At 41.0% G+C, this 57,752-nt stretch overlaps 8 protein-coding genes across 9 annotated transcripts in view; 6 read left to right on the top strand and 2 right to left on the bottom strand.

Annotated features, from left to right (window-relative positions):
• The first annotated feature begins 9,981 nt into the window (after positions 1-9,981).
• bdnf (brain-derived neurotrophic factor) lies at positions 9,982-10,904 on the top strand. The gene has a single exon (XM_083665435.1). The coding sequence runs from the start codon at positions 9,997-9,999 to the stop codon at positions 10,804-10,806; it is 810 nt and encodes a 269-aa protein (XP_083521561.1). The 5' UTR covers positions 9,982-9,996; the 3' UTR covers positions 10,807-10,904.
• Positions 10,905-14,526: 3,622 nt separating this feature from the next.
• On the bottom strand, positions 14,527-20,893 carry lin7c (lin-7 homolog C (C. elegans)). Of its 2 annotated transcripts, XR_014554844.1 has the most exons (6): positions 20,757-20,893; positions 19,839-19,957; positions 18,310-18,381; positions 17,856-18,065; positions 15,260-17,199; positions 14,527-15,181 (listed from the first exon to the last, which is right to left on the bottom strand). XR_014554844.1 is itself a non-coding variant. In XM_083692726.1 (5 exons), exons 1-5 carry the CDS (start codon positions 20,791-20,793, stop codon positions 17,032-17,034), a joined length of 606 nt encoding a protein of 201 aa, XP_083548852.1. In that variant the 5' UTR covers positions 20,794-20,893; the 3' UTR covers positions 14,527-17,031. The 2 variants fall into 2 exon arrangements, 1 of the variants encoding a protein (XP_083548852.1); XM_083692726.1 differs by having other exon boundaries at positions 14,527-17,199.
• Positions 20,894-21,020: 127 nt separating this feature from the next.
• On the top strand, positions 21,021-23,309 carry rplp2b (ribosomal protein, large P2 b). Its single transcript, XM_083692775.1, has 5 exons — positions 21,021-21,085; positions 21,977-22,100; positions 22,365-22,413; positions 22,647-22,736; positions 23,178-23,309. Exons 2-5 carry the CDS (start codon positions 21,978-21,980, stop codon positions 23,264-23,266), a joined length of 351 nt encoding a protein of 116 aa, XP_083548901.1. The 5' UTR covers positions 21,021-21,085; position 21,977; the 3' UTR covers positions 23,267-23,309.
• Positions 23,310-31,921: 8,612 nt separating this feature from the next.
• Positions 31,922-33,161, bottom strand: LOC310820923 (serum amyloid A-5 protein-like). The gene is made up of 4 exons (XM_083692764.1): positions 33,077-33,161; positions 32,869-32,968; positions 32,546-32,684; positions 31,922-32,275 (listed from the first exon to the last, which is right to left on the bottom strand). The coding sequence occupies exons 2-4, from the start codon at positions 32,954-32,956 to the stop codon at positions 32,137-32,139; spliced, it is 366 nt and encodes a 121-aa protein (XP_083548890.1). The 5' UTR covers positions 32,957-32,968; positions 33,077-33,161; the 3' UTR covers positions 31,922-32,136.
• Positions 33,162-37,026: 3,865 nt separating this feature from the next.
• fth1a (ferritin, heavy polypeptide 1a) lies at positions 37,027-40,109 on the top strand. Its single transcript, XM_083692742.1, has 5 exons — positions 37,027-37,327; positions 38,207-38,312; positions 38,752-38,898; positions 39,344-39,469; positions 39,698-40,109. The coding sequence occupies exons 2-5, from the start codon at positions 38,211-38,213 to the stop codon at positions 39,854-39,856; spliced, it is 534 nt and encodes a 177-aa protein (XP_083548868.1). The 5' UTR covers positions 37,027-37,327; positions 38,207-38,210; the 3' UTR covers positions 39,857-40,109.
• Positions 40,110-42,222: 2,113 nt separating this feature from the next.
• Positions 42,223-43,462, top strand: saa (serum amyloid A). The gene is made up of 4 exons (XM_083692754.1): positions 42,223-42,307; positions 42,416-42,515; positions 42,700-42,838; positions 43,109-43,462. Exons 2-4 carry the CDS (start codon positions 42,428-42,430, stop codon positions 43,245-43,247), a joined length of 366 nt encoding a protein of 121 aa, XP_083548880.1. The 5' UTR covers positions 42,223-42,307; positions 42,416-42,427; the 3' UTR covers positions 43,248-43,462.
• Positions 43,463-46,786: 3,324 nt separating this feature from the next.
• slc25a22b (solute carrier family 25 member 22b) lies at positions 46,787-50,500 on the top strand (the record flags this gene model as incomplete). The annotated part of the gene is made up of 10 exons (XM_083692713.1): positions 46,787-46,883; positions 47,020-47,145; positions 47,357-47,412; positions 47,586-47,676; positions 48,499-48,556; positions 49,023-49,083; positions 49,381-49,528; positions 49,692-49,846; positions 50,048-50,123; positions 50,347-50,500. The coding sequence occupies exons 1-10, from the start codon at positions 46,864-46,866 to the stop codon at positions 50,498-50,500; spliced, it is 945 nt and encodes a 314-aa protein (XP_083548839.1). The 5' UTR covers positions 46,787-46,863.
• Positions 50,501-55,076: 4,576 nt separating this feature from the next.
• Positions 55,077-57,752, top strand: part of syt7b (synaptotagmin VIIb) — a gene marked incomplete at both ends in the record, with an annotated part of 55,297 nt that continues 52,621 nt past the window's right edge. Inside the window, one exon of the mRNA XM_083692702.1 lies at positions 55,077-55,110. Coding sequence (XP_083548828.1) covers positions 55,077-55,110 — 34 coding nt within the window. The remainder of the gene's footprint in view (positions 55,111-57,752) is intronic.

Genomic DNA, 57,752 nt, shown 5'->3' with positions numbered 1-57,752 from the left:
CTACGTTGTTGAAGTAAAGTTTATTTTACAATCTGCAAATATCCATGAGGTATCTGAAGGGAACATAATAAAATGTTCCTTGCACAGTGAGGGTCTTGTCATTGCTGATTTATTAGCACTATGCTGCAGTTGGCAAGAGAGGGTATGAAAAGATATGCAAGTTTGTAGTGTCATCAGTTCATTTGGGCATTTGCAGTTGTTCAGTAGAGAGCAGGCAGCCTGTCAGGATAGAAGCATACCTGCTGTGTGTTTCCTGTCATAGCTTTAGCTAGTTGATATCTGTATGTTGTGTGAAAAGAGTTTCTCTAAGGTAGAATACATTGTTAAAGTGCATTTTAAAAAGTCTTATTGTCTGAAAGGTTTTTCTGCCTAAGAGACTGTTAGAACCACATTTTCACTCGCTGACATTGCTAATGGTCCTAGGTCTTTAGAGGAATATCTTTATCTATCTCATATAAACTTACATGGTAACTTACATGTACAACTTACATAATAATTGCATCATTCACCCACTTGGTAGAATGGTGAAAATCATGAATAAGTTGCGTCGGTCCAAGACATGCAATGTTACAAAATGACTGGACAGAAGATAGCATTGGATAACTCCCTTCTAACTTCAACCATGAATTCAAGATTGATGCTCACTCTATGTTGTGTATTGTGTAGAATGCTGATTGTTTGAAAATGTATTATTATTCTAAAATCCTATGCTGAAAGTAAGTGTGGTTTGTCACTCTTAATACAGCATAAGGATCTTCTTTTAGCTGAATTACTGCAGTGTGTCAGTTGGTTGTGTCAAGGTGAGTTCCACTGTAGGTTAAGGGCTGTAGGTTATTGATGCATACTGAATGTGGCCCTTGTCAGCCACACACTCTACTGTAGGTGTAAGTGCTTTTCATGAGTATTGACATTTGTAGGATGTAAAGTGTTACATGCGTCCCTGCAAAAAAAGTGGTTCATACCCGTTTAAATTATCTATCATATATTTCTAATTTACAGCATGGGTAGGTTTTGTGCCCATCAGTGTGAAGTAAATCCATACAAAATATAGGGCACTTCAAGGGCTGGTGAAAAGTGCATATGAATAAAATTAATTGTCACTAGCAACCCAACCTAAAGAGACATGAACATGATTGGCAGGTTAAGGTTTCAACTTTTTTCCCTTCTTTGTGTGTAAGGTGTGTGTATGCATCAAATTTGTTATGAGGTTGGATGAGTGTGTGTGTGTGTGTGTGTGTGTGTGTGTGTGTGTGTGTGTGTGTGTGTGTGTGTGTGTGTGTGTGTGTGTGTGTGCCTGAGTGCATGTGCGTTTATGGGTCTTCATCAAATACTGTATACAGTATGTTTATGCATGCACAAAGAGATTGACAGTGACTGCATTTACTAATTCTTTAGTGCGTGGAATTTACTAACACTGTGTGACTCATGGGCCTCATTTAAAAATGTATAGATGGTTCTATACATCTATACATTCCTGTTGCAAATCAGACACCTTTCTAAACTAAACTAAAAGTTCAACATGAACTGCTAATTAAACTCCTCAAACAAATGTCTGTTATGTAAACGCTAAGTCTCCTTAGTTTCCCACTTGAAATGCCACCTTGCTTTGTGCTGTATTTGCAGAAATGAGAGACCATGTTGTTGTTTTTGTACTTCTAATGAGATGCCAAGTGATTTATTTATGAATTACCTGGTTGGAACAGCCCCCGTGCGCAGTGTGCAAGGTTTTTTTTAATTTTTGGAGTCATGTCGCTCAGCGATTGCTGATGCAACTGTTTGTCATCCAGAGTTTGCCCTCGCCTCCTGTGATCCTTCGGGGAGGGCTATATTCATCTTGGCATGTCCCCGGGTGTGTTGGAGGTGGAGTGCATCACAGAGCAGGTGTGAGCATCCACTCCCATACTGCTAGATGCCAACTAAGAGCCCTCCACCTCATTAACTTGTACAGAGAAGAATCATGATGGCCATATAGCAAACACATCAGAATAAATCTTTCATTGGAGGAGGTCCAAAGCACAAGGATAATGAGCCTTTTCCTTCATTTTTAAGTCTTGTGTGCAACTGGGGGACTGAGACGGAGTTCACAGCCTTATCTCGTCATCCCTTAACTTCTCCAAAGAACATCCCCTGTATCTCAAACAATGTACTGTATGCTTATCCCAAAAGCTAGTATCAATTGCCTATTTCTTGCAGGATCAAATGGGTGTACAAGATGAGATATTCAGGGAAATAAATCAGTAAATTCAACAAAGAAAGTGTGCTTTTACCCAGATGTACATGCCTATGGCGTTATCTATCTTTTGTTGTGCAATTGTTTTTTGTTTCATGATTTATCATTCTGTAGCCTAGGTTCTTAAAGTTAGAGAGAACAAGTTAATTTAATCTACCATTATCTGGCAAATTGCTGGCAGTTTGAAGTTGATTATAAGGGCAAGGGATATGATTCATACTATATTTGAAGTTTGGCTTTATTTAAGTTATTTTGCTTGCTTTTTCTATGTCTACAGGCAGGCTTTATGTATGTGTAACCTAAGTGTAGTCCAAGGCAAGCTGCTGAATTCTATTGGCTCAAAGGTCCTGTCATAAGTGTGTTAGGACATTGTTTTTTTAAACGTTTAAACGTTTTTTTTTTTTTTTAAACAATTCATACGAACTGGAAACTCAATATTGCAACTAATTGCAATATATGTACCAAGCGTGGCATGTCTGACTTTAAAGATAACGGAGATGTAATGAACAATGTAATTTAAACATTTCTACACATCTTATACCACATTGTGAGACTATGTGCGCATTAGACTATATTGGACAACTGCAAAGTAACTGCAAGTTCAAGAAATGTAGCTGTGTAGTCTATTCTGTTTTGGTGCCGACTATGCGCTCATTTTTGTGTAACCTATATTTATCGCAAGAAATATCAACTCTGGTTTCAGTTAAACATTGAGGAGACGTCAATGCGTTCCTTATCCCGCAGCTTTGTTCACAGTATTTGTAGACCAAGGCAGAAAGAAACGCACAGTGGACGACTCTTAGTGGTTCCACTATAGGGCTCTAGAAACCGAGTTTGGTGGCAACCAGTCAGCCAGCGGCGAGTCACATGTTGCAACGTCATTGTGTAGTAAGTTACTGTAGTTGCAAGGGATACAGTCGTCATTTCAGGCTCAAGAGGTCTCTCATCGCGTTGTGCCGTTGCGGCGCAGGGTATAGCATGCAACCCCTTCTGTTTCCAGCGATCTCCATAGGAGCCGCGCAGCCATGGGAGTCCATTACCTCAACCATGCAATTTCCACCATCAATAATTTAATCTATTTGCTCGAAAGCTGAAAAGATATCCTGAAGCTGTCGCAGAGTACAGGGAAAATATCGCTTAAGTAATTACACAGGGGTTGGTCCAAAACATCCCAGATGACACTGTCCTGTTGAATGGTCTCCTTTACGACTGGGCAGTAAAAGGTATGTTTTTGCTAGACTTGTTTGATCACTTTGTTCTGCTGTGGCGATATGCTCGTTTTGGAGTGGGGATCTCTTTTAAAAGTAGGCTAGTCAAGTTGGGGATCCTTAAAACGCAGACTCCGCCGCAGCTTGAGCTGTAACTCTATCCTCTTGTTCATGAATAAAAAAACGGTGTTATTATGTTAATTGAATTTCTAATAGGGACCAAGAACGGGGTCAGTGGAGGTAATTATAGAAAAAAACGTCTAATGTATACTAATGAGAAATGCGAAGGGTTGTACATTTTGTCATGACACCTATATCCCCCCTGTATAGCATTGCTAACTCACATAGGCTAGAGTAAATGTTATTCGTATGGTCATATGGAATGTAGCCTACATACACTTTATAACTTCAGCTGTTGCATCATTTGTACTGAAGCAATAGAACTAGTCAATATCTAGAGACCAGATTCCTTAAAATTCAGCACTAACCTTTGATATCCCATAAACATGAATGTTCTTCTTATCTAATTGGCACAACACATGTTCAGTAATCTACATGTGATTGGAATGTATCCTTCTCACAATTCAATTTTCAAAAACCAGACAGGGTTATAAGCGAATGAAAAAAAAGTTTGATGTAGCCTACTCATTAAGACTTTATAGGAAACTTGAGACCTTACGCTCAGCTATACCCTGCAGCGTTGGTCTAGCTCTCTCCTAGACCGGATAACCTCACAAGGCGAGGATGAATATACGGATTAAAAACGAATCCCTAGATGGAGCGGTGGCGCAATTATCAAGGAGCGCGGAAAATACCTCAATTATGAAATATTTTGCGCTCTAGCTGAAGAACCACTCAACGGCGCCCTAATAGCTGTTCGCCAAGTAAACATAGTTAAGGTTTGATGACCAAATGTTTATTTCATATTACATGAAATGATTGCTATTTTAACATGTTTATGAATGGAGTGTGGTTGTTGTCGCAGACATTGCGTCAAATGATAGTTGGAAACAGTGCCAAAAGTAGGTTACAATACGCCAGTTTTGGCGCACAACGGCAACCTTATGGTAATCAATGCGTTATGGTTTCGAATTGATTCTGGATTATTGGGCTATTATCATTTTGCAGACGTAAAGTGCTCTCTATCGATCTATCTATCTATCTATCTATCTATCTATCTATCTATCTATCTATCTATCTGTCCGTCCGTCCGTCCGTCCGTCTGTCTGTCTGTCTGTCTCTGTCTGACAGTCTCTCTCTCTCTCTCGATCGACCTATCTATCTATCTATCTATCTATCTATCTATCTATCTATCTATCTATCTATCTATCTATCTATCTATCTATCTATCTATCTATCTATCTATCAAATTTGCCTTGTTGTCTGCAATCTAATCTACTAGGCTACTTGGTTGAGTTTTCTTACATGCCCTTATCCTCTCTTTGGTTTTACTGTGTGTGTGTGTGTGTGTGTGTGTGTGTGTGTGTGTGTGTGTGTGTGTGTGTGTGTGTGTGTGCGTGCGTGCGTGCGTGCGTGCGTGTGTGTGTTTGTGTCGTATCGAGCGTGTGTGTACGCGTTTAAGAGAGCGAAAGAGGGAGACAGAAAATATTTTGCAGCGTTCAATGTCTTTAAAAATTTCCGTGGTCTCATGCGCCATCTAGCGCAAATATTTGGAAACTGCTTGACGCCGTTACTCTGAAAGTAGGTCTAATGCGCTTAGATTTTCGAAAGCTTTTTTTAAACTACACTCAATTGGCAAACAACAGGTCAATTGATAGACTATGTAAAGAAGATAGCAAACATCTGTGACAAAAGCAACGTTACTTTGAGGGCATGTTGCTCCCTCCCATGGCTAAAATTGTTTACATTCCCAAGGGTTGTAAATATATTTTTAAAAAAACATAGAGAGACTATAGGTCTTATCTTGGACATGAATTCACTGGAATGCTCACTGTTTGACAGATTGATTCTTGTAGGCCTTATTGTTTATGATACATGTTTATAGCACTTCCTAGGAACACTCTATGCTTATAATTACATGGAATACTGTTTAGCTGTGGGTTATAAGTAATTTCCCTTGTTGTCTTGATAGCATTGGCGCCAACAGAATAACAAATTCAAAGTTATATTGCCTCAGTGAAAGTAGAGAGGAAGAGGCACACAGTACATGCTTGTCTGTGGATGAAAAGCGAGACCCAATTGGTCTATATCCTCCACATGTTGTTGTATGTGGTCATGACATTTTTGTCATGCCAGAGTTTGCCTGGAGGAGATCTTGGTGATGGTAATACTCATCCATTACACTGTCCGCAACAATGTCAGACGGGGAACAGATCTCTCCAAAATTTGACTACACATGTGTGAGCTATTACTGATACAGAATAATGGCTTTTTACATACTTTATTTTGGTTGTTGAGATGTAGTGAAAGTTCAGTCATTTCCTTTTTAAATAGGTGTATTGAGAGAAAATGTAAGGTCTTATTTGAAGTGTCTTTGGTATGCAGACTGCTACACATTAGATGGATTGAACAGGAAAATACTTGTTGGTGTAGTCATGTAACAAAACTGGTAGGGGTCTTGGATGATCCGAAGACAGTGTGTCCTCAAAGTGAAACATGTATAAACATTTACTGGAAATGGAAATAGATGTGGTTAGTGATACATGAAGAAAACTAGACTTCAGACAAAATCTGTATTCTTTGTTGAAATTTGGTGTGCACATTCAAAGACGTTTTGTGGTACACAATAGATATGTTTATTTTACTTGTATATGGTTCTTCAGCCACAATATATAACTGTACAAATGAAAACATAAAATGGCATGTGTTGAGTTTTGCGCATTGGTCTGGAGCAGGAGAGTGTTTACAGTAACACTCACTATGCTAGTCCTTTAATGTTTTAAGAGACACTTTTCAGCATTCTGTCAAAGGAGGGTTTTTCTCTAATCCCCACCTGGCATGAAGAGCAAATACTGCCAGGTAACCAGCCATTTCTGAACCCAGTCATCCAGCCTTACCAGCTCTGAAAACAATTCAACAGCTGCTTATCCAAATGTGTCATAGCCAATTCCTGCCACTCAACGATCGTAATGTTGAAATCCATCAACTCTCATGAAAGTTCACTGCAGAATGCTTAGAGGAGTGTTTTGAACACACCCAATACCACTGGAAAGAAAATATCATTTTATTGGTCATCCATTACTTTTCTAAGCATGTTCTCTCTCCCACATGTTCTCTCTCCCACATGTTCTCTCTCCCACATGTTCTCTCTCCCACTCATGTACTATACATACAATTTGTAAATGTAAATGTAAATTTAATTCAAAAGTGTGGAAGAGTAGAATCTGATGAGGAAAATAGAATTGAACACAACCCAAGATTATATTGATCTGGATTAAATCAAAAAAAAAAAATGGCCTCTGGAGATGGAAAATATGACAGCAAAATCAAATGCAGAGTTTAAGATGTTCTCACATCAGATAAATTAAATCAGAAATAACCAGTCATCAGTTTTACTTTGGTTTGAATTAGATATAGGTCTTGGTTATTCCCAGACAGTCCCACAGCAATAAAGTGATTCATCGGCTAGATTGCATTTTAACAGGATGTTGATTGAGAGCATAAGCCATATTGATTCTCCTGATGGAAACAGGAAATAGGCAAGTTAGAAATAAAATCGTTTGTTGTTCCCGGTGTGAGGAGGCCCAAAGGACTGGCAAGCAATTGCGCACTGATGAGTGGCACTGCCCCCAACACCCCTCCCCTCCATCCTCTCCCCTATGGAGACCTGGGAGAGACGTCATCCGCGGTTGTTATGCTGCGAAATGACGCTTGCACTCCCCACCCCCTGCTACTGCAATCGTACCCCTGTGATCTATTAGGGAATAAGTAGGGCTACATCTGCAGCATCTTCTACATGAAGTTTGACCCCCCCCTCCCAACACCACACCACCCCTTCCCAGGATTTCTTAATCTCTTGAGTAACCTTTTGTAACAGGAGATCTGATGAGAACATACTTGATTATTGAACAGGACTGACAGGTGTACAAATGCTGTCAAATCAGAATGATAGCAGCTGTCACATCTAAACCCAATGAAACTCGGGTAGCCAATGGGCTGGTCAGAATTGATTTATTATCATATTAGAGAATATGTAGATGATTTTAGAATTATTTGCTCCTCATATTTAGCTTGGCTGTGTTTTGTCTCCAAGGTTGTTATTGTCGATGAGAGGAAAGATGCCCCCATCCCCCTGCAAACACATCCAAACCAACCCCTCCCATCCCCCCAACACACACTCACACTCTGGAGAAGCGCGTCACTGAGCTCAGGGACTCAGCGGCTCATTAAGGAGAAGGATGTGATATTCTGAATCGAGACTGTGAGACTCCCAGCACGCCTATTTATAGACCCAATATCTCTATGGCAGTCACTGTGGCGTTGGCTAATCGCAGCCACGGCCCCAGACACCAATTAAGAATGAAACAAATGCTTTTTAGGTGGGGTGCACCCCTCCCTTTTGCTAAGGTCCTTCCGCCCGCGCTGCCTGGTAGGAGAGCGGATCTGCTCGAAGCATATTCCTACATTGGGTCGGGACACAAGAAGGACGGCATGCAGAGTGCAGTCAAAGCCTTGCCGTGGCTATTTTTAAATGCCCCCCTCTGGAAGGCGAGAGCTAGATTTTTCATTGTGGTTGCGTTCATATGTGTGACTGTGTGTCCACGGATGTGTTGATTTGCTGTGAATCATAGGGGCGACTCAAAGGTAAGGGATGCTTCTGTGAGCTGGGGATAAACTGGATGAAGAGGATGTGTGTATTTTGGCTCGGCTGGGCCCTTGTGGTATTCTCTCTCTTCCTCTTGCAATGTCTGTTTACTGTGTATGTGATCAGCCGTGCAAAGCCTTAAACCAAAAGTGTGCGCATCTGATAGCGTGGGCACTGGCATAGGATGCACAAGTATTTCCTCTCTTCACTTTACCTCCCAGCATCTTCCTGGCTCCCTGTCAGTTCCCCCTGCTGCCCTGTCAGTTTCCCTCTCTTCCTGTACCATCCATCTCTCCAGACATCTCTCTTTCTCTCTGTCCCTCAATAAACCTTGCTCCTTCATTCTCCCCTATCAAGTTTAGCTTTGTGTTTGTTTTACAACAAAGATTGGTTGCCTATCACAGAATCACTCAGAAAACATTGATTTGCCAGAAACAGAATCAATCAATCAATAAGTCTTTACTATCCCTGTGGGAAATCTGGTGTGAAGGCAGGGTAACATATGAAAATACAATTGTTTGGCTACATGAAGTGAAATTGAAAACATGGTATAATTTGATGCAATTGTTATTCAAGCATACAGACCACCTAACATTTATGATAGTTTGTTAACCCAAATCATTAACACAAACAATAATGTGAATAATCTTCCAATGAAAACATGAGAGAGAGATAATTGCTATATAAGTAGCCTGACCCTGGGTGCAGTTTCAAGAATGTTATGGTTATTACTTAATAGTTCTTGCATAACACATAAGATACTCATCACATCTTAATGGAATATGGTGGGATTCTACTAATGTATAATTAGTTCTACCATTACAGTATATGTACTAATGGTTCTTAGTAATTTCCTTCATTCTGTAAAAGGAGGAAGTGCACAGTTGATATTCAAAGTGGTGCATATCAGGCAAAGTGGGCATGCAATAGTCAATGTAGGATCATGAACCGTGTGAGAGCCCCTCTTACTTTCATACAGTACTATGCTATTTGGCCTGTACCGTTGTCAGTGCATACCTACTTTCATTAACTACCATATCAAATTGACATAATCATTTTTTAACAAATTAGGTTGTTGTTATTTTTTTAAAAGGACCATTTTAAAACCTCTTAGGAGATCATTGACAATCTAAATGCTTTGGCATTAAAAGTGTGATGCTTAGCTACCCCCACCCCCTAGTAAAAAAAGAAAAACTTGGCCTCAGTTTGAAAACGCTGTTGTCAGCATCCCTTGATGGTGCTTCTGGGGCCTTTGTGTCAGGCTGGCAACAGAGAAAAGTGAGGGGAAGCTTTGTATATGAACAGATGGAGAACAGACATGAAGCAACCCAGTTGTTCACAAGCACAACTGATGAAACTTGGTTGTACATGTAGGTGGTTCGGGTTGAAGACGTCCAATCCTGTTTGTTTGTGTGTTGTGGTCACTTAAACTGTGGTTTGCAAGATGGCCAAATAAAAGTGGGCAATCAATGGACAGGCTGTTGCTCTTGTAATAATGGTGGAGTTGATGAACATGCATCATCTAATGAGGCCATAAGAGCAGTCACAAATGAGTGAGTTAATGGAAGGAATACCATTGGGTTGTTTACCAACTTCAAGATTTTATGTAAGCACACTGTGGAAAGCTGTGTGGGAGACTTTACATATAACTGAAAAAATAAGAAACTTTATGTGTAGTGTCCTGTATACCTGTATATGCTCAAGAGTTGCACTAATATTTCCCCCTCTTCCCCCTCTCATCCCCCTCCCTCTCTCTGTCTTTTTCTATCCAGTTCCACCAGGTTAGAAGAGTGATGACCATCCTGTTCCTTACTATGGTTATTTCATACTTCAGTTGCATGAGAGCTGCACCCATGAGAGACGCTCCGGGCATGCGGGGCCACCGGACGGAAGGCTACTTGGGTGCCGCAGTGACGGCTGGACGGGGCCACGGGACTCCACAGAGCGGGGGTGGGCCGGGCCAGCGTGGGGGACTGCCCTCACTCACAGACACGTTTGAGCAAGTGATTGAGGAGCTGTTGGAGGTGGAGGGAGAAGCGGCACAGCTGGGGCCAGGGGCTGACAAGGGCCAGGAAGGAGGGGGTCCATCCTCTGTGGTCACCACGGAGACCAAGGATGTCGACCTGTACGCGTCGCGGGTGATGATCAGCAACCAAGTGCCTTTGGAGCCGCCGTTGCTCTTTCTCCTGGAGGAATACAAAAACTACCTGGACGCCGCGAACATGTCCATGAGAGTGCGGCGTCACTCTGACCCCTCGCGGCGTGGAGAGCTCAGTGTGTGTGACAGTATTAGCCAGTGGGTGACAGCTGTGGACAAAAAGACGGCAATAGACATGTCTGGGCAGACCGTTACCGTCCTAGAAAAGGTCCCTGTCCCCAATGGCCAACTGAAGCAATACTTTTATGAGACCAAATGCAACCCTATGGGGTACACAAAGGAGGGCTGCCGTGGAATAGACAAGCGGCATTATAACTCCCAATGCAGGACAACCCAGTCCTACGTGCGAGCGCTCACCATGGATAGCAAAAAGAAGATTGGCTGGCGGTTTATAAGGATAGACACTTCGTGTGTATGCACATTGACCATTAAAAGAGGAAGATAGTGTATATAATGTATAGATTTTATTGAGAGTTTAAAAAAGAGAGTAAAGAGAAAATATCTATTTGTATATATACATAACAGGGTAAATTATTCCGTCAAATGAAAATTTTATGGACTGCATGTAAAAAAAGATGAAGTTTATACAGTAAAAGTGATACTACAGTCTATTTATTGAACATATTCATGACCTTGTAAACAATTAAAAAAAAGATCTGATCAGTCATTTGCGCCCAGTTTAAATTACTATATCACATTCCTCAAGACATTGTGATTTGTTTACGTTGCCAAGAACTTGAGAATGAAGAAAAAGAAAGGTGAGGATGAGGACGAGTTCCATATGAAAAAACTTGCATGCTGCTTCAATTGTGAATTGAGATATTGTCCACTTACGAAAAAAAAGGATATTATACCGACCAAAACATTCCGTTTACATACTCAACAGTAAAAGGGTTTTCCTCCTAAGTACTTTATCTGTTTACTGTTCTAAACTTCTCAAGGTAATGTTGGAATTACATACTATGTCAAGGTGCTGTTGTCAAAGCTTTGCTGTTTATTTTTTTATCCCCACCAGAGGACAAAATATAAGAATATATATAGATATATATATATATATATATATAAAAATATATATATATACAATTTATTCATTGACATATGTTTCTGGATTAACATAATTCATTTTGTATGTTGTGAAGTTGTTTGCAATATTAAATTGAAATATTTGAAGAAATAAAAATGACTATAGGCAACTGAAAAGCAAAACAATGTCAATAAAGTTTGAACCCTGCATTTCTAGGTAACGTAAACACACAGAAAGACAAGCATACTGCACATACATGCATACTGCACATACATACATACATACATACATACATACATACAGTGCCAATTCAAAGTCTAGACCTCCTTTCAAAATGTTCACCTTTTCTTGGCCCAGGGTTAGAGTTAGATTTAAATTAAAAATTAGGAAATAAATAATTTCAGAAATGTATTGAAAATAAGCCCTTGTTTGCTTAATGTAAATCTACCTAGACTACCCTTTGCTCTCCTAGAATTTTCTCAAATATAAAAATGTCTTCAACAAGTTACTCATTAAGTTGAATTGAGTTGAACTGAGTGCAATAATGATAGATAGAAAATATTGTCTTTGAAGGGTCCCTTAATTTAATGAGAATCAATGACACACTGCATTGATCAGGCTGTAACTACAAACTGAGCTTATGGGCAGGAACAAAACTGCTCAGGAATGTTACCCTGAGGGCTGGAGAGACTTAAAAACAATCAAATAAATTGAATGGCCGAGAGGGAAAAGCCCAGTGGATGGGACAACACCATCCCAGTCACTCTTTAATACAGGTTTATAACAGAGTGGGCAGAAGGAGTCCCTTCATTAAATAAAATCCATTTCAAATCCTTAATTGTGTTTGCAACAATTAATTCAAATGATACAGCAAAAATACATGGCTGGAAATGTGGGTTTTACAACAAAGCATTACATATGGTGTAAATCCAGCACACGCATTGCTGTTTCCGCACCACCCCTCGTGAAGAATAGTGGTAGCTGCATCATGTAATGGGTATGCTTGTCATCAGCAGTGACTGGGGAGTTTGTCAGGATCAAGAGAAAATGAAGAAATTTGCTGAGTTGGTAGTGTCAGCCTATTCAAATTAGGGACCATCCGAAGACAAACAAAGTTCCATCAACTATTATCATTATCATGAGCACTCAGATATACTCAATTCAACTTATTCAGTAACTTCTTGAAAATGTCCATTTGAGCTAATTTTAGGAGAGCCGCAGCAAGGGATGTGTAGACGTCTGCAAACAGCTCTTCTGTTTTTTTTTTTTTTTTTTTTTTTTCAATATGTTTTTAGGGCATTTCTGCTTTATTGGGACAGAGACAGTAGAGATTGACAGGAAGGATGGGAGAGAGAGGAGGGATGACATGCAAGATAGGTCGAGGGTCGGAATCGAACCAGGAACCTTGCGATTACGTGGTAAGCGCATTAGTGTGCTACGCCACTAAGCGCCCCCCTGTTTTTCATTTTTAATAAATTATTGAAATGTCTTTCAAGTTGACAGTGTCCAGTAGGCTGTGCAGATCAGTGAGAATAAATCCTCATTTAATGTATTTAGATTCCAGACTCCGGGGCAGCAAAAGGTGAACATTTTGAAAGGGTGTATAGACGTTCTATACTGTAGGCACTTTACAAACATACAGTACCTATATACATGTATACATTGTATACATACAGTACATACATACACACATAGATACAGAGACACATACATACATTACATGGGCCTATAATATACACACACAAAAAAAAACTGATGCTTGACGGCTTTAAGAGGCATAACATGCAACTCGATGCCCACAGACATGAATGATTTGCTACTAAATTGGGTCCTGATCAGATCAAATGGAATTCAGGATCCTTGATTGGAGGACTGCCTTGTGGATGGACCAGCACCGATGTCCCATCATCACAGGTATGTGTTCAAATGTCTGGAGATGGGAGTTTTGAGTTCAGGTATTTGAAACAACCCTTTCCCTTCAGGGTTATTAGAAGTTGTCAAACCATGACATTAATTTCAAAATATTTTAAAATTCATGGAATTACATCATATTTTGTCAAATAGCCAATTGCAATACAATAACCAAAGTGTTGCAACTGATGCCTAGCTTTCCCAATCACATGGTTTAAATGAGTGGGATTTGTCAGAGGTCTCAACACGTCAGGAATCTATTCGCATTTCAAAGTGGAGCCCCAGTGAAAAATTAACAATTTTGGTCCTAATATGAAGTGTCTGACATGCAGTTCTCATAATACCTTATACATTCAACATACCATTATAGCATTTCAGTATCGCCATTCAAACTACAACCCTGATGACAATTCACGAAACCCCAAAACATTCAATCAGTCAGAAAAAGACATTGCTCTTTTGTCTTAAATGTTTATTGGGTAACACTAATATTAAGTTGTTCTATATCTGTGTAGTAACAATGCATTTACTCTTGGCATTGTGTTAATATGTTGTTACATAGTAATTTCGTAATTGCCGCTTTTGTAATAACAAAATGTCTCAAAGCGACAATCAAAAACAGGAACCTTACATCTCTACTTTCATTGTACCCTCATCAAACAGTTGGATTCCTGGTGTGCTCTTCCTGTTTAAACAAAGAAAATACATAGTGTTTCACAGTACTATGGAATCAAATAACCAACCAAATTAAATATAATATAGACATATAGTAATTTCATGCTGCAATTCTTTATCTAAACCCATCTGGGAAAATTCCTCCCATTCCTCTGAAACTTACTACATGGGGTTCTTCGACACTACTACTCTACTCTGAATGATGTCCCAAATACACTTAATAACGAATTGAAAGGTAATTGATCAGATAAATAAATTAATAGATAAGTTCATAAAAACATGCTGCTAACTATGTCCATTCGTCAAATGAATGCCCTCTTCTTGACATTCTGCTGAAACCCTTATGCATGTTTGACGTAAAGCTAATTTCTGATTCAACAGACAATAAGACTATCTAATCTAATTTAACCTAAAACTTAGGAAGCTGCCGAGCTACAAGATGAAGTACAACAACATATGGCTTCTGTTCCTGTTCTCATTTGAGTGATTAGATCTAGAGGTGATATTATCAACTTTTTGAAAATGTGAGTTCAATAAAATAAACATACAAAACAGAACACTTTACTGTATAATTTATTTTGTGCAGCTTTGAATCTAGTTATTTTGATCTAAACCATCATTATATACATCATCCACATCAATGTAACGCAATACAACTGGACAGAATAAACTCAGAACACCACACTTTTTAAGTAACAATCCAAAACTAGCAGATTAAACATTCAATATGATATCAAATAGTTCTCATAAATGTTGCAAGTTTGGTCTTGGTACTCGAAACAAGGACAGAACACATTCAAAAAAGGAATACAAATAATTTCTGGAAATTTCTCATCAAAATCACTTGTAAAAAAGGAGAAAAATATAAAAAGAAAACACTTACAAAAATATTCTATTGACCCTTCCAAAATATAAGCAGAAATTACTGGTAGAAACTAGAGGGACGTTTCACAAAGCCAGAGTTGGCCAAGTAACTGTGATGAACATTCTGGGAAACCTATTACAATGTCAGTAGGACAATACAGTTAGTTGTATTGAAGGACAAGCTGACATGTACAGTAACAAACTTGATGAATGGGATTAAAATTTATAGTGACGGAAATATAATAAGAGTGTCATGATTACCATTTTAACTCAGCTAAAAAAGGTGTTCGAATGTTAGTAAATCAAACTGTTTCTTAGATTCATGCTTAAGTGCATCATATCCTCCCTCTTGCAATGATTCAGGACAGAATTTCCATGTATCAGAGCTGTTTTTATTTATAATGACCCTCTAACCTTCCAGGACTGCTTAATGTATATTATGAAATTCTACAATTTTAACATATTGAATACGCTATTGAATATGAATATTCTATTTTTAACACTCAAAATATAACAACACAAACCAGACTAAAATGCCCAAACTGATATCTGTTGACATCAGTGAGACAACTTGTCTTCTCTTGAAGTGACAGTTCACCAAAATGGCACATTTACCTCATTCTATGCATCACCAACAAGTAATTTAATTGGTCCTGAGAGTCACCAATCAAAAGTATGGCTTAATTTAGTCAACCATAGCTTAGCATGAGCACTGTACCATGCGAAAAAATGGAAGTGGTAGGACCATTCTTCCAAGCTGCATGCCAAATTATATCTATCATTTGGTGAATTGTCTCTTGGAAATTCTGAGATAAACTGTTAGGCGGTAATGGAAATTGTTGTGTTTTATCATTAGGTTCTACATGCACGTTAAGTTATTATCTATAATATAGAGTGTGATAGAGTCACATACTTCAGTTGTTTTAGTGAAGTAGTTAGCATTTTATAGCAAGGGGGCCACTTAAATACAGTTATCTATGGGATTTCAAGATTTAGTTGACCCTCTCTGCGAAATACCCTTCTGGTTTCAAAAGGTTTTGACTTACTGCTCTCTTGAAATATCGAATGTCAGGATAGCCTCAGGTCTCGAAACGGTATACAACTGTCATAAGGCGAAAAAGGTTATCAGAATTTTGCATCTAGTGCTCTACATCTTAGTGAGCCTTCTCCCAACCCCCTGAAAACCTACGCATTTGAAGGCTGTAAATGATTCATGGGATGCAAAAGTTGGAGGGAGCTGAATATTTTATGAGGGACAGCAAAATCCTTTTTTATGCTTGTAAGACATTGAAAACAGCATGATGTTAAAAATAAATTCAGCAATTTCTTAATGATTTGAAATAAGAGGATTTACAATGTACTAAACAGTAATGTGTAAATTGTGTTCGCATTTGAATCAGAAAATACAGAAATTGAATTTGTGCATATTAAAAGGGACAGATTTACTCAACTATCCTACCATTTATTTCAAGGGAAGGAAAAACAAAAGCTTACAAGATAAAACTATCCTCATCTACATAATGGGCCTCATTTCTAGTGAGAAAAGTTGCCCAAAATAACGTTTTAGGGTTATTTTGCACAGTTAAGTGTCGTTTTGGAAAGGAAAATTACAAATGTATTCCCTGTTCAAACATTTAATCCCATTGTTATACCCATCATGTATTGTTTACTGTGGAAAATAGAGTGCAAAGTGTACTGCAACAAATGCTCAGTAAAACGTGCTGCAAGGCTTCTCATTTTACCTGACTTTTAAAATAAAATAAGGGCCATTTGAATGACAGTACAAGATTAAATACATTTGTTTTGCCCTGAGGCACTTTGTAAAGGCTATACTGAAAGAAAAAATACCACCTCTTCAATTAATGAACCTTTGGGGTTGGTCTCAAAGGTCCTCAAAAAGCATCCAAAATGTCTGTTCCAAAAGTAATGCACATGTAAAAGCGTGAATGACCAACTACATTTAGAAATATGATAAATCTAGTGTTCACCTTGAGTTGCAGTGTGTAGGACAGTGTAAAAAGATGCATGGGTGGGGTGTAGAAAATACCAGAGAAAAAGTAGTAATATAATACAAGTGGCTACAAACTTAACTTTGTTTTAGTATGCTAAGTTTGAGGAGGGAGGTGAAAGTGAGACTTGGACAGATGGCTGGGTGAAGGGAGGGGATGTGGAAATTGGGTGTCAATTGTGGGAGAACTATTGGGGATAGCTGTTCTGTTGCCGGCGCTTTGCAGACCTCATCTTCTCGAAGCGTGATTCCATTTCCTCCAAAACTTTAGGGGTGTACCTGACAACCAGCTTGACTGTGCCCTGAGCAGCTTTGAGAAGCTCCACAGCTTTCTCATGGTGCTCCCCTTCCACACTCTGCAACAAGACAGAGGAGGAAACAGAAAACTCAATTAGGTGAGGATGTTTGAAATTAAAATTATGCCTTCACCCAGAACATGAAGGTAAATTGGGTGAATAGAAAAGACAGAGCAAGTCTTGAGCCTATCCAAGTTCACATTGCTACAATGTATAGATTGATCGACAAAAGTGTGGTCAATATATTCATGTTTATATTACGACAGTTAGTCGATTTAAGGAGATTTTTTTATTTGATTAATCTACATATTAATCTAATGTGGACATGTTGCTTTATGTTTTACCTCACTCTCTCTAGTCAGAGATGTTCTAAACATTTCAAGACAATAAACCCAAAAGTGGTCATTTAACAATGAGTGGGAGAGTAATAGGGTAAGTTTACAATGAACTTTGACAATGAAATGCTGGCCTCCAAATCAATATTTCGAATTGCCATTCCTATTCCCATAGATGAAGGCAAATGGGTGCGAATTGCTTGAACCGAGCTTCCAACTCATTTTAGCTTTAACTTCTTGTGCTTGGTCAGATTTTTTTTTTTAGGGGATTTTTTCCTCCTAAAAATGTATGGCATAAATTGATTAATTAGTCCAATTAATCTTATATACTTCACATCCATAGTTTATATAGTATTTCAGTTTTTGTCCGTATGCACATACCACTCCATTGACAGAGAGAAGCTGATCGCCTCTCTTGAGGCCCCCATGGCGGTCAGCGATGCCCCCAGGGATGATGCGTGAGATGTAAATAGGAGAGTTCTGTTCCTTTCCTCCCATTATATTGAAGCCTAGTCCCTCCTCTGTCTTGGGCAGCTCAACCACACGGGGATGTGAGTGCCCCTCACTCGCTGCAAATGCTGCAACAGTGGCCTACAATGAAAGAGAGGAGGGATGGTTAAACCCAATATTGTATCATACTTTATATTTCTGCTGATTTAATTGAGAAGATAGTATGATATGATATCCTAACAATGAATAGACCGAGAACAAATGTTAACACTAGTTTGGTAATGAATCATATGCAATCCTAGGTGATATGGGTATTTTGCGGTTTAATACAATTTTAGTTTATAGCATTTTTAATTTATAGTATTGGTAGTTAATCTGGATGTACCTTGGCTGTGGCGTTAGCCCTGACTTCAGGGCTGCTATTTATGTCTACTGTCTCATACACATGTTCGTACACCTGAGGAGACAAGGAGAAGAGGCAGAACAACGGTTAGTCAACATTCAAAGTCATATCGGCAAGAGCTAGATTTCTACCTCCTTTATCAAACTGGAAGGTTTAGTTTGTGCAGATTGAGGATATACTTTTAGCTGAGTATCTGAGCCTGTAGACTCAAAATGTACTATTCTTGACAGAAAAAAACAAAATGGTGAATAGGATCAAACACTTTGTGGTGCATTGTTTGGCGTTACAAAGAAATTACATGACACATGAGGGCAATATATTTCAAGCCTAAAGCAAAATGTTAACAACAAATCCACTGGATTACAGGGTTTCATTATTCAATAGTAGACACATTCCAAAAAAAAAGTGTTTTAAAACGACCTCTGAGTCAAGATATCTTGCTTTAAATGCCCTCATCAATCCTGATGTTTCAAATTGCCCATTTGATTCAATTCCTACAACTCCCATGATTCCCCTCTCCCTCCCACACGAGGTCCTTCTGTTGAACAGCACAAGAGCCTACTGCCCTCTGGGAATTACTGGCATAGCAGAGCAGGGTGGGAGTGCAAAAACTCTCGTCTGACGTATTTTAATGCGGTATGAGACTTTTTTAGGAAGTAAACATAGACCTCGCGTTTAGATAGTTATATGCAGCTGCACCCGAAATAATGATAGTTTGAGATACATTGCACATGTATTATGAATTGACCAGAAATACACATGAAAATGGATTTCGGGTAAAATTCCGGGTTCCTCATCTTGCTGAAATTAAAAAGTGAATTAATCAGACAATTCCATCTCATAAAAGCTATGGGAGACATAACTGTGGGAATCAAGCCCTAGCCGGATAGCATCCTCCTCTATACAATTCCTATGGACCAAGTACGGTATACGCTCTGCAAGAACGCGTTTTGGAACACAGCTATAGTCTAAGACTTTGACATGTTGGGTTGGATTTCTTGGGTGGTTGTCCCCTTTGAAGAAATGTCCATTGCAAAGTAATTTAATAGCGAGCTAGGGGAGTTTGTGAGCTAACTTTGACCAAATCTCGAGTTGAAGCTAAAGTTAGCTGGCTAACTCCCTTAGCTTGTTTCTTTGTATACCCCTTGAGTAGTTGAAAAGTGGTTTTATTTATTTATAAGGCACATTTGTCAAGCTTGATGTTCATCAAAGGACAACCACCCAATGAACCATTAAGAGTCAGTGAAAGAAGGATTTTATTATCCGTGTCTTGGCTGGGTAATTTTGTATTTCGATACATGACAGACTCAAGACTATCTGTCCATAGTATTTGCATAGAGGAGGTGCTATCCGGCTACTCAAGCCCTAGCTCAAGCAATAACATGTGATAAGGGAACTAGCTGCACTACGTCTTTGGCTACAAAACCTCCTGCCCTAGCTCAAACAATAACACCCGAGTTGGTGGGGTGACTAGCTGAGCACTGGACATTTTACAGCAAATTCTCACTCACCTCTCGCACAGCATTGCAGAACTCGCTCTGCAAGACCCTTTGAAGGGCCTGCAGCTTCTGGGGTGGCACTTCCCCAGTCCTCTGGAGCTTATCAAGCAACTCAATAGCACGGGAAATGTCTGTGGAAAAAAACATGTGGACCACCATGAGCGTTCTTACCAAACCCAGATGGATTTTGAGACGTTGGTTAGGGAAATAATTGCTTGAGGCAGATGCTTTCAACTCTACTACAAGAGTCATGACTATTGGTTTTGGATTCTGTACATTAGTGAGGTTCCTCAATAACCACAGAGCGTCATACAAGCATAGCCATTAATTACCACCTACTCCATCATATTGGTCAAAACAGCTTGCAGACACGTATAGATAACCTACAGATAGCTTCATCACAAACAAACTGCAATGAAGGATGAATTGTATTTCTATGGTTTAACTTTAGTGCAACCGCCAGTGTCTGGTGATGTTACTGTTGTTGTTGACGTCTGTTAGCAGGTCGCCGCGCTGGGTATGTCATACATTGATAAGTATATCTTAAATATGTCTGAAGTCAGATTAGCAAACCAAGGTTTCTTGTCTAGCTCAGTAGCTGCTCGCCCTTGGTGGAGAAATAGGATTAGCGATCTTCTAGGTATACTACGATGGATGAGTAGCTAACATAAGTTTACAATTCACAATAAAATAGTCTAGTTATGCTCTCTAGCTGGCCAATGTAACAGTAACTAACGCAATAACAACACATAATGCCGCTAATAACATGATTGCCTTCATTGGGGACACAAGTACAATGAAATGACTAACCTTGCTAGACGACTAACGTAAGCATTTTACTTTAGCCGCTAGTTGGCTAGCTATTGCTTGTTGTTATATGTCAAGCAGGCGTCCTGGTTAACTTTGGTGTAATATTAGTTAGCTAGCTACCTCGTTCCAGTCGGACAGGTTCCCCCAACGAAGCCATTGTATCTCAAATTGAGAAATGTCCAGGAAAGCTAGGAAATTAGCAAACAATATCCAGTTGCAGTTGGTGATTATTACAGCACTGAGGACAGACCGACGGACGAGGATTGTTGGAAGACCACACATCTGCGCATGCGTTGATGTATATATATATATATTTTTTTTTTTACACCAATCAAAATGTTTTTACTTTCCCCGCCCACCAAGCGTTCTTCCGTTTCCTCCGTGCCTTCAGCTTCCTTTCTGCCCGTGCATACCTCGTCGTGAACACGCGTTTGCCTTCTCTGTGTCAAGTGAGTCACTTATTAAAATAATTAAGTTTTTAGATGCCCTATGAACACACATGTAATGCATCACTGTAACATTAAACATTACATTCAAGTATGCCCCTAATCTTCTAGGCTAAACTAAATAGCAATTCAGCTATGTGTTTAGAGAAGCATGTTAGCCAGCTAACAGCCATGTGTATCGCTCTCAATGTTGCCGCTCAAGGCTGGGTTTAGGAACTACGTATATGTACGAGGCCCAAAGCAGATACATATTGTTTGGACCCATTACTGGTCTTTTTTTGGGCGGATGAGGGGCTTTATTCAATGCCCCCTTCGTCTCCAACATGTGTTGAGGGTCGCGCCAATGATGGCAACTCCAGTAAATAGCAGTATATTATGCATTTGGCTAAACTAACCAAGTAGGGACTGCTTATAACTAAGCAAGCCAGTCCAGCTGATGTACATCATTGACTTGTTCAAACAACAGCCCCGCTTCTGATGTTGACACTTTTCATGTAGTTAAAATAATGTACATAACTGGCACAGTGAAAGCCTCAAGAGGCGAATATAAAGGCATTTTTTCTCTCCTTTTTTTTAATACATTTGATCTGACATTTGCACTAAAATAATGCTCTTGGAAATTCATTGATTACTGACACTGGGTTAATCTATTTTCCCTTTGTCTACTTGGTCGTTTTGTTGGTGTTTTGAAAAACGTGCACTTCATTTGCAGACATTCTTAGTAGGAAACAGGCTGTATTGACACTTATTAAAGTCTGTCTGTGCATCTCCCCATCTCTATATTTAATTGTATTAAGACTGGCTGAGTGGCCTTCGGTTTGTTGCATTTCTTTCATGCACTGCTTTTGTTCCTAGCAATGGATGTTGTAATTTGCATCATGGTCTCTTTCTCAGAATGCGTTACATAGCTGCTTACCTGCTTGCTGCCCTGGGGGGTAATGACAGCCCTCAGGCCAAGGACATCAAGAAGATCCTGGAAAGCGTTGGCATTGAGGCCGATGACACACGCATGGAGAAGGTTTGTTGGATTTCACACAAATTCTACCCTATCTATTTGTTAAATTGAAGTAACTTACCCACAGGTGTGCTCTGATAGTTGCTTGATCAGGAATCCTGATTTGCATGCCTGCATTGATTTCTTAAAATAGTAACACTAACTTGTTATTTATTTACATCTGCTGTTAGATTTGACATGCGTTATGATAATGTTTTACCAACTAAGCGATATCTCTTCATGATGGACTATGGCACACTTAAATGAAAGTCCCCCTCTTCTTGCCAGGTCATCACTGAACTCAGTGGCAAAAATGTGGAAGAGGTGATCACCCAAGGTGAGTTGCAGTGTTCTCATTGACTGAAATGGACTGACATTTATCTGCAGCTGTACTAAACTGATAATTTGTACTCTTACCAACATCACACAGATTGTCATACTGACATTAGTTTTAATGAATGCCAATATTGTCCTTGTTTTATTGCTATTTATATCTGCTAGGCATTTCCCTCACTACATGGCTAATAAAGTAGTCATTGTTAATTAACACAACTGCAATCTCTTTGACAGGCTATGGCAAGCTGGCCAGTATGCCAGCAGGTGGTGCTGTAGCAGTAGCCAGCTCTGCTGGTGCTGGTGGAGCTGCTGCCCCCGCTGCAGGTGAGCATAGCACATCAGTGAGCCCTTATGAGTGGTGCTGCAGAGCCTTGTAATATTTACTGTATGGGTAGATTTTGTCCTCGATGCAGTGTTGGATTATGTTTACCTTATTTTCAATTGACTGTTAAATGCCTTGCTAACCCTCTTTGGAAGGACTATACTTGCATGCTAATTGCATTTGTGTGCGGGATTAAGTTTGTGGATAATTAACAATGTTTGTCCAGACCATGTTGAGGTGTGAACCTTGCTACGAGGTGCAATGTCTTGTAAAAGGCTGCACGTCATTTATAGTGAACATGTTCTTTGGTGAATTGATTTTTTTATAATTTCCTACAAATTCCTTTTACATTGGCCATCTTTAGTATAAACATTGCGCTCTGCTACAGTCTTTGATGTTGGAAAGGTTTTGGGATTGTTTATTAATCACCATTGTCTTAACAGCTGCTGCTGAGGAGAAGAAGAAGGAAGAGAAGAAGGAGGAATCAGAGGAAGGATCTGATGATGACATGGGATTTGGCCTGTTCGACTAAACTTGTTCAGGACCAGATAAATAAATTGTTCGTAGAAAATACATTTTCAGCCTATTTTTTCCCTTTTATGTATACTAATGGTTTAATCTGTTATGTATATTTGGCTATTAATTCACTCTTAAGATGACAGTACAGTAGTTTATTACAGTAAAGCTGTCTTATTTATTGAGCATTCTAACTGTCATGGTTTCACTGGACATTGCAATATAACACCCCAACATTTCAATGAGCTCTACCTGTCCGTGGTTAACCTACCTGTTAATGGTTAACAAACAGAAGATTGCTACCAATTGATGACTGTCTCCGCATGACACAATTTTAATGTACTCATAGGCAATACATGTACATCATCTGGGTGCGCAGTCACTGAGCAGACTAGAGGGCAGCACTTGGGTTTTCATGATTTCACTTTTCAGTGCTGTTGCAAAAATCAAGTGCATTGTATTTGATAAATACTGATATTTGTCTTGAGTTATAGTTATTTATAGATGTTTTTAACTATAATATAAATAAATGTGAACAAACAGCAGAGGTCACTATTTACCAGCCCACAAGTTTCCATTCCTGCTTCTCAAAGCCACTCTGCCTACAACTGAGTGCCCTTTGTGCTGCAGGAGTGAGGATTACAGATAAGTGGTTGACATGGTTGATGTCGGTTTAGGCCATTGGTGTGAAAGTTGTGGTCTTGGGATGCAACCTCATGGACCCCAGAATGGTGGGCCAAAAGAGAAAGAGAGAAGCAGCAACATGAGAGCTCGAGTGGCATGTTACGTGCAGATAGCACGCTGACCGTGGATGATCGAGTAAGTCAAGGAGAAGATGAAAGTGATGCAGAGAATGACAGCCTCTTGTCTGAGAAAGAGGGTGAGAACAAAGAACCAGAAGCAGTATTAGACTACGGGCCGAATGATATATGGCAACCCGGCACAAACCTGTTCAAGAAAACTCAAGAAAGAATTAGAGGGGCGTTAGATAGAGGAGCAGAGCTACGGCAAAGTATTGGGTCACAGTGGGTACACCCGACCCTTACAACCTATACCAAGCTGGTGAGGGGGTCATAGAGCCACGGGGGCGAAGCCTTGGGGGAAGTTCACTGGCAGAACAAGAGTCAACCCTACCAGGCATGTCAAATAGCACACCAAGCCTTATTACTCTAGGATCAAACCTAAGCGACCAGAAGGGTTGGCCTGTGAGTTGGGGAACCAGGTGGAAGGAATGGAGATAAATGAGGGGTCAGAAGGGAAAGACCTCCCCAAGTTAAACCCAAGGTTAAGATCAGGGAGAAAAAGAAAAAGCCGCTCAAGACCCCATACACCAGGCCTGAGGGGCTTATAAGACGAGATCCTCAAGGAACGTTTTAGGACCAAGTTGCTATCAATGCCTACAGATCTCCAAAATGGAATTCCGTCTACCTATGGAAGAAATCTCTCTGGCTGGTACATGCAGATGGAATGATACTAGCTACAACTCCCCAACACAGAGCACAGAGGAAATATTTCAGACAAGAGTTAAAAGAGGAAGCTGTAGAACAGTATTACCTAAATCAATGGGCTGAATACCTTAGGAACCAGAGTGGCGGTACGAAAGTCACTGTTACTGGAGGAGGCAAATTGCCCATTCAGTCAATAATACATATTGAAACTGAAGCCAATCAGAAAGAAGAAGAGAACCACTGGCAGACAATACAAGAGGCTGTAAAGGGGGTCTGGACGCTGCACACATCTTTCAGATGAAGCAGGTGGTAATAAGCATAAATGGAATGCGTTTGAGATTCTGCTCGTGGAGAATGGCAGAGAGAGGCATTGAACGGGCAGTGAGGCAGCAAATGACACTCCCCCACATGTTGAATAGGGTGAGGGAGATAGTGGTGGTATACAGATAAATAGATGCTGGCGGGAGCCTAGCCCACCAGAAATGGCCAGAAATCCCCAGTTGGGCCCCTTGGAGGCCAGAGATGGAATATATATAGATTATATATTCTTGAAGTAGGACAGAAAGACTATGGGGTGCCTAAGAAATGGGTCGCTGAAAAAGATGACAAGGTACAGGTAGAGATAACCAGCACTAAAGGAGAGCTAGGTAGTTTTCTAAACATGCCAGCCTATGCCTGTTTGGTGGTGGACCAGAGTCTTACGAAGTCATTCTGTGAGGCCTATCTTAGCATTACATATGATGTAATGATGAGGAAATTCAAGAGGGCAGCCCTGAGAAGGGCTGGGGAGGATCCAGATACGGACTCTGAGGGGCTCTCCTCAGAGGAAGAAGGTAGAAGGCCCAAGTCAAGAGACACAGACAGGCCAAGAGAGAAATTAGGAATGCACAGTGGGCTCTCTGACTCATCTGGGAGGAAATATGCACACTGGAAAGAACTAAAGAAAATAGAAGACATGGTTTGAGCAAAAAAGGGGAAGTTGTGAAATTACACTCAGGAGTGGCAACCTCGAAATACATAGACAAAGTATGCATTATGATGAGAAAATGCAAAAGGGAGCAATGAAGGCAGCCAGTAAGAACTGAACAAAAGACCAAAGCCCAGAGGCCACACTACAATCAGTCTGTCGCCCAGAGGCCGTGCTACAATCAGTCTGAGGCCCAGGGACCTCAATACCGTCAAGAGGTTAGGGCTCCAGCAGACAAGAGACAAAGTACAGGAGGGGGGAAATATATTCCCCAAGAAGAGTTTGAAAAGATGACATACAAAGAGAAAAAGGACCCTCTTTCAGTCTTGAGATATAGAGGGTGTACCCTACCTCATAGACTCTGGGACAGAGGTGTCCATGACCCGTAAAAAACTCGGAAGAAAGGGATGCCTCAAAGTTCAACTGGCAGATAACATCAGAATAGAGGTACCGTATGGTATCTGGAAGAGCACCATCTGGGTGCAAGGACATATTAACCTAATAACAACTAAAGACTTAAACCGAAGAGAGAAAGATTTCCAGCTGGAGTAAGGCTTAAACAATTGTTTGCTCGAGTCATCAGACTTGCACCCAACTTTAGACTAGGGCTCCTACAGACAAGTTCCCCAAAAAAGGGGTGGTATAAGCCTGTAGACGTTCCTGAAGTAACCAAGGAAAATATCCAGGAGAGTGGCCTGTCCCCAGGAGGAAAAGAATGTCTTAGGCAACTACTATCAACAGCTACATTTGACATTTTTTTTTACATTTTAGACATTTAGCAGATGCCTTTATCCAAAGCGACTTAGAACAAGTACATTTGTCTAAGTAAGTGCACCAGGGGCCATTGGCAGTCACAATGCTAAAAGAAGGATGAATTACTGAAACTGTACGAGGGTCAAGATGTAGCCTGAAGAGATGGGTCTTCAGTCTACGGCGGAAGATAGGTAGTGACTCTGCAGTCCTGACAGCAGTGGGAAGCTCGTTCCACCAGCGGGGCGCCAGGACAGTGAAAAGCCGTGACCAAATAGCATGACTGCTGCATCCACGTAGAGGCAGCGGTGCCAGGCGGCCAGCCCAGGTGGAAGAGCGGAGTGATCAGGCAGGGGTTTGGGGGTTGACCATTGCTTGCAAGTAGGGAGGGGCTGTTCCCTTTGCCGCCTGGTAGGCGAGCACCAGGGTCTTGAATCTGATGCGAGCTGCTACCAGGAGCCAGTGAAGGGTATGAAGGAAGGGGGTAACATGGGAGAATTGGGGAGATTGAACACCAGACGGGTGGCAGCATTCTGGATGAGCTGCAGAGGTCTGATGGTGGAGGCAGGGAGCCCGGCCAAAAGTGTGTTGCAGTAATCAAGTGTCTGGACCAAGAGTTGTGCTGCTTCTCTCGTGAGGAATGGATGTATTCTTCTGATGTTGTAGAGGAGGAATCTACAGGAGCGTGCTGTCGCTGTGATGTTCGCCACACAGGATAAGTGGTTGTCAAGGATCACCCCAAGATTCTTGGCTGTCTGGGAGGAGGTCACAGTAGAGTTCTCTACTGTGATGGAGAAGTTTTGGAGAGGGCAGGCTTTCCCAGGGAGGAAGAGCAGCTCAGTATTGTTAAGGTTGAGTTTAAGGTGGTAGGCTGACATCCAAGCAGAAATGTCTGCAAGACACGTAGAGACACGTGTTGCCACCTGTGAGTCAGAGGGAGGGAAAGAGAAAGAGTTGAGTGTCATCTGTGTAGCAGTGGTAGGATAAACCACGTGAGGAGATTACCAAGCCAAGAGATGTGGTATAGAGGGAGAACAGCGAGTGTGGCATGGTTAAAAAATTTGGTAAACTGGGGCCTGAATACACCCATACCATTGAGGATGGAGTGCATCCCCCGGTCCGACAGTACCCACTCAACCCTGGGGCTATAGAGAAAATAGACTTCATAATAAAAGAGTTAACAGCTCAGGGGGTGATCATGGAAGAACCCAACCCTATCACGAATAGTCTTATCCAAGCCGTGAAAAAAGCGGAATCAAATGGCGGAGGTTGAAGGCCAGTAATCAACTTTAAGACTCTGAACCGTCGCACCGTGGCTAACAGGGCCAGCCTAATCTACCCTCACGGGACCCTTAAGACCTTAAAACACCATAAAAGAATCATACAGATTAAAATACATTGTACATTTCTCTGTGTTCAATATGAATATTGTATACACGATAACACTATCTGTAATCTAACCCCCCTTAGATTACAAATCCTCTATAAGGAAAAGAACAGTTAGAATACAACACTTGTATTACTTATTTTGTTTTAAACACAATCAATTAGTGCTAGTGTAGGCCTGTAAGAAAGAACAAATACAATCATGAAACCATCACAACTAGGTTAGCCATTTTAACACTAACACACAGTGACCCTCTAAACATTCAGTCTGGCAGGAGGCTTGTGACTATGCTGTGACCTGCGCAGTACTGTCGACGCATGCCCCAGAGGAGCTGGGTTAGTGGGCATGAGAGGGGTATGTGTGTCTGTGTGTGAATGTTCATCACCCTCCCTTGGCCCAGAGTCCACAGACACTCCATCTGACATAGTCTCTGGCTGTGTTTCCCCAGCAGCGTGCCCTTTCGCTGTGTGCTCTGGGAAACTGGGAGTCTCAGAGCCTGAGTCGTGTCGCAGGCAAAAATTATCCTAGTGCCTGCGGAACACTCGTCCATCAGTCAGTTTGACTACATAAGAGATAGGACCACTTTCAGGATATTTCCAGGCAGCCAGCGCTGGGTGTTACCACTGAAGTTCCTCACATAGACACAGTCATTTGGTCCAAAATGTCTCTCTCTCACATGATGGTCATGTCTCTCCTTCTGTTTCTCTTGTTTCTGTCCCACTCTTGCCTTGACATCTGGGTGTAGAAGGTCCAGACATGACTTAGGCTTGTCTGTGGCATGATGCAGTCCTGAAACAGGAAGTGTGAGAGCTTGATACTCAGTGTCTCACCTGTCATTCTTTTCAGGCCCTCTTTTACTGACTGCCCAAGCCGTTAGATGCAGGGTGAAAGGGAGCGGTGTGCACCGGTGAAAGTCAATCCACTTTGAATGTGCATCGACCACAACAAGGAACATGTGACCCATGAAGAGCCCTGCAAAATCCATGTGTAGCCTTGACCAGGGATGGTTAGGCCACTCCCATGGATGTAAGGGAGCAGGAAGTGTCATCTTCTGATTGATCTGACACTGTGAGCAGGACATTACCTTGTTCTCTAAGTCCTGGTCCATATTTGAGCAGGACTTTACCTTGTTCTCTAAGTCCTGGTCCATGTTTGGCCACCATACATATGGTCTGGCAAGGCTCTTCATCCGGGAGGCACCTGGGTGAGTCTCATGAACTTCCTCCATGACTTGTGAATGACCAGGGGGCAGGACGACCACCCTGGACCCCCACGGAATGCAGCCATCCTGCACACTTAGTTCTGATTTGCGCTTTGCATATGGTCTCAGTTCATCATCCTCTACCACAGGAGGCTATCCCTGCATGAAGAATCTCTTTACCTGGGACAGGATAGGGTCCCGGCCCATCCACTGCCGGATCTGTGATTTACCTGAGTGATCTGCACTCACAGGTAAATGCAACAGTCTCTCAAGCAAGAATACTGTCTATGGAGGCATTGGAGTTGCCACAGGTGTGTCTGGTAACGGTAAGCGGCTCAATGCGTCTGCGTTTGCAATGTTTTTACCCGCTTTGTATACAATATACAATATACAGTAAACTGGTAGGCTGACAGTGTGAGAGCCCAGCACTGTATCCTTGCTAAGGCCATGGTAGGGATGCATTTGGATTCACTGAAAAGGCTCATCAGGGGCTGATGGTCGGTGCATATTGAGAATGAGTGACCGTATAGGTACTGATGAAAACGCTTTACAGCAAAGATGATAGCCAGACCTTCCTTGTCTAACTGTGATATCCCTTCTCAGCTGCAGTCAGTATGCGTAATGCATTAGATGAGAGAGTACTGCCCCGACCCCATATAGCGAAGCGTCACGTGACAAAAGGAGATTGATCTGCCATCGTTGTCTGAATAAATTTAGGTACCATAGAAGATCTTTATGATGAGTCAACTATTTTATCCTGATTACTTTTGGTTGATTACTGACTCAAATAGAGTGTTTAAGGATTGTTTTAACTGGAGGTGCTGACACATGTATGTATACATGCATGAAACTTTCGGGGTAGAGGTGAGTAGAAATTGTTTATTAATATAATCCCATTCTATGAAAATGTTGTTGCAAATAGTGCTCTAGAACAAGCTCTCCTATAGAATATTGTTTTCTCTTTTATGGTCATTGGACAAATCAAAGCAAGGAATGAATTACATGAAGTGAATCAGGATTAGAACTAATAAAGGTAATATCCTGACTGTTTTGACTGTATGGTTTCCGCTGGCGTTTCTGTTATCTCTGTCCCCCCCTCTTTGTCTCTGGGCGGGTGTCTGTGTAGACCTCTGCACCAGCTGCCGGCTGCTGGTCACCTTCCCTGAGGCAGAGGGTCGCTTTCGTGGGTTTACTGGATGCCCAGTGCTCCCCCAGCAGAAATAAATGTGTGTGTTGGGTTGGGGGCGGGAGGTTGTTCACTGGATGGTGACAGTAGTTTTACTGTTCGCTGTGCTGTCACCTTGCTCTGGTAGTGTTCACGCTATCAGTTGCATGACCGACCCATGGCTTTGGCCAATCAGTCTGTTTAGGCCAAAGGCTCCATATCCTGTCTTACCATAGTCTGAGATGATACTCACAGAGAGAGACAGTGATGAGCTCTGTCACTTCAATGCCATGGATACATAGTGCATCTTGTCCTCGGCCACTCCAGATTGATAGAAGATGTCAAAAGCATAGAAATAAAGCTGATAGATATAGATAGTAGAGAAATTAGGGGGTCAATGTATTAATCTTGCCAGCAATACTGTTATAATTAAGAGTGTAACAAAAGAGTAATGTTCACAGTAGTAAATCCTAGAAAGAAAATGTAAAACAAATACAGAGCAAGATTTGCGATAAGACCAAAGAAGAATGACAAGAGAGGACAGAGAGGGAAGCAGTTCATCAGAAGTGGGTAAAATGATGAATTAGCTCTTCAGTTGTCCTGTATATCAGGTACAGAATGACCTTATCAGGTAAAGGTTGTGACACTAGATTGTGTGATATTGGTAAAATAATTAACTCACAGCATTAATGCCACAGAACTGAAAGCCGGCACAAGTGATGACCACACCCAGCAGCTGCCATCTCACACAGCAAGAACAAAGCACATCTAACACGGTCTTAGCCTTCAGGCCCTGTGAGCTAACCCTCTCCTTCCCCATGTCATCAAGCTCCAGCTTCAGATCATCCTCTTGCCACAGCCACTGTAGAGATACCACACACACACACACACACACACACACACACACACACACACACACACACACACAATTAATATACACAGCAACACACAGTAATACATACAGTAATACATACACTCAATCTATTCTCTTACTCGACACATGAAATGATCTGGGTTCATAGAGCTGGCCCAATTCACATACCTTTTTTGCAGCCCTTGGTGTCGCCCTTGTCGATGTAGAGGTAGCATGTGGCGCCTCAGGAAAGTAGAGCTGGGCTAGGAACTGAAGGAAAGCCGGAAGGCTACTGAGGGCCAGGAGATAGGGCCACATGTCATCTGTAACCATCAGCTCCCTGCTCTTCCTCCTCTTTAATAAGTGAGAGAGTTGTGGTTTTACACTGTCTTGCACAGTATGTGTTGGCTAGCTTACATGTAATACTGGAAGTAGAAACTCATGCTTCTACAAATGTACTTAATTGTATAACCAATCATTATTTTACAGACAACACTTTGTGTGTGTGAACATAGCAAACAGCCTTAAAATGCTATGTACTTTTTTCCACTCTTGAAAACCCTATATTGTACATCAGTCGCCCAACTATCAAAACATTTGGTTTCCTGATTTACTTATGTCTATTTGTGGCATTCTTTGTATATAACATATACTATATTCTGTTTGCTGATACAATGTTGGCCAGTGTTTAAAATCTCCCTGTAATGGCTTTTAGTAAGAGGAGTGACATCTTGCCAGCTTCAAGCAGGCCCATATGCTAATATGCCCATATATCAAAAAGAATCGGACAAAAAGGACCAACTCAAAGACATTGTATTTGTAACCAAAACTTGAAAGATAAACAAAGCATAGTTTGTCCAACCTTATTATTAGATAAATGCACCAAGACGATTTTTGCAGAGTAATGTTTATTTCTGCCAAAAATAAATAAATACATATATAGCACTTAAACAACTCATATCATGTAATGTCTGTTAGCATCTTTAATTGATTTAGCACTACTATCATGCACTAAGAAAAAGCAATATTTGATTTGTTTGAGCTTGTATGGATTTACGTTTTGATCTACAGATGCATAGACTACTTTGGCTTCATCTCTTGGAAGACTTCTTGGTTCAGTACCTCCTGGGGAGTCCTTTGGGTCTGTAGCGGTTTGGGTCTCCTCCTGCGCGTCCCCAGCGATTAGCCGCCTGGTCAGCAGCTGAGTCTGCGTTACCCCTCCCACTGCCACCCTGAAACTTCTCCCGTGCATCACTGACAGAGGACAGGAACATTCTATATGTTACATCACTAGACCACAATACTGTACATCAATAATGAGACAAATATCCAGAATACAAAATGCCTGTACTCTGATCAGACTCTTTGAAAACAAGAGCATGCTACTAAATCTAAAGCAGGGAGAAAGTTTTCCTCAAATCCTCAATTCATTTTCAACTGAACACTATTGCGAGCACAGCTGGCAAATGCTGATTCTGTTAGCAACACAATGTCTGGTCAGATATGTGGGTGGGAATCACTCACCTGATCACTCTTGCTGCCCACCTGCCCCCTGGTCCTCTCCCGGCAGCATCGTAGTTTCCCCGGGCGTGGAAGTACTTGTCTGAGTTTTTCCAGTTGGCATCCTTCATGTCACCATATGCGCGCCACATGTCTCCAGCTCCTGTAGGGGATGAGGACAAAGATGTTGAGCCAATGCCACATTATATTTGAGCAAGCCTAAGAGGTTGAAAATGTCTTCAAAATAATTATTTTCAGATATACTTCATTCTATAATCAGATACTTATTTCAAAGAGAGTAATATACATATCATCTGTATACAATGTTGGAAAGTCTAGAAAGTGACCTCGGGCAGCTTCACCAGGAAAGCGGTACCACTGGGCGTGGGCCCCCACAATAAGAGTCAGAACAAGCCCAGCTAGAAGTAGCTTCATGTCTGCAGGTGTCTGAACAAGACATGGAAAGAGAGAGAGAAACAATGAATTGCAGAAATGTACAGACCAAATAATTACTCCAATGTAAAACTACTACACCATGTTAGAGTCATCTCTTACCTTTGAGTACCTCAGTTAGTCAGACTCAGAAGAAAGATTGGGCTCACCGGCTGTGCTGTTAATTTGTTGTCTGCAGCATATTCTTATACTTCACCCAGAGTGGGCCGGTCCAGCCTTTTCCGAAAGATGGAATCTCCTGCTCATAACAATTGTTGGAAGGTCGTAAGGTTTGACCAAATAACACTTCAGAAAATTCCTCAATTGTGCAATACCTGCTTAAAATTGGAAGAAAATGTGCCATGCATCTCATGTTCTGTCCTACTCCAGACTGCCACTAGAGGGGGTGGAGCTCCTTAATCGTTGTTCTCAACATTGAAAACAGGGTGGAGCCTACTAAGCCTTGGCTGGCCCATTCGGTGAGAACTGGGAAAAACCCTGATCGTTTTTACTGGCAATAGGATAAATTGGTAACCTCATAGATTCCAAAATATTGACAGCAAAAGACAAATCTCACATTTTTTGAAAAGCATGTTTTTACTTAACCTTTATTTATCCAGGTTAGTCACATTGAAATAACATCTATTTTTCAAGAGAGAACTGGTCCAAGACAGCAGCCAAGGAAAACAATATTTCATACAAATCACAAACTCGTGAGTGTATTACTCTGAGTGTATGTATTGTAACTAAATCTAAACAAAACATTTTGATAAACCCTGGTCATCCCTGGCCAATTGGATGAAGGGTAATGAAAGGATATTGTGAGAGGCGGACATGTAAGTGAAATAATGTAGAATAGAGAAGCTCAACATACATGAAATCCCATTGATAAAGATGGCGAGTGTGGGGAAACCTTATCTTCATATATTGTTCTGAATTGTTCATGTAGCCTAAATAACCTACCATATATACTGTATATACAGTGCCCTGGGTAAGTAATGGGACAGTGAAGCATTTGTTCTGCTTTTGGCTCTATACACCAAATGTTTGCGTTTGAAAGTAGTGATTCTCAGCTTTTATTGAAGGGGTTTTCTGTACATGTTGCTATCACCATGAAGACATTACAACACTTTTTAGACATAGTCCCGCTATTTTAGGCCACCAAAAGTGATGAGATAGATTAATCAAATGTCCAAATTAAGCACTCATGTTTATTATTTGGTGGACAATCCTTTGCACGCAATAACTGCCTGAAGTCTACGACCCATTGACCCCACCAGACACTGGGTATCTTCTCTGGTGACTGCTAGGCCTGTATTGCAGCCATCTTCAGTTGTTTTGAGGATGTTTTACCTTAGTCACCTCTTCAGCAAATGAAATGCATGTTCAATAGGATTTCAATCTGGAGCTTGGCTTGGCCAGTCAACAACTTTCCACTATTTGGTATGTTTAAGGTTTTGGTTATGTTTTCTGATATTTCACCCCTTATAATAGCCTCCCTGACTTTCACTTCCGTCTCTTTGGTCCTCATGTTGACAGACACCAATAGCAGACTCCAAAGGCAAACACAAAGCTGAGAATCAATACGCTGGTAAGTGATTGCATCATATTCAAAGAATACCATGACAACAAAGCTGTCTGGTGACAAACATAACAAGTTTGTACTGGGAGCTCCATAGGAGACTAGTTAATAATATTTTAGAGAAATAATCAACACTAGTCAATTTTATTATGGTGGGATCAAGTTTGACAACCTAATATCTCCATTATCATGTCAGTGTTACAGTGCTGCACGCTTGTTTAGGTGTCTCCAGTAATGTTCCACTTTACCAGCATATACTAGACTCTGAGAGCTCTCTTATGACTGCACAAATGATGTGATGGAACACACCTAACTAACCAGAAACCAATATGTACACAAATACCATAAAATAAAAGCTCAGAATCTCTACTGTATCCTCATAGTAATTGTTTGATTTCAAATGGTTTTACAAATGTCACCTTGGTGGCCATTCATAGTAATAATATACAGGTATCATTTATGAGTTGATTTAGACTTGACTGGTTAGCATTGTGCAATGTTTCTCATATTCTCACTCACTATTCACAATCCATGGCAGCATAAAGCTGTGACAAACATGGACAAAGATCAGCTGTGTTGTAATGAAAATGAAAGCACAGTTGAGTGCTCAGTTCTCTTTACCCCCCTTATAGAAACATTGTCTGTGTTCCAAGGCAGGAAATTCACACATGCAGAGAGGACATCCAAATCATTTTAAAGTAAGCATTGTTACAGACTAGAACAATTCTGTAATCTTGGAATTAAAAATGGGCAGGTGTGCTTAATTAATGTGCAACTTAATGTGCTAAATTGCTTTGTTAAAGTGATTGAGAGAGGATAGCTTACTTTCCACATTTTGTTGTGTTATAGATCCAATTTAAAATGTATTAAATTAAAAGAATTTGCCTTCAATCCACACACAATACCCCAGAATGACAAAGCAAAAACTGTTTTTTAGAAATTTCAGTAAATTTATTAAAATTGAAAAACAGAAATACCTCATGTACATAAGCCTTTGCTATGACACTCTTAAAATTAGCTAAAATGCAAAAATGTCATCAACAAATCACTCAATAATTTGAATTGAGTCCATCTTAATGCAAGGATAATAGTTAATGTAATTTTGGAATTTTAATAAATTTACTGACATTTCAAGAAATGTGTTTTCGCTTTGTCATTATTATGGTATTGTGTGTGGATTGATGACAAATTATTTTAATTTAATCCATTTTTAATTGAGTCTATAACACAACAAAATGTGGAAAAAGTGAAGGGGTCTGAATACTTTCCGAAGTCACTGTACACATAGTGGTGAAGGAGACACCAGAAATCTCACCTTTGTCATTACTTATGGTGTAAATGACAGGCAGTGACACATGAAGGGAACCAGACAGTTTATCTATGAACAACACATTGTCTGGGTTTCAACATATGTTTATGACATGCTCTCTGCTGTGATTATATGATGTACTAATGTATGACCATGACCAGTGTTTAGTCCCCTGCCCAGACTGGCTTTCTAGTACGTACATTGGTTACTGTGATAATAAACTTCTGCCACATTGGTGGTAGCTCTCTACCTGAAAGCTGAAATCAATATAACTTGGAATGGCCACTGTAGTGTAGCATTTACAGTGACTGTCTTCCTTATTTTATAAAAGTCATGAGATACAGTGCTTGGACTGACATTTTCATGCGATAAAATAAATTGCTATTTTTATTTTTTACTTATTTGATATTTCACTGCACTGTTGCGTGGTAGCTCACAATGCAGCATTTCATTGTATCGTTTACACCTTGCTGTGTATGGGCGAATAAACTTTGATTTGATTTAATTTAATTTGAGAAATCTGGGAAATTACAGTCTGATGCTTCAAAATTCCCCTGTTTCGTCATTTGGATTAGTTTCTAGAACATTTGGTCAATGTGTCCTCATTTCATCAAACCGTGAGTATTGTCACTGCTCATGAGGATAATATGAAACAAACAAGCCTAGGTCAAATCTATCTCAGAGTGGCAAGCATTTAAGGCTGGTTTCCAGACACAGATTAAGACTAATCTTAGACTAAAATGCATCTTGAATGGAGATTTTCTATTCAAAATGTTATTTAGTCCAGGAATAGGCTTAATCTATGTCCGGGAAACTGGCCCACAGTGTATTTTTCACACACAAATCAAGTCAACAGGCCTAATTATTCTTTATGGCAAACAACATAAATCAATTGATAATGAGAATCATTGAAATTAACAGGAATTATTTTTCCGTGTAATTATTATTATTTGTAATCGCTTTCCTTTAGTGTATTATATTCACCAAACAGTTGGTTAAGTGCATGGTCGTATTATATACATGTATCCCTCTAGGCCGCATGGCAGTGATGTTGGGCAGTCAAAGGTAGTGTCATGATGATACAGTGAAACCATGATTGTGGAACGAAAAAAACAAAACATTGGCCAAACTGCCCCTCTTCTCTGTCTTTGGCGACGTCATTCTTTATTTACAGACTGCGCAACAACCGCGCGCTGTACAGATCGTTCGCAGACAGAGACAGTGAAGGTTACCTGCTTCAACAGTGCTTGAACGGCAACCTTTCTACTGTCTTGAAACATATGTAGATGAATAATTATTTTCGGATAAATTTCTGTATCAAGGACATAATTACCTAGTTTAAACCTTGAAATTGTTTAATTGTTAGTCGGAGCTATTTTCACGATACCAAACAAGCTAATTTTGCATCAAATTATCATAACTAACGACGTTGAAGTAACCGATCGATATCAGCTCCGCGACTTCGGACGAGAGGAACTATCAGGTAGGCTATTTTGTTTTGAATACTGAAGGAGCATGTTTAGCGATCAAGCTAACTAGCTGCTCCATCTTTTTGTGCTTTGGCCTAGTGCTAAAGATAGCACGCTAGCTAATGTGTTGCTAGCAATGCCGTTACCGTCTCAGTCGGTGATGTATACTAAATCGACGATGCGCAAACTCCAATTCCCTGCTTGCGAACTATGAATTCTTTCTGGGGTTGCTCACAACGTGGGGGCAAGCGGAATCAACCACCTGCCAACCATGTATTCACATCTGTTACGGTTGGTACTAATTAATATCCATCATTGACACAGAGTGGACTATCCACGCATCGAGAGATCTGCCCTGCGCGCAGTATCTGACCGTACGTCGTCGTCAGCCTACGGTACCTGTTTGCGACAGCTCTAAACTTGGCCTAAATATTCGGTATTCAGAATAGTAGTACTAATTCAGATACGGACAGTCTGAGTTAGCTATCGCACAATATTGCATTCATGTATTTCTTTGCCATGGTTGCTTTTTAATGACCCGTCGCCTGTAGGCCTCCTGCAACCGCATACATTTAAACCTTAGTCTTTGCGTAACATTATTCTTTGCTTGCCACTTTTAGTGCCTCAGACCAGGGCTCTTAGGTCGACTATAGCTAATGCATGTCTCCAGAACTAACCATATGATCTAGTGACCGAGTATAAGGCGATAACATCCTATAATTCTTCATATCCTTATTAATTATGAGGGAATAGTGTCTCAAAACCCACTTATAATAGATGCATGGGTCTCCAAGCTCCAATATGCCTGGAATAATTCTGTCCTTTACCAAATAACCAGCGACTGTAGCTACCCTCCTAATTCCCTCTCTTATGTTGATTTGTTTTCTTTACAGCAACATGAGCTCTCAGGTTAGACAGAACTACCACCAGGACTGTGAGGCTGCCATCAATCGGCAGATCAACCTGGAGCTGTATGCCTCCTATGTCTACCTTTCCATGGTAAGAGCAAGGGACTGGGAGAGGAAGGGGGGTTGAAAGGCTAGATGTGGACACCAGCATAACCATGCGTGCCGATGTTGGTTAGATAATCATGGGTAGCCAGAAAGGAGTGTTTTAAATGCAGGATATGGGAGAGGTTGATTTTTACAAATACAAAGGGAGATGCTTTTTAGATAATGAAACATCAATAACAAGGGGGCTTTGGGTTCAATTACAGAGAGTGCACTATCTGCACTTGTTGAGAAATACTTTATCTGCCCTCAGATCTCAGATAGCATCATGGTCATTTTACAGCACATTCACTGGGTACAAGTATTGATTCCACTGAGAATCCTAGCCTAGTCAGACAGTCTTTGGACTTTTGGATTTTCACCGAGCTTTTAGGACTTGTGATAAACTTCTCTCTCACTCCCCCCCCCCCTCTCTCTGTCTTTCTCAGGCGTACTACTTTGATCGTGACGACCAGGCCTTGCACAACTTTGCCAAGTTCTTCCGTAATCAGTCTCATGAGGAGCGTGAGCATGCTGAGAAACTGATGAAACTACAGAATCAGAGGGGAGGGAGGATCTTCCTACAGGACATCCGCGTAAGTGTGTGTGGGTTGGTTGGTCAGTCGGTTGGTGCTTGTGTGTACGTTCATGTTTGTGTGTATAAATTACAAAGGTACTGCATGCTCTCAGCAGGGGTTTGGTGTGGGGATATGATATGGCCCATCTTGGGAGGGCAGGCACAGAGAGAGGAGATGCAGAGGAGGGTGTGAAAGGGTGGACCGCTTATCTTCCACTGACATTTAACTGCATCTGCTTTACAAACTGTCGGTAACTACAGACATACAAAGATAAGGTCGCAATTATGAGTAAACACCCTGGCTTCAAAGCAGTCTTTGGTAGCTAATACTTATTTTACTTCTATTTGAGCCACTTGTATTAAGCTATGTCTGTGCTGTTTTGTGTGACAGGCCAATTGAGGATGTTGTTGTCTACCGGCCTTGCTGCTTGTGTTAACGACTGAGTGTTTATTGCCTGTTGCAGAAACCAGAGAGGGATGAGTGGGGTAGCGGTGTGGAGGCACTGGAGTGTGCTCTGCAGCTGGAGAAGAGTGTCAACCAGTCCCTGCTGGACCTGCACAAGGTCTCCTCTGAACATAATGACCCACACGTAAGTATACGCAGGTTCAAACTACAGAAACATAAAAATAAAAAAAGTCATGCTAAGAGATGAAATGAGTATTCTAGAATAAGTCTTGAGACTGGTGTTCAATCAGAATCAATTCAGTCAAATTATTAAACAACATTTATAATGTTCTGATATGCTCCCCTCTCACTTCTTTCCTTTTTCTCTCTCCACCATTATATCCTTCTGTCCCCTTGTCTCTCCCCCTCTCAGATGTGTGACTTCATTGAGACACACTACCTGGATGAGCAGGTCAAGTCCATCAAGGAGCTGGGAGACTGGGTGACCAACCTCCGCCGCATGGGAGCGCCCCAGACTGGCATGGCCGAATACCTGTTCGACAAACACACATTGGGGAAGGAGAGCAGCTAGACCCTCCACATTGTTGCTAAATCCTTTACCTGTATTTATCTATATCTTGCTAAAATCTTAGTATTACAATCTGCACTTACTTCCTGTTCCTTTTCATGCTATTATCTACAGTTCCTTTAAGCCATATCTCCCAGTCCTTTAAGCCATTGCTCTCCGTCTCTCCCAATCGACTGTGTACTGTCACAACCCTGCATTTGCTGTGTTTTATGACTGCAGTAATCAAACCAAATAAATGGAACCCTTTGGATTCTGATTGAATCTCTCTGTAGTTGTTTTGTTTACTGTAGGTGTGTTTGTCTGTGTATCAAATTAGAGTAGTTAAATGAAAGTTAGCTCTTGGCACTGGTTAGTTATTACTGAATACAGTTTGATCATTCTCATGATTTAATTCATATGTAGTAAACTGATGACACATGACAGATTATGAAAAAGAAGTGTTTCTATAAACCTAGAGGATGAAACTCAGTGATAGAGTAAACCCAGTTAGCTGCTAGAGTATAGACTGACAATGTGAAAAGAAGAATAAAGCAGACTGGTAGACTGCTGCTGGTAGAGACCTGATATTTGTTACACCCAAAACTGTTTTTGCCCAAGAAAAGAAGTGATACAATGTAACAAAAACAGGATATGATGCTTGTTGAACAGATGGTGGTGTTAAGAAATATGCAGGTTTCATTTTCCACATTTCAGCTTTGTTGTCATGGTATTCTTTGAATATGATGCAATCACTTACCAGCGTATTGACTCTAGGCTTTGTGCTTGCCTTTGGAGTCTGTTATTGGTGTCGGTCAACATGAGGACCAAAGAGATGTCAATGAAAGTCAGGGTAGCCATTATAAGGGGTGAAGTATCAGACTAATCTATCTGAAACAGCTAAAACATTAAACATACCAACATCAACCGTTTGAAACATCATTAAAACGAAAGAAAAGCACTGGTGTGCTCAGAAATCGCAAACAGCCTGGTAGGCCAAGGAAGACTTCAACAGTGAATGACCAAAGAATAATCACCATGATTAAGAAAACCCCCAAAACAACTGTCCCACAGATCAGGAACACTCTCCAGGAGGTAGGCGTGAATGTGTCAGAGATCTGCAGAATACATCACCAGCCGGACTACAGACTACATTGCAAGATGCAAACCACTAGTTATCCACAAAAACAGGATGGCCAGGATACAGTTTTCTAAAAAGTAGCTAAAGGAGCCTGCAGAGTTCTTGTGGACAGATTAACATGTACCAGAGTGAAGTATGGAGAAAAAAAGGAACTTCCCAATGTCTACAGGAAAGCACCTCATCTGTGAAATATGGTGGAGGGGGGAAGGACAATGACCCAAAACATACTTCCAGTTTTACCAAATAGTGGAAAGTTGTTGAAATTTGGACATTTGATTAATCTATCTCATCACTTTTGGTGGCCTAAAATAGCGGGACTATGTCTAAAAAGTGTTGTAATGTCTTCATGGTGATAGCAACATGTACAGAAAACCCCTTCAATAAAAGCTGAGAATCACTACTTTCAAACGCAAACATTTGGTGTATAGAGCCAAAAGCAGAACAAATGCTTCACTGTCCCATTACTTACCCAGGGCACTGTATATACAGTATATATGGTAGGTTATTTAGGCTACATGAACAATTCAGAACAATATATGAAGATAAGGTTTCCCCACACTCGCCATCTTTATCAATGGGATTTCATGTATGTTGAGCTTCTCTATTCTACATTATTTCACTTACATGTCCGCCTCTCACAATATCCTTTCATTACCCTTCATCCAATTGGCCAGGGATGACCAGGGTTTATCAAAATGTTTTGTTTAGATTTAGTTACAATACATACACTCAGAGTAATACACTCACGAGTTTGTGATTTGTATGAAATATTGTTTTCCTTGACTGCTGTCTTGGACCAGTTCTCTCTTGAAAAATAGATGTTATTTCAATGTGACTAACCTGGATAAATAAAGGTTAAGTAAAAACATGCTTTTCAAAAAATGTGAGATTTGTCTTTTGCTGTCAATATTTTGGAATCTATGAGGTTACCAATTTATCCTATTGCCAGTAAAAACGATCAGGGTTTTTCCCAGTTCTCACCGAATGGGCCAGCCAAGGCTTAGTAGGCTCCACCCTGTTTTCAATGTTGAGAACAACGATTAAGGAGCTCCACCCCCTCTAGTGGCAGTCTGGGGTAGGACAGAACATGAGATGCATGGCACATTTTCTTCCAATTTTAAGCAGGTGTTGCACAATTGAGGAATTTTCTGAAGTGTTATTTGGTCAAACCTTACGACCTTCCAACAATTGTTATGAGCAGGAGATTCCATCTTTCGGAAAAGGCTGGACCAGCCCACTCTGGGTGAAGTATAAGAATATGCTGCAGACAACAAATTAACAGCACAGCCGGTGAGCCCAATCTTTCTTCTGAGTCTGACTAACTGAGGTACTCAAAGGTAAGAGATGACTCTAACATGGTGTAGTAGTTTTACATTGGAGTAATTATTTGGTCTGTACATTTCTGCAATTCATTGTTTCTCTCTCTCTTTCCATGTCTTGTTCAGACACCTGCAGACATGAAGCTACTTCTAGCTGGGCTTGTTCTGACTCTTATTGTGGGGGCCCACGCCCAGTGGTACCGCTTTCCTGGTGAAGCTGCCCGAGGTCACTTTCTAGACTTTCCAACATTGTATACAGATGATATGTATATTACTCTCTTTGAAATAAGTATCTGATTATAGAATGAAGTATATCTGAAAATAATTATTTTGAAGACATTTTCAACCTCTTAGGCTTGCTCAAATATAATGTGGCATTGGCTCAACATCTTTGTCCTCATCCCCTACAGGAGCTGGAGACATGTGGCGCGCATATGGTGACATGAAGGATGCCAACTGGAAAAACTCAGACAAGTACTTCCACGCCCGGGGAAACTACGATGCTGCCGGGAGAGGACCAGGGGGCAGGTGGGCAGCAAGAGTGATCAGGTGAGTGATTCCCACCCACATATCTGACCAGACATTGTGTTGCTAACAGAATCAGCATTTGCCAGCTGTGCTCGCAATAGTGTTCAGTTGAAAATGAATTGAGGATTTGAGGAAAACTTTCTCCCTGCTTTAGATTTAGTAGCATGCTCTTGTTTTCAAAGAGTCTGATCAGAGTACAGGCATTTTGTATTCTGGATATTTGTCTCATTATTGATGTACAGTATTGTGGTCTAGTGATGTAACATATAGAATGTTCCTGTCCTCTGTCAGTGATGCACGGGAGAAGTTTCAGGGTGGCAGTGGGAGGGGTAACGCAGACTCAGCTGCTGACCAGGCGGCTAATCGCTGGGGACGCGCAGGAGGAGACCCAAACCGCTACAGACCCAAAGGACTCCCCAGGAGGTACTGAACCAAGAAGTCTTCCAAGAGATGAAGCCAAAGTAGTCTATGCATCTGTAGATCAAAACGTAAATCCATACAAGCTCAAACAAATCAAATATTGCTTTTTCTTAGTGCATGATAGTAGTGCTAAATCAATTAAAGATGCTAACAGACATTACATGATATGAGTTGTTTAAGTGCTATATATGTATTTATTTATTTTTGGCAGAAATAAACATTACTCTGCAAAAATCGTCTTGGTGCATTTATCTAATAATAAGGTTGGACAAACTATGCTTTGTTTATCTTTCAAGTTTTGGTTACAAATACAATGTCTCTGAGTTGGTCCTTTTTGTCTGATTCTTATTGATATATGGGCATATTAGCATATGGGCCTGCTTGAAGTTGGCAAGATGTCACTCCTCTTACTAAAAGTCATAACAGGGTGATTTTTATGACACTGGGCAATGTATCAGCAAACAGAATATAGTATATGTTATATACAAAGAAGCTAAAAGTCATGCAGTTGACAAATATTTAAGGTTCATTTTATTGGCCCACCCTTCAATATCCATAATCCAAGTAGTTACCTAATGCCACAAATAAACATAAGTAAATCAGGGAATCAAATGTTTTGATAGTTGGGCAATTGACATGCAATATAGGGTTTTCAAGAGTCGAAACAAGTACATAGATTAGCATTTTAAGGCTGTTTGTTATGTTCACACACACAAAGTGTTGTCTATAAAATAATGATTGGTTAAATAAAAAATGTTAAGATCCATGAAAATTATCATACAGGGTAACCACTGTATATTACAATTAATCATTTTCAAGTCTCAGTCAAATCTAAATATTTGTATATGGTCATTTTAAGATATTATTTCAGATGCATGCACATTGGTAAATCTAAATTAATTAGATAATGTAAGGACCCATGCTTTTTACTTCATCACTCTAATTTGTAGCAACTGTCCATTAAGATTGTCCTGTAAAAAAAATAAAAAAATAAAAATAAAACATTCAAAAAACTTTGACTTCAATAGAAATAGGACTGTTGCAATATGTTTGAGAAAAAATAAAATAGTATTGCTGTAATTGGAAGCCTTTGAGAATGCATATGTATCTGACCACACCTCCTCTCAGGCAACCAATGAGAGCCTGGTCCAGATTGCTGTACCACCTTCTCTGGAGCAGACTTTGAACAGAGTGAGTGATGAGAGAGAGTGAATGAGAGAGAGGGAGAAAATAGGGAAGAAAAAGAGTGAGAGAGAGAGAGAGAGAGAGAGAGAGAGAGAGAGAGCAACTAAGACAAGGAGAGGGATTGTGACTCAGGTATGTGGCTCTCCTGGGCTATTCTCTCTGTTTGTACTCTACTCTCCTACTACTCCCAATATCTTTATGTCATATTCAGTGCCTCTATATTGCAGACATGTCATTGTTTGACTCACATTGTTAGCATTTTGGATCAGTGTCCATGTTGATTAGCATCAAATCCTTGGATAAAGTGTCATGTATTTATCTTGTGAAACATCTTATATTAAGTTAGTTTGAATTGTATAAAAGTGTGGTTGGTAACAGAAGGTGTATTTCACTATAGCATCATTAGGGATGGGTACCAACAGGGCTCAGCGTCACCCAGTGGAAGTAGGTAGATAAGCCTCCACAGGTGCACTGAGCACCAATAGAGTGAGGAAAACATCAGCAGCTTGTCCTGGACACTGGATCTGTGAAGGTGGACAGATACCAGGCTGAGCCATGTTGTGTAGTTAGTGACTGTATGAATGGATTCACTACATGGACTGGATGTTAGAGAGGTTTATGGCTGTCTGGGTGTTTTATGTGTCACAGTGTGCTTGGTCATACAGCTATCACAATCATTGCCAGGGAAAAGCTCACACATCTGACATAGAAATCACAAAGGGGTGGTGCACAGGGAGCGCACAGAGCAGTTTTCTATGGAATTATCAATTCATTCAAACTAAAAGTGGTACCTAAGATACCCCATTGATGAAAGAAAATACGCCTTATAGAGCAAATATACCTTTGTCATGAGCAGACAATGGGTAGAAGGAACACTCCTGTGGCTTCTTTTCACTTGTGTCTGTGATCAGGTCTTTTCTTCCCAACTTCTTTTTTTGTTGGTCTCCAAACAAGGAGGGCACTCCCAATGTATTGTGAATCTCTTAAAAAACACACGCATTCACTCTTTCCGTCTCTCTGTCTAGCTCTCTCTTTCTGTCTCTCGCAGTCTCTCTCTCTCTTCACACGCACACACACACAGATACACACACACACACACACACACACACACACACACACACACACACACACACACACACACACACACACACACACATACACACACACACAGACACACACACACACACACACACACACACATACACACACACACAGACACACACACGCACACACACACCCACCCACACACAAGCAAGCACTCAGTCAGGTACACATTTGTACACAGGTCACAGAGGATCTATTTCAGGTGTGCATCTATTACTAGCACTCTCTCTATCTACCTCTCTCTCTTATATACACACACACACACACACACACACACACACACACACACACACACACACACACACACACACACACACACAGCACAGCACAGCACAGTAGATCCATTTATAAGGAGAACAAAGCTAAATGTTTGGTCAAAAGTATATTGTTACAAACCTGCAGAGGGAGCAGGAGGGGAAGGGGGCAGATAGTCTCTCTCCAAACCCCAGATAGACACACATTGTTGTGTAATTACGTTATTCAATGCCCCGTCTCCTTTTCACTTAATTTCCCCTCCATCACTCAATTTACACAGAAGGCACAATATTTCCCCTGTTAAAACTTCTGTGGTCTTCCCATTCACTGTGATGACACTCCTACATAGCTCAGGAAGCCTACAAAGCTGGCTAGATTAGGTGTGCTTTTTCATAGTGCATCATATGAATTGTATGATGAAGGTCCTAGTTGATATCTTACATCGGTGACTGTGCCTGGCCATTTATCAAAGTCAGTGACACTTGTTTTCTCAATCAATTTGTGCTCATCTGATAACCTTAAGACATTCAGCAGTATGAGTGACCATACACCAAACAGACACACAAACACACACACACATAGAGAAGGGGTCGGGAGAAGGAGGGGTTGAGGGGAAGGAGTGATGTGATTGGTGTAGAGGGAGGGTGGAAGTACAATCAGCTTCTTGTGAGAGCACTGCTCAATGCATAGTCCTCATCTCCTGTAGTCCACTTAGAATACAATGACCTAAATAGTTTCAGAGCACCTTTATACCTTGATATATTGTAATGGATTACAATTTACTGTAGGTTCTGATATGAATTTGTGTTTCATCTATTCCAGGTATCCCCCAACAACTTCCAAAGGGACAGATGCACAGACTGCCTGACTAACTGACTGACTGACTGAGTCTCTCCCCCACTGACAGATGGACACTTTGACTAACTGACAGAGGTATTCTCCAACTTCCACGAATCCACTGTTTTACTCAAACTCTGAGGTTCGAATCAAGTTTACAGATACACTGTCTGACACTCTTAAGGGTTGACTTGTCAACTCCTTGATAGACTGACAGAGGGATTGGCAGACCGTATTTCGTATAGATGGCTGACAAGAAGATATGGTAAGTGGGATTCAGCATAATGTTAAACCGCTTTCTCCCTCCCTCTCATTCTCATCTTCCTCTCCTCTTTTTGAGTGCTTATTCTCACCTGTTTTTACTGTGATTCTCTCTCTCTCTCTCTCTCTCTTTTTCTCAGCCTACCTGCCAAGTTGATCAATGGGGGTTTAGCTGGACTTATTGGTGTGACCTGTGTATTTCCTATTGACCTGGCAAAGACTCGCCTTCAGAACCAGCAGAATGGCTCTCGACTCTACACCAGCATGTACATTTACTGGCCTGAATGTTGTTCAACACACAAATAGACCCTCAAATGTCCATATAAGATAGTTCTCTGTGTTTAAATATGATGGATCAAGTCATGGTCATGGATAATAAATTATACATGTATGCATTCTTTCTCCAATGCCTCTTGTGTGTTCTCTGTTCAACTCCATGAGCTCAGTGTATAGTAAACTTCTGTATTCACTACACAGGTCAGATTGCCTTATCAAAACCATCCGATCAGAGGGATACTTTGGCATGTACAGAGGTAGTGCTTTCAGTGTATGTGTGTGTGTGTGTGTGTGTGTGTGTGTGTGTGTGTGTGTGTGTGTGTGTGTGTGTGTGTGTGTGTGTGTGTGTGTATGTGTGTGTGTGCATCCGTGTCGGAGCAATTGGAATGTTTTCTGTTTATGACTGCACCTGTATTTCTCTCTGTACTAGGCGCTGCGGTGAACCTGACCCTAGTCACTCCAGAGAAAGCCATCAAATTGGCTGCCAATGACTTCTTCAGACATCAGCTGTCAAAGGATGGGTAAGTGGCACACCAGGCTTAAACACAACTCTACCATTATACACACACCGTAAACAATACACAGAGACACCTGACAGTTTCCCAGTTACTCTGATGCAGCTGCCTCAAACACCTGACTGTCACCTACAATAATAAACACAGCTCAACCCATAATTACAATGTCTCTGACACACACACTATCTGCCTCTCTAATACACAAATAAACTAGTTTTATCTCACTGTTATACCTTTATCTAACCCACTCTGATCCGCCTGAATTGATCTGCTTAAAGGGTATGTAGCTGAAAATATACAGTAGGCCCACTGTGCTAATTTTAACCCACTTGATGTTCATATTTGACATAAACGTCATAAATAGGACAGAAATAATATCTGCACGGTGTAGTGTGACCTGGTGGTACATTAGAGATATAAATATTTTGGGAGTATACGGCATGGCTAAGAGCACTTGTCCCATGGGCCCCTGCAGCATTATCCGCATGACTTACCTGGGCTATCTTTAGCGTCCCTCAACATCTCCATGGAGACCAAGAGAGAGCATGGCTGATAAATTATTGACTACTCTGCGCTCGTGAACTGGTGAATTATTAACATGTTTCTGGGACTGTCTAGCACTAGAGAAGTAGCTACATGATTAAATCAAAATGCTGACATTTCCCTCATCTCTGTCTGTCTGTCTGTCTGTGTGTGTGTGTGTGTGTGTGTGTGTGTGTGTGTGTGTGTGTGTGTGTGTGTGTGTGTGTGTGTGTGTGTGTGTGTGTGTGTGTGTGTGTCTCTCTCTCTCTCTCTCTCTCTCTCTCTCTCTCTCTCTCTCTCTGTCAGTCAGAAGCTGACTCTGCTCAGGGAGATGCTGGCGGGTTGTGTTGCTGGTATGTGTCAGGTAAGCTCCTCAGCTGGGGTATCATTCTAAGATGGCTCTCTACCACCGCCGTGCGGCTCGACAGCAGTGATGCACACTGCCTGTTCACTGGGCAGATGGTTGGATGGTCACAGTGGCTGTAACATGGAAGCCTACCCTTTGTCATTGGATCAGTTTGAGGACATAGCTAGCTAGCTGTAATCTCATAAGCATAGGCAGCCACCCCTCTCTAACCTGTCATTGTTTATACAACAGAGATTATGGTGGCAGAGTCTAGGTTTACCAAACATCACCTCCTCTCCCCTTACAGTTGTCAGATAAAGTGTTGTCTTTTAGGTCAAAGTTCAAACATAGGGTCTGTTTTTGTAACCTTGCAGAGTATGGATATTGAAATGGTAATAGCATAAGCGGCAAACTATCAGACCTCCATACACCTTTCAGCATAGTGGAACACTCTATCTCTTTGTCTCTGGGTGTCTTGGTGCAGGTCATTGTCACCACTCCCATGGAGATGCTGAAGATCCAGTTGCAGGACGCAGGGCGCATAGGTGAGAGAATGAGAAGAGGGAGAGAAGAGGTTGTATGATGCTCTGTTATCAGAGCCAGAACCATATCTAATATCTTATGTCTGACCACTGCATATCAGCCACACAAACACATATAGATGTCTGTGTGTCAGCCAACATACTTGTTCTTGTCAAAGTATAAATTACTCTTTGTATTTACCTGCCTAAGGCACCAATGCATTCCTGTCTGTAATGGACTACAGTGTGCACACTATCATGATGACATCTCTGGTTGATCACATCACACTAATGATGCTGTTGGTGTTCTTCCACATTTAGAGGCTCAGAGGAGACTGATGCCCCAGACTGGGGCCCCTGGGGGTCTGACGGCAGCCAAGTCCCTCACAGCCATGCAGCTGACATGGGAGCTGCTGAGGAGCAAGGGCATCGCAGGGCTCTATAAGGGCCTGGGGGCCACACTGCTGAGGTACACACACACACACACACACACACACACACACACACGCATTTGAATAGGCCTACAATACTCAATTGTCAATACAAGTCAATGACTATATCAAGTCAATGACTAAGGACAAAAAAAGAAAGTGAGAATTTGAAATAATTCCTATCCTCCTGCTTTCTCATAGGGATGTGCCATTCTCCATCATCTACTTCCCCTTGTTTGCTAACCTAAACAGCCTGGGTCAACATGAGGATGATGGCCCTGCTCCCTTCTACCTGTCCTTCATATCAGGCTGCATTTCTGGCAGCATAGCTGCTGTGGCAGTCAACCCTGTAGATGGTGAGGATGCTGTGTGTGTGTGTGTGTGTGTGTGTGTGTGTGTGTGTGTGTGTGTGTGTGTGTGTGTGTGTGTGTGTGTGTGTGTGTCTGTATGTGTGTGTGTGTGTGTGTGTGTGTGTGTGTGTGTGTGTGTGTGTGTGTGTGTGTGCACATTACATATATAATAATATAATAATATGATATACTGTATATGCGTTACAGTGATAAAGACTAGACTGCAGTCTTTGACACGGGGGAGTCAGGAGGACACCTACAGTGGAGTGACAGACTGCATCAGGTATCCTTTCCCCTCTCTCTGTTCACTCCATCTCTCTTCTCTTCTGTTGCTGTCTGAAAGCTCAAATACCTATATGCACTTTAGCATAAATAATAATAATAAAAAGGGAAAATATGATCGCAAACTATCTGATTTTTCTATAGATTGTATTGAAATGTAGTTAGGCCAATGTTTAGATAGCACATTCTTAATAGCCCTATATCCTCCACCTCTTGTTGTCCAGGAAGATTGTGAGAAATGAGGGTCCCTCTGCCTTCCTGAAGGGGGCGTACTGTCGTGCTCTGGTCATCGCTCCTCTCTTTGGCATTGCACAGGTTGTCTACTTCCTGGGAGTGGGAGAGTTCATCCTCAGCTTCCTTCCTAAACGCAATAACTGATTTGAACACAGTAACTCTCCTGTCATACACAGCACACAGTGGCATAAAGGTAGTCTGGGTCAGACGGTAATGTGTGTGTGTGTGTGTGTGTGTGTGTTTTTTATCTTTTTATACCACCTACATGGGATGAAGGTCTGGTGATGGTTGGATTTGGGGCTGTTGTAAACAAACAAAGTGTAAAGTAGATATGTAAAGTCCAGTGCTCGACACCAGATTTTAGAAAGTGCTTTGGGTATTATTTGGACCAAAACAGTGCTCTTCACTGAACGTTGTGTATGATGTGAACTCATTCCTTGATCATTACTGATTTATCATAGCACTATTTTAAAGCTCAAAACTAACTGCTGGTCCTTTAAAACACGTATTGTGTATTACAACGTAATTGCATATAATATTCCAAAAAGTGCACTTTAACTTTAAAGGAATAATGGTGAAAGTTATGTTCACTTTTTATATTCAAATCCTCTCTTTTCAGAAAACTATGTCTATACTATATCTATTTATCAACGTACACACCATGTTCTACAGTACATATTATGAATCAATTGTCTGACTCTACATAATTGTTCAGTATATACTTCATGTCTATATTGATGTAATGTTGTATTCTGACTTGGGTATGGATTTGTCATTATGGCTGTTGCACAGTTTATGTACCTCTCTCAGCTTCTTTCTCTCTTTGTAAATGACGCTTCCACTCTGCAATGTGAGAATTCAGTGTTTCACCACAGTGATGGTGTGAGCTAATATGGGGTCAGAGTAGATTTAACATCATGTTTTAACATCACCACCCTTTTGAAACAATCTTTTAAAGATGTATTTTACATTGGCTACAGAAGCCCATTTTGCAAGCAGATGTCAATTCAGTTTTTTTTGTGTGTAACTGCATTTCCTGAATTCTTGTCCTCTCAATGCCTCACACCTATAATTTCAAAATGTCATTTGTAACATAGGAGCACATGAAACATCCAGTAGGCTTGGGTGCAACCCTCACAACAGTGCCAGCAGACTGATACTGATTGATACAGACTGATTTATTCTATTATTCTATTGTCACTTTATTTTGTTGTTGTTATAGTTTGTGATGTGAGCTGCTGTAACGCCTTAATTTCCCCTCGGGGATCAATAAAGTACCTATCTATCTATACAACAAGGTACTGTAGCCCCTTGCACACATGTTGTTCCATTGGAAGTTGAATAAATGATGGAAATAAATACTGGGTTCTGAGATGGAGCTGTGAATCCGGACCAGATGTGTTGTTATTCATGTGATTCAAAACGACATTCAGCTATGTATGTAATAAATGTCCTGTCTGACAAAGGGTTCTACCCCTATTGGCAGGTTATTCTTTGTTTCTGCTTGAGTTTTTGGCATGTGGTTTGTCTGCTGTAACAAGTCTCGAGGAGCCCCCCTGGGCTGTTGATAACCAAGGAAACAATGCAAGATTTGTTTGATGCATTTTTAGCAAATTAATCTATCAACCTGTCTGTCTGTCTATCTATCTGTCAGTCTGACTTTCTGTCTGTCTGTCTGTCTGTCTGTCTGTCTGTCTGTCTGTCTGTCTGTCTGTAGCACACTAGAACAGTGTTTTGGTCAGTTTGCAATTCAACCTACTGTATGTGTTCCTGATGCTTGGCATTGTCTATTTCCCATTTCCCACACAGTCTATCTTTGCACACCCATGGATTCCACTCATCCAAGTAAAACCAGGAGCCAAAAATTACCTTGTCCACTGTTGTGTGGTGATCTTCATGATGTGTCCAATAGATGATGCCTGTGCAAAGTCCCTTAGGGGTTGTGATTTGCCAGAGGGACCTTTGGGTGACCAGCATTGGCAATTTTATAAAGGCAATTTCATACAATGTTATGGAATGGATACCTAAATAAAGGAACCAGATAAAAGACATTGACATTGTACAGAAAATAACAAGTAAGACCAAATGGAAATTATGGCAAGAGGATAAATCTATCGATTGTAAAAAAAAAAAAAAAAAAATTAAAAAAAAAGTGGTAGAGCCTGGAGGATGAGAATCTAAGCACAAGACTCTATTAGACATGAAGAGCAGAGGGACCATAACACACAGGCCAGAGGGGCTGAAGATGTCTCACCATCACCATTTAGATCAATTATTCATATCAATTATCATCAGTTTTACTGTACAGTTAGTTTACAGTATCTATTTCAGTTAGATGACTAGATGAGTCATGAGAGCATGCTATAAATTAAGTTTCTTAGATCCATGAGCTTATCATAATTTCTTATGTTGAAAATGACATAGGGATTATATAAGGGCATTACAATAGCTATATAACTCATTCTGTTCCAGGGGAAGGAGAAAGCATCTGTAAATGGCATGTGAAATGACCTCAACCTCTTTTGATAGTGTGTAACAGGCAAGAATTGTGTCTAAGGGCTATAAATCTAGAGGACATTGTAGCAACAAATATGGCTAAAATGTCTAGAAAATCTATGCATACAGCACTGAAAGTCATGTAGTAATTACTCACAATCTAAAATGGCATTGGCTTGTCAACATTGCATTAACTGTACAATAATTGCCATAACATGTGAGTTTATACGCAAGCTTTTTTCAAGACTGGGACTAGGGCAAGCTGCTGGCTGAAAAATGACACAATGTCAATGAAACCCCCTAGAGGATGAAAGCATTGCTGGAGTTCCTTTGATGAAAGAGTTGTCTTGAGTTCAGAGGCAACACTGTGACAGAATCATGAATATTCATCAGAGAGATGATGGGAGAGAGAGAGAGAGAGAGAGAGAGCAAGTGCCTCTGATGATGAAGAGAGGGGTTTGGAGTATGTGAGAAGCAGTGAGTGCCTCTGAGAGTACTGAACATCGTGAGCAATGAAGAGAGGGTCTGTGGTATATGTGTTGTATACTGTGGTATACCCAAAGATGTGTTGTCTGAACCTCCCCACCCCCACCTGACAAAGGAAGAGAGAGAGGGCCAGCCAGACAACTGAGTTCTGGGACAGGGGAAGTGATATCTTCCAGCCAAAGGCTTACAATGAGACAGGAAGAGGCACATGGCCAAGAAGAATGCTTCGAGGGCCTGCATATCAGCTCCCATCTCATGGAGGTGTCATTGGCCTCTGTTATTATTGAGCACTCAAGGTTAAGCAATGTAAGGTGGATGCTTGTGGAGAGACTATCTTGTACAACTCTGTTGCTGCTCCTTGTTCAGCTTATATTGCTATATGTTTGTTTCATCATATATTCAATGTGAAATGGTATGCAAAAGTATATTGCCTCCAATAAGCTAGTGTGATAGCCAGGCCCAGGCCTATGGCATCATACGTTTGAATTTGTATGGCTACATACGCCTACTTAATTGGTATATCACTGCTTGTCAGGAGATGGCTAGATAAGATTACCAGCTCAAAAACAAGCCCCCCATAAAATGAAGAGATTCGATTCGTCTGGAACACTAGAGACCGCCAGTGAGCCATGTCATTCACGTTGCTCCGGGTGGACGTGAGTGGTGAGTAAATCTGCTTTTCGTACTGGCCATAATAGTACTAACGGGGAGAACACACACAGAGACAATATCTTTCTCAACGAGAATGAACAGGCGTTTAACAGACCACATGTGGAGGAGCGGTAGTGGAGCAGAATGCGCGCAAAGACAAGCAACAGATTTGTCTCGCATGACCTCCAATTAATTTGCTACCTGCCGTTCTGCCACTCACTGCAACCTGTCGCTAGGAATGACCTCAAATCTTGACACTTCTGTTAGGACATTTTCATGTTGGTTTGAATATAAAAGCCCATAAATGCACACATAGTTAGTTCCAGCGTATTTAAGTTGAGGTTAATGAATTCCGCTGTCCCCTCCGTTTGTGCGTCCTGCATGTCTGTTGGCCATCCAAGATACTGTCTGGAATTCCTAGGGGACAGGCTTATGAAATTAAGGGTACAATATAGGGTAATGATGATGGTGTTGTTGATTGAGATAATGACTGTGATAGTGGTGATGATGGTTTGCCATCTATATTAGGCTTTCCAGATAGATCGAACAAGAGTGCAGAATTTGGTGACCATGGGAGCCCTTGGAAAAATAGACAACAGTAAAGTGAATCATTCCATCAGCTGGCGGGAATACGGATCCATGACTCCAGCTGCGAGTACCTCGCACGGACTGCTTTCACGTCACCCCGCCCGTCTGCCGTCTCCTCCCTGCAACCTTTATATTGCGACCATCCCTTCTGAGCGACTCTGAAGAGAGAGAGAGAGAGAGAGAGAGAGAGAGTGTGTGTGTGTGTGTGTGTGTGTGTGTGAGAGAGAGAGAGAGAGAGAGAGAGAGAGAGAGAGAGAGAGAGAGAGAGAGAGAGAGAGAGAGAGAGAGAGAGAGAGAGAGAGAGACTTCTACATTATCTACCTGCTCGAGCGAAATACGGGGAGGACGCTCAAGTACGCGCGCGTCCACGCGCACCCGCTGAGTATCAAGACAATAAAAGGCAAGAACTACAAAGCAAATTGGAATTGGAGTTTTCAATAGGAAGGCTTTTCTTTGTAAGAAAAAATTGAACACATCTTTATTGAAAAAAGCAACAGCGATGCATCTGAACAGAGAAGAAGAGAACAGCAAAGGTGAGAAAAAGACATCAATTATATCTTACACTGTCTCCCTGTAGTTTGAAGCTCTCGCGGTGGTTCCAAAACGCCCTTGAGTATGATTTGTTGGTATCAAGTAATGATGCTGGGGGTCATCGCCGCTAGCAATGTTATTGCTGATTATACTAGTGTCATATGTATCAGTATGTGATTTGTAAACGTTTTATTCCTTGCCATGTGTTGACAATGATATTCGTTCATATAGACCACACCAAAGGCATTTGTATCGATGGAATGACTAGCCTACCATCAGAAAGGCAGCATGGAGACTCGGGTGGAAGATGAAGATACTTATGCACTTGTTGTTCTCTCACTATTGTCAACGTTAGTCTACATGTCCCAATGCTCGCGGTTTTTCACATCAGGTGAGCAGAGCTGCTAAGCATACAAGGTCACCCCTCATCTCCTATCATGAGTGTTTGTGCCATGTCTATGATACGATTGTGTGTGTGTGTGTGTGTGTGTGTGTGTGTGTGTGTGTGTGTGTGTGTGTGTGTGTGTGTGTGTGTGTGTAAGATGCGCGCCACACAGTGTCACCAACGCGTCGTGGGAAGTATTCAGAGGACAAATATGAAGAGTGGGAGCCACCCATTTATGAAATTTTCCCCACGTGCGTCGGGGGCGTGATAGGCTACACGGAGTGTACGATGAATTGCCCTCTTCTCGGTCCTCATGCTTGTGGCCAGTGTCAAATATGTTGTTGTTGGTTGTTGTAATTCAGAAGGAGGGTCCGAGTCTCACATCAGACACCTGCCGCTCATGGAGAGAAACAAGGGGAAACTGAACAATCCACCATCTGGTACCACAGAAGCTGGCTGCAACTGTATCTCTAGTTGAGAACTTCGTGTTAGAATGAAAAATGCATCTAGCTGAGTTCTAATAAATATTTACTGGCTCATGTATCTTGTTGGGCTATAAATAGATACAAAGACTTAATTCTTTGAACTGTGCGTTCAACTGAATATGTCTCTGGCAAAATATTAAAGGATTAAATTTGCAAGGAGGAGTGTGATGTCAATGTTCTGTTTAAAACCCAACAACAACCAAACAAAAACAAAACAAACAACAACAAACAAACAGAGTACCTGCAAACACAGATTGTGATATGTGTTTTTCTGTTTTCTGGTCTTATTTGTCTACTAACACAAAATTGCTGATTTATTTTTCATCACCAAGTACAATATTGCTGTTCATTTGTAAGACCTGTCACTCTATGTCTTGTATTTCATCTGTCCATGTTATCACATACTATATGCGGACATGTCCGTTAAGTGTATTTGAATGTGAGAGGAGTAAGGGTGGATCAATGGAGCAGTAAAAAGAGCTTATACTGCCATAGTGAAACAGGAGAGCACCATTTGGCCAGAATGCTCTGAGTTTTATGACTGTGATAAGTGTAGGCAGGTTTTATCTCACCTCACAAGTCCATTGACAGCCACAAATCTCTGTGTCCCTATCTCAGGGGCCTCCTGAACAGATCTACATAGGAGTTGTACGGCTAATCTGTTTCCAATACTACATTAATGACAATGATGCATGTAATGAAACTTGGCTGTTGTTTAAACAGAAACTCAAGCAGTGATTTTTCCTCACCCCGCTCTGTAATGTTCTGACATACTGCTGCGCTGCCCTTGCACTACACTGTAATACATCATATCTAATGTTGGCCACTGTGACATAGTGTGAGCCACACATGGAGCTATGAAGTCACAAATAGCAAACATTATGAATCATAGATGTATGTATGAATGTTTGCTGTTTATGCAGTGAATGATTGCTTGTTTTTTGTAATCAGAATCAGAATCAGAGTCAGAATCACAATTCTTTTATTTGGCCAAGTATATTTGCACATACAGGAAATTGACTTGGTGAGGTTGGTGCATGGACATAAAAAACAAATAGCAAATACTGACAAGAAATTTACAAAATAGCAAAGTATTAACAAAATAGCAATACAAATTTTACAAATTTACATAAATTAGAATCATTTTAAATAATTATAAATTACACTGTCAGTAGTAATAATGTAATAGATGTAGGCCTACTGTATAACAATTGACTTTTGTTAATCTCAGCCCTGGTTGTGGATTAAGCCACCTCAGAGTCTCAATCCAGATGATCAGATAACAGCAAGTAGGGAAGTCTTCAACCAGCCCGACCAAAGGTCCTCCCTGGAAAAGCTGCTGGTGTAGAGTTTGTAGGCTTTGATCGTTGAGGTTTGGTCTACGCTCAAAGATTCCAAGTTCAATAGGCCTAAACGGACATAACACTTTGAAGATTAAAGCCCTATCATCATTTATAGACTGGCTTCTTCAGATTGGCAGTCAAAAGTGTACCATTAAATGTCATATGGAATATTGATGTATGTCTAAAATATTCTGCAATTGACTGAGAGTTATTCATCCAATCTTTTAGCGTCCTGCAGTGTTGCTCTGATGTTGTAGCAGAGCAATAATGCAACATTGTGAGAAGGTCAGAAGTACCTCAAGGTCTCAACGGTTATTTGGGTTAGATTGAGGGTAACAACTGAAGATACACTGCCACTACCAGTAAAGGCATGGCCTCATCAGACATTCAGGACTCACACTATGAATGTAAATATTATTACATTGTGATCA

This window comes from Argentina silus, assembly GCF_951799395.1.
Source record: "Argentina silus genome assembly, chromosome: 2".
NCBI lineage: Eukaryota > Metazoa > Chordata > Actinopteri > Argentiniformes > Argentinidae > Argentina > Argentina silus.
Note: the sequence above shows the minus strand (reverse complement) of the source record. Positions and strands in the feature narration are given on the sequence as shown.

Coding starts and splice junctions, on each gene's coding strand:
- bdnf (XM_083665435.1), top strand. CDS start 9,997: ATGACCATCCTGTTCCTTACTATGGTTATTTCATACTTCAGTTGCATG.
- lin7c (XM_083692726.1), bottom strand. CDS start 20,793: ATGGCTTCGTTGGGGGAACCTGTCCGACTGGAACGAG. Junction 18,382..19,838: donor TCTGCAATGCTGTGCGAGAG/GTGAGTGAGAAT, acceptor TTGTCTCCTCAG/GTGTACGAACATGTGTATGA. Junction 17,200..17,855: donor TTCTCTCTGTCAATGGAGTG/GTATGTGCATAC, acceptor GTCTTGTTGCAG/AGTGTGGAAGGGGAGCACCA.
- rplp2b (XM_083692775.1), top strand. CDS start 21,978: ATGCGTTACATAGCTGCTTACCTGCTTGCTGCCCTGGGGGGTAATGAC. Junction 22,414..22,646: donor GGAAGAGGTGATCACCCAAG/GTGAGTTGCAGT, acceptor TCTCTTTGACAG/GCTATGGCAAGCTGGCCAGT. Junction 22,737..23,177: donor AGCTGCTGCCCCCGCTGCAG/GTGAGCATAGCA, acceptor TTGTCTTAACAG/CTGCTGCTGAGGAGAAGAAG.
- LOC310820923 (XM_083692764.1), bottom strand. CDS start 32,956: ATGAAGCTACTTCTAGCTGGGCTTGTTCTGACTCTTATTGTGGGGGCC. Junction 32,685..32,868: donor TCCTGGTGAAGCTGCCCGAG/GTCACTTTCTAG, acceptor CATCCCCTACAG/GAGCTGGAGACATGTGGCGC. Junction 32,276..32,545: donor TGGGCAGCAAGAGTGATCAG/GTGAGTGATTCC, acceptor GTCCTCTGTCAG/TGATGCACGGGAGAAGTTTC.
- fth1a (XM_083692742.1), top strand. CDS start 38,211: ATGAGCTCTCAGGTTAGACAGAACTACCACCAGGACTGTGAGGCTGCC. Junction 38,899..39,343: donor TCTTCCTACAGGACATCCGC/GTAAGTGTGTGT, acceptor TGCCTGTTGCAG/AAACCAGAGAGGGATGAGTG. Junction 39,470..39,697: donor CTGAACATAATGACCCACAC/GTAAGTATACGC, acceptor TCCCCCTCTCAG/ATGTGTGACTTCATTGAGAC.
- saa (XM_083692754.1), top strand. CDS start 42,428: ATGAAGCTACTTCTAGCTGGGCTTGTTCTGACTCTTATTGTGGGGGCC. Junction 42,516..42,699: donor TCCTGGTGAAGCTGCCCGAG/GTCACTTTCTAG, acceptor CATCCCCTACAG/GAGCTGGAGACATGTGGCGC. Junction 42,839..43,108: donor TGGGCAGCAAGAGTGATCAG/GTGAGTGATTCC, acceptor GTCCTCTGTCAG/TGATGCACGGGAGAAGTTTC.